Consider the following 60,948-nt stretch of genomic DNA (forward strand, 5'->3'; position numbering starts at 1 on the left):
CTCTTTATGGCCAGTACCGCTGGGTTAGTCATCTGGTCTTTGGCAGCTTAGTAGGACTGCAAGGTCAGGCTGTTCCTTCGGCTTACAAAGGAACTGAACCTGTTTATTCAATAAAGTATACTTAGAAAAGAAGCTTTTAACATGTAGGCTCTTGTTTTGGGAGAGGAAAATAAGGTTAGAGTAACAAGCTGGGTTTACTATTTACTAAGTTTAATATGGGTAGCTTTATATAAGTATAGCATATTTATTCCTCATTACAATCTTACTCACCTCATTCCAGGCAAAGAAAAGGGGTTGAGCTAAAGTCAAGAAACCCTTAGCAACATGAATTGCCCAGGGTTATACACAAAGGTTCAATGCAGAGCTGGGATTTGAAACCAAATAATTTATTTGACCATTTGTTTATAACTCATTGGGCTCTAGTACATTGACTTTCTTAATTTTTTCCATCTTTATTAAGAAATAATTTACATGTAATGCTTTGTGAGTTTAAGGTATAAAATAGTGTTGATTTGATACACTTAATCGCAAAATGATCACCACCAGAATATTAGCTAACACCTGCATCATGTCACATGATGACCGTTTTATGCACGTGTGTGGTGAGAAAATTTAAGATCTACTCTCTTAGCAATTTTCTCTCCTTCTCTTTTTGAAAATCCCACTTAATATAGCAACAGGAAAAATAAAATATGTAGGAATAAACCTAACCAAGGAGGTAAAAGACCTGTACTCAGAAAACTACAAAACACTGAAGAAATGAAGGAAGACACAAACAAATGGAAGCATGTACCATGTTCATGGATTGGAAGAATTAACATCATCAAAATGGTCATACTACCCAAAGCAATTTACAGATTCTCTTAGCAATTTTCAAGAATATAACACAGTATTCTGTTATTTTTTGCTTTAAATGTTACTAAGGACTTTATTCTATGAAAACAATGCTGAGTTGTCACATTAGCCCTGATAATAAATTTCACATAGCTTGTACCATGAGTACATATGGTGTGAAATAAAATTATACTACAAGCAAATTTGGTTTGCTGGTGTAGTTAAGAGGACACAGATAAAATTTGTTTCACTTGAAGTATGCTCTTCTCTTTGAAATATGTGGATCCAAAACTTTAAATATCAGGCCAAGACGTTTTGAAAACTTCCCTTTTTCAAAGATAAAGTATGCATAAGAAAATATTGCCTCCTTCAACCAAACAAAACACAGAACCTCCGCGGCCAGAGATGAGGGATGAGAGTGTGCAGAGGTGGTTTTCTGACGGACAGTGCTTGACTCTGGCTCCCTGAGTTCCCCCTCGGCCCCTCGCACCCTGACCGCAGCTCGCCATGCTGGCTCTGCGGGCTCATGGAGCTCCCTGGATGTTAGACCCACACGTGGACAAGTCCCTTGTTCTGGGTTATCATGAAACATTTTTAAGAGTTATCAAATAAAAAGAAAAGTATACCCAGGAAAAAAATATTCTAGAAACACTGCAGTTCACAGTCTTATATCACTCTGCAGACACCTTGCTGGACTCTCTTTCTGCAATAAGGTGTATCTCTGGGCGAAGGCTAGGTGTTACCTGTGACCTGATATCTTAGGAGTTCCTTTTAAGCCACGTTGACCTTATGTAGTTAAAACCAAAAAGATAGGTTCCCAGTCACAAAATTACCTCTCACTCAGTTATAGTTCTTTATTTGAGAAATAGGTAGACACAGTAGGTTCCAACAGATGGGAGCTTTTTTTAAGGTCCATCTCACATAGCAATTAAACTCTATATAACCACATACACAGTAACAACACAATGTCAAAAGCTCCACATGACAGCCCTGGCTGGGTGGCTCAGTCGGTTAGAGTGTCGTGCAGTACACCAGAAGGCTGTGGGTTCAATCCTTGGTCTGGACACATACCCAGGTTGTGGGTTTGATCCCCGGTTGGGGCACATATGAGAAATAACCAGTTGCTGTTCCCAGCCCCCACTCTCTCTCAAATCAATAAAACTTATCCCTGGGTCAGGATTAAAGAAAACTTCACATGATAGATAGGATAATCATGTAATTTAATTATTCATTAAGCTTCTACTATGTGCCAGGCAGTATTCTAGGTGCTTTACATGCTGAATTCTATTTAAGACAAGAACTACATACATTTTAAAAATTAGTTTTTAAATACTTAAATAAATGTCTTTTTTAAGCTACAGAAGGATTTCCCTTGTTAAAAAAAGAAGTTTAAAAAAATTGTGTGTGGTAAAGTACAAATCACACAAAATTTACCATTTTAACCGTTTTTAAGAGTAAAGTTCAGTGACATTAGTACATTCACACTGTTGTGCAACCATCAACAGCATCACCTCCACAACTTTCACATACCCCCAGATGGCAATTTTGTTTCCATTAAGCAATAAGTTCCCATTTCCTCTTGTTTCTAGCAACCAGCATTATATTTTGTGTCTATGAATTTGACTAATTCAGGTACCGAATATAAATGGAATCACACAGTATTTGTCTTTTTATGACTGGTTTATTTCACTTGTATGATGTCTCAAGTTTCATCTATGTTAGCAAATGTCAAAATTTCCTTCCTTCTCAGGGCTGAATAATATTCCATTGTATGGATATACAATATTTATCATTTTATGAATATGCATTGATAGACCCTTGTGTTGCTTCCACGTCTTGGTTATTGTAAACAATGCTGCTATGAACATGGGTGTATACTACTCCAAGTTTTAAGATTTGTTTGAACCCTTGACTAGAAAGTGTGACAACGAATTTCTGTTGAAGGTTTTCAGTGATTCCTACATTTCATGAAATAGGAAATGTAAGAATAGCAGTCTCTATAGCTGATATATCATCTCAATACTTAAAAACAGACAAAAGCATTTTGGAATGAGTAAAAAGGAAATATCTAGGAATATTTACATTGAACTTAATATATAATTTAGTTTTTCCCTGGCTGGTATGGCTTAGTGGATTGAGCACCAGCCTGTGAACTGAGGGGTTACTGGTTTGATTCCCAGTCAGGGCACATGCCTGGGTTGCGGGCCAGGTCCCCAGTGGGGGTGCATGAGAGGCAACCACACATTGACATTTCTCTCCCTCTCTTTCACCTTCCCTTCCCCCCTGTAAAAATAAATAAATGAAATCTTAAAAAATATATATGTAATTTATTTTAATTAAAGTATTTTAACACTATGCTGTACACCTGAAACAAATACAAAATAATATTGGATGTCAAATGTAATTAAAAATAAAATTAAAAAAGCAAATACATTATATTGAAATCTAGATTACAGAAGATCTTATAATGAAAATCTTTCCCCTCTTCCCACATTAGGCCCCAAAAGCAATCATTTTAAAGCTTTTAGCTGTTTTGTTTTGGTAGATAGTGCCATGTCACTAAATAATGTGTTTGAGTCAAAAATTTTAAAACTCTATAAACATTAAATGACTCTCTACTGTCTTTTTCTATGAGAGCTTATTTTGTCCACCACATTCTGTTCTATGATCATAAGCCATATGCACCTGTGGACTCTAAAAATGTGTAAATCATTAAACAGTATTTAACTATTCTATAAAAATATTGTTAATTGAAAACAAAAATGTTATCACCATATAAAAATATAATATATATTATATATTTATATATAATATAGTATATAATATATAAATATATAATATATATTATATACTATATATATAATATATAATATATATTATATTTCCACAAAGAATTATGACCCAGGACCTCCAACTTCCTGCTCTAATATGAACAGGTTATTCTCTGAGCACTTTGTTCTCTGACTTAACTCATTGTTTGCTGGAACCTGTGTCTTTCCTCATTTAGAATTATTCACTTGTTGCTTCCAGCACTTGGCTATTGTAAATTGTGCTGCTATGAACATTGGGGTGCATAGGTTCTTTTGAATTGGTGTTTCAGGATTCTTATAGTCCCAGCAGTGGAATTGCTGGGTCAAAAGGCAGTTCCATTTTTAGTTTTCTGAGGAAATTCCATACTGTTTTCCACAGTGGCCGCACCAACCAGAGATATTGAAATAAAGAACAAACTGACAGTAACCAGATGGGAAGGGAGACAGGGATAATAGGGGAAATAAGGGAAGGTCCATCAAGGAACATGTATGAAGGACACATGGACAAAGCCAAAGGGGGTAGGTTCTAGGGTGGGAGGCAGGGATGGGTGGGGAGGGACGCCATGGTCGGTTGAAAATGGATACAACTGTACTTGAACAATAAAATAAATAAATAAATAAATAAAAACAAGGATTGGCAAAGAAAAAGAAAGAATTATTCACTTGTTTTGTTGAAGCACATCTTTGGGAAACTTCCCAGGGAAAATTGTAAGAGATAAATTTTCTGAGCTTTGACATGTCTGATAGTGCATTTTGTCTTCTACCATTATATACGATTGATTATTTAGCTGAATACAGAATTCTAGGTTGAAATTATATTTCTTCAGAATTTTCACTGTCTTCTAGCTTCCCAGTATTGGGAAAGATGGTCCCAATCTGGCATTTATTTTTTTTCTAGGTAATTTGGATGTTCCCTTAGAAAACTTTTAAGATCTATATCTTAGATTTTTTTAAACTTCATACTTTGGTACCCAGGGGTGTGTGTGTCTGTGTGTGTGTTTTATTATGCGGAATACCTGCAGAATCATTTCAGCCTGAAAATTCACACCCTTCACTTCTAAAAAATTCTCTTTTGTTATTTCCTTGATAATTTTTTCTATTTTATCTTATTCAGTTTTTTGCCTGAAATTCTTATTAGTTATTGGTCTGATTCTTTATGTTTATTTTCTTTTTTCTTACATTTTCCATGTCTACACTTATACTTTGTGGGATTATGAAAAATTTTTACCTTCCAAACCTTGTATTAAATTCATTACTTCACATACAATTTAAATTTCCAAGACCTTCTTTTTGATCTTTAACTGCTTCTTTCCAGAAAATCTCATTCTTGATTGTGAAATATCTTCCTTAATCTAAGAATATTATGATTATAAGGTACTCTGCCATTTTTATTTTATAAACTTTTATTTTAATATAGTTTTACATTTACAGAAAATTGTTTTCAAAGACAGTATATGATGTATTCACATATCCCACACCCAATTTCCTCTATTATTAGCATCTTACATTATTAGGTGCATTTTGTCACAATTAATGAGCCAATGTTCATACATTATTATTAACAAAGTACATTCACTATTTATATTTACTTGTTTTTATCTAATATCCTCTCTCTGTTCCAGGATCCCTCCTAGATTACCACATTACAGTTGTCAAGTTTGCTTACACAACTGTTGCTTGTAACAGTTCCTGAGACTTCCCTTATTTTTGATAACCTTGTCAGTTTTGAGAAGTACTGGTCAAATATTTTATAAAATGTCTCTCAACAAGAATTTATCTGATATTTATCATGATTAGACAGGATGATTGGTTTTTGAGAGGAAGTTCACAAAAGGAAGGTGTCATACTCATCACATTATTTTGAGAGTGTCATATTAATTTTATCATATCAACATGACTTAATATTATTGATGTTATGCTTGATCATCTGGCTGATGTAGTCTTCGTCAGTTTTCTCCACTCTGAAGTTGGTAATTTTTCTGCCTTTTCCACACTGTACTTTGTGGAAGGAAATCACTAAGTACAGCCTGTAGTTATGTGCTACCTCCCTGAAGACCAAATATATACGTAAATATTTGGATTGTTTTTCTGTAAGACTTGTTTATTCATCTTCATTGATTTATTCATTAAACAATTTATTTATATCAGAATTAATGGAATGATATTTGTTTTAGACTTTGGTTTGAAGTCTTTTATTACTTTATTTTGTTGCTCAAATGTTTGCAGCTTTGAACATTGGGATCTCTGGCTTCTGCGCCACTTTGACACACCCCTTCAGGGTGTGTGTGTGTGTGTGTGTGTGTGTGTGCACGCTTCCTTTTACAACTTTCTTGCTTTCTGTAACGACAGATACTCCAGGTTCACATAATAATTTTTGTATTTTAGTCTTAGAATTAGCCATTTTCCAAGGATGGTGCATTTTATTAGAGAATGTCATCAGAAACCAAGATCTGGGCATTGAGTATGCTTGTTGGTGCTGGGGTACTGTTGCTTAGACACCTATTCAACTGTCAAAGGAAGAAAATATATGTGTGAGTGCTAACCAAAGTACATGCACAAATCTGTATGTAATTCTATGTGTAACCACCTGTATCTGTTTCCAGGGAAGCATGAGTTCAGACTGATGCCTCCAACTCCAATCCATTATCACACAGATCATCCAGGCCTCCTTCCCTCGCTTACCTCTGACTTCTCACTCCAACAGTATACATATGAATAGTTTTATAAAGGAATTGTAACCAAATTAATTTTACAATGACGACACTTAGCACATGCGTCTATGTTGCCATGCATGTTTTCATTTGCCATAAACATGATGGGCATCATAACTCACTGATTTGGATAACTCGTTCCTTTCTACAAACTTCACTCCTCTTGGCACATTACCTTGTAATATCACACAAAGTTGAACATGATTAATTGTCAGAAGTTACATTTGTGGCACCCAAATGACTTTTTGTTTACAGAAATTTCAACTGACCAGTAGGAGACAAATTTTTTCATTTTCTTTACATCTGGAACATTAATATTCATACATCATTTTCTCTGAGCTATATCTATTTTTGTTCTTAGTCCATTCACCTAGTAAGTCCTTATTAAACTATAATTAAAAACATGGAAAAAGAACTTATATAGAGATACCATATGTTTACCAATTTATATTCAGGCCATTAATATTTTTCAACCTATTCCAAGATAATTATCCAAGATTATTGATAGAGAACATCAAAATTTACCTTTAATAAATATAAGCAGCGTAACAGTTAAATAGAACTCCTCTGTAACACTGTTGTGCCAAATCCAGGTTTTTACAAAATCTATAATTAAGCTCAAAAACTTAGATTATTTCTTTCTTATAAATTCCCACAAGGCACAAATTCCTTCTGTACAAATTTTAGACTTAACCTGGCAATAGCATGTTGAAATCTAGGAAACAGAAACACTATAGAAGAAACAGTCAATCTTCTGTTTTTGGATCTTATAAAAATTTTGTCAGAATAACAACACATTTTGAAATATTAAACAGTAAACTTATAGTAGTAGGGGAAAAAAGATGCTAATCACTTCACTCATATTGAGTTCCTACTGTGGGCCAACTCTGCATAATAGCGCTTAGTTCTTCGTGTTTGCTTTCCCATGTAGTATGTATGATGTTATCTGTATTATTTCAAGATCATTTTGTGAGTCTAGAAAACTTGAGTGAGAAGACAACTCCTACTATACTTTTACTTAATTGTCCAATTCCATGCAGAGTGGTTTTAGAATTGTCAACCTGTACCTCCAAGGAAACAACTTGGTCAACTACAATCTGCTGTACTGCTTCTATTGCCTTCAAAATTCTTACAGACCCAAGCATTCCCAAGGTCACGTAGGTCAGGATTTTTTCCCTTAACTCCTACAGTGTGGTTACTTCATACATTTGTATGACAAATAAATTGTTTTGTCACATTCCGTGTTCCATACTGGCATCTCTCAGTAAAATTCTCTAAATTTTTATAAATTGCATACCTTAAAGTTCATTCTTTGCACTAGGACATTCTATTTGTTTTCGCAAATGCATAATATAATGTACACACCATGAAAACAAATACAAAGTTTCAACAACCTAAAACACCCCCTGTGTTTTACCTATTGAAATACTTCCCCCCCCCAAAAAAAGCTCTTGGCAACCACTGATCATTTCACTGTCTCTACAGTTTTGCCTTTTCCAGAACGTTACACAAATAGAATAACATAGTACATAGCCCCTTTGATACTGGCTTCTTTCACTTAGAAATATTCATGTAAAATCCCTCCATGTCTTTGCGTGACTTAATAACTCAATCTTTTTTATTGCTGAATAGTATTCCATTGTATTGTTAGACCAGTTTGTTTATGCATTCACCTATTAAAGGCATCTTGGTTGTTTCCAGTTTTGGCAGCTATGGATAAAGCTACTGTAAACATCCTTATGCAGGTGTTGCTGTAGACATAATTTCCCAAGGTGTTGGGTAAATACTTCAGAACATGATTGCTGGGTAGTATGTTAGGACTATGTTTAGTTTTGTAAGAAAACATCAAACTACAATTCAAAGTGTCTGTACCACTTTACATTCCCACCAGCAATGAACAGGAGTTCCTATTGTTCCATACCCTCACCAGCATCTTGGTGTTCTCAGTGTTCTGGGTTTTAGCCATTCTAATACGTGTATAGTGGCATCTTGTTGTTTTAATTTGCAATTCCTTCATGACAAATTATGTTAAGCATTTTTCATATGGTTTTTTTGCCATCGGATTATCTTCTATAATAGAGTGGCTGATCAGATTTTTTACCCATTTCCGATTTGGTTGTTTGTTCTCTCACTGATGAGTTCTAAGGGTTCTTTGTATATTTTGGATACAAGTCTTCTATAAGACATGCGCTCTTCCACTACTCTTTAATTCAAATACAGCAATAATATATCAAGCAACTACAATGTAAAAATTCATGGGGGAAGTTACTTGGAATACAAAGAGAAATATGGTTCTTTTTCATAAAGAGCTTATAATTAACAGGACATGAGACAATAAGAGATAAAATAAAAAGTAGCTCATCAAAGGAAAATATACAACTACCAGGTACATTCTGTAGCCAACAAACAATCCTGGAATTCACAGGGGAAAGAGAGTTGAAGGGAACTTGATAATGCAGAATCATAGAAAGAGTTGCTGAGACAGTAAAATAAAAACTATTTTAAAGGTGGTAGAGGTGAGAAAGAGGAATGGTTAAGTTATCCTATTTAATAACTGATGGAGGAGAAAATAGAAGCCTGTTTGTTGTGGTCAGAAAAGAATGGGACTTTACAATTTAAATGTTTTTCTGCTTTTCTAAGTGGATGACTTATAAATGTGTTGTTTGGAAAGTAAAATCATAAATTAGTCACAACATAATTATGTAACAGTGTTTAACTTAATATAATACAACTGGTATACCTGAGAAAATATAGAAAACTGATCAAGACACAGAGCAGGACTGTCAAAGTTTCAAAGCATCCAACCCAAAGGAGGCCTGGGTACCCTCATAGCTCAGGCCCTGCAAAGTTTTTGTTAGCAAGACTGTTGCAATTGCAGGCTCTGACTGGAAAGTACCCCTTTTCTGATGATTAGTGACATTGAGCATCTTGTCATATGTCTATTGGCCTTCTGTATGTCCTCTTTGGAGAAGTGTTTATTCAGGTCCTTTGCCCACTTTTTAATTGGATTGTTTGTTTTTTTGGTGTTGAGTTTTAAAAGTTCTTCATAAATTTTGGATATTAACCCCTTAACAGATGTATCATTAGCAAATCAGAGAAATGCAAAACAAAACCACAGTGATACATCGCCTCACACCTGGAGAAAAGGGAACCCTAGTACACTGTTGGTGGGAATGCAGACTGGTGCAACCACTGTGGAAAACAGTATGGAGTTACCTCAAAAAGTCAGAAATGGAACTGCCTATGACCCAGTGATTCCACTTCTGGGATTATAGCCAAACAAATCCAAAACACTAATTTGAAAGAATATATGCACCCTTATGCTCACTGCAGCATTACAATGGTGAAGATTCATAAGCAGCCCAAGTGCCTATGAGCAGATGAGTGGATAAAAAAATTGCTGTACATTTAAACAATGGAATACTACTGACTGTAAAAAAAAGAAAACCTTACCTTTGTGACAGCATGAATGGACCTGGAGAACGTTATGCTAAGTGAAATTAGCCAGTCAGAGAAAGACAAGTACCATATGATTTCACTCATATGTGGTGTGGAATCTAAGGAACAAAGTAAACTAACAAACAAAATGGAAACAGACTAATACAGAGAACAGACTGGCGGCTGTTAGAGGGCAGGGGTGTGGGGGCTGAGTGAAAAAGGTGAAGGGATTAAGAAAAAAAAAAAAACACCTCAGAGACAACAGTATGGTGGTTACCAGAGGAAAGGGGTGGGAGAGGTAAAGGAGAGTAAAGAGAGGATAAATGATGATGGAAGGAGACTTGACTGGGGGTGGTAAACAGCAATAGAATATACAGATGATGTATTATAATATTGTACCGCTGAAACCTATATGATTTTATTAACCAATGTCACCCCAATAAGTTCACTTAAAGAAGAAAAAAATAAACTACCTCTTATGCTGGAAATTCTTTTGTGGGAATAACTGCCCTTCAGTTTTCATTAGATGCTTTGATTATAATGCCAAACACAATGGCTCTGTTACACACCTGACATATAATTTTACAGTGAGATGTGCATGACTCAGGTCAGATTTTTTATCTGAAGAAAAATACTTTGATTATGGGGAAATTCTAGAAAAAATGGAGATATTTGGGGAAGGTAGTTAGAAGCAGAGGAAGACAAAGTCCCCTCCCTCACATCTTGACCACGGACCAGCCTTGCCTACAGCCTCTGTGGCCGTTACTCTAGCTTTCACACGAGTGCCCTAGGGGTTCACTCTAAAAACATGGCCAGTATTTCTTCACCCGTCTAGTGTCAGAAGGAAAATCATCAGTATTTCAAAAGGCAAACATACTTGACCCATTCATTGCTCTGGGTGGAACAAGATGTTAAGCAGATAGAATAAATACAGGTGTGGCTTTGCATTATATTTTATATTGACTCACAATGAATAGGTTCCTTAAGTAATGATGTTTTCCTTTATAACTCCCAAAATAGAGTTCTGAAAAATATTATTCTTGGAAGAAGTCATTTCATTTTCTCCCTATGATTACTCTGTAATGGCAAATGGTATTTCCCAAAGTTCATTTGTGTTGCTTTTGACTATCTCACCTGTTTTATGTGTTCTATTGCCATTAAGATAAAGAATTTCATTTTCATAGGAACATGGAAGGAAGAAGAGGTCTTCTGTGAACAACCCTGAAATTTTTACATACAGCTTTTCAACTATATTTTTAAAGAGAACACCAAACAATATACATATATTTTTTAGAGTAAGATAGTTTTGTTACATAATTAACATGGCAAAATAACTATGAGAAACTGAACCATGAGGAGGGGGCCAGAGAGTAGGAAAAGACCTTTGGGCCCCAGGATACCAATCTTACTACAGAAACCACTATTTTGGTATATTTATTTATTTTCTACTTTATAGTTTTTTGTTGTTTAAAAAAATCACAAGATTACCCTGGCCAGGTAGCTTAGTTGGTTAGAGCATCATTCCTATATTCCAAGTCTGTAGGTTTGATCCTTAGTCAAGGCACATACAAGAATCAACCAATGAATGCATAAATAAGTGGAACAAGAAATCAATGTCTCTTTCTCTTTTCTTTCTTTCTTTCTTTCTTTCTTTCTTTCTTTCTTTCTTTCTTTCTTTCTTTCTTTCTTTCTTTCCTTTCTCTCTTTCTTTCTCTCTCTCTCTCCCTCTTCTCCCTCTCTCTAAATTGATACATTAAAATTTAAAAAATTACAAGATTGCTTTTTAAAACAAAGATAAAATTTTTTTTTTCATAATTTCAGAGCCATTTCTTCTGGGAGGACTATCATCAATTTGGTACATATAAGAGTCAGCTCTGCATTTACCATGCCCTCAGAGAGGCAGTAAAAATCTTTATTTGAACTCCCACTTGCCAAAACATTTAGTTTAACACTAGGCGTAAATACATCTTTTATGTTTTGGAGAATGGATTGTTAGAATGAAGGCTGTGGAGGTGGTTTTGGCAATTGAAACATAGTCAGGTTTACCATCACTGCCAATAATAACTAATGGGATCACATCTCTGCTATTCATCTCCTAAAAGTCCCCGAGGAAACTCCCAACCTCACAAGAAAGTTAGGCAAGGCTTGAGTACGAATTAAAGGGTAGAAATTACCAAGGCAGTATATGGGTACTGACACAAATAGAGTGAGAACATAACTCAATTTTTTCAACTGGAATTAAATAGGTTTCAAACTTCAAGAAGGAAACATTCAGTGAGAAAGCCTTACTGAAAAGGTATGTTGCGTATCCCCCCAGACACAAAGATAAATAGTACTGGACATATCAAGGGACCACTTTATAAAGTACAAGTTCTGTCCAGAATATATCCATCCATGTAATGTGAAAAATAGAGACATTTATTGAAGAAGATACAAGATACATGAAACATTGTGTATAAGACAATGATGTCCCAGTCCCCTTCAAAGTAGGCACCTTGGGACCTCACACAGTTCTCCCAGTTGCCATCCGCTGCCTGGTCATATTTTCCTGAATCTCATTGACAGTCTGAAATCTCTTCCCTTTCAAAGGTGATTATAGTTTCGGGAAGAGCCAGAAGTCTCAGGGCACCAATAATGGGCTATAGGGAGGCTGAGTCACCTGGGTGATTTGATGTTTCACCACAAAACTCTGTAGGAGATGTGATGCGTGAGTCGGTGTGTTTTGATGAAGCTGCCAATCACCTGTGCCCAGAGCTGTGGCCTTTTGAATCATCTGAATAATGTCTGCAGAGGAATGTTCAAGCTTAACATGAAATTTGAAGCAGATTCATTGCTCTACTTGCTCAGTCATTTTGAATTCGATTGCCACACAGTGCACATGCTGACCCAATGGCGTCTATCGCCACCACTGACCAGTACAGTGAAGTCATCACTGTTCACACATGCACATCCCAGTCCACTCTCCTTGGCTGCCAGGTTACATCGATGTTGCACAAACCCTTCTCGTTATATTAACAATGGCTGGATTTTTTTCTGGACAGACCTCATATAATGACTGTCTAACCACTATGGTATACACCTGAAACCAACCAAAAATAATATTGAAAATAAAGTGTAATTGAAAAAAATTTTTAAAAGAAAGGAATGTATATGATAACCAAGTAATACATAACTCTGAAAGGGAGCCAGTTTTAAGAATATTATTTTCAAAGAATGTCATTAAATGATAAAAAATCAGAGCCATGACCCTTTCACCACTTTTCTCTTTTATCCTTCATAAATGGGGGATTCATCAGCATAGCCTAAAAATGAATTCATTTCATAAACACATTGAAATTTATTCTCTATTAAGCAGTGTGCTTGGTGGTGCTGGAATTTCATATTTTGACCCCTTTCTCACATTTTGCACCCCCACACCTCAGAGAAGCACCAGTCTGTTCCCCATAATAATTAATGATGTGAAGCATCTTTTAATGTACCTGTTCTTCTTTAAATCTGCTGCCCATTTTTAATTACATTGTTGCCGTACCAATTATAATAAGGCAGACAAACATATTGTCAAAATTTTGAGTAAATTAAAGAGAAATTAATATAGAAAAACTGTTGAGAAATGTGATTTTGAGGAAAGGAGGCAGATTGGCTTGTGGCCTAAAGGAGTGATAGGATCAAAAGACATTTTTGTAAAGATGGGAATCTTTGAACAAGTTTGTGGTAGATAAAAGAAAGAGTAAATAAATAGGAGAAATAAGATCATTGATGAATGGAAGTCTCAGAGAAGTTAATAATCACCAGTATGGATGGTATCTCTGAGGCCAAAACCCTCCTCTGAGAAGAAATAAAGTAAGAGTAGGGACTGGTGTTCACAGATACAGATATGAAGAAAGAACAGTTACCTTTACGTTCTCTTGAGGCAGAAAGGAAGATCATTTTCTGAAAGGAGAAGAAGGGGTCACAGTAGGTGAGGTGCTTCCCAGCTGCCATTCCCAATGGCTCTCCTTCTTCCTGGCAGTCACACCCTCACAAGAACCACCTCAGCCTCCGTTCTCATCCACACACTTTCCCAAAAGTTGAATCTGCTTTAGTGACTCAGGTCTAGTCAGTAACAATATCACGTCTCCCTGCACAGAGTGATTGACTCAGGGACAGATTTGAACTTCGATGGGAAAAAATGGTGATTTTGCTAGGAAATTCAGTAGGTGAACTTAAGAGCATGGAGGGACCGAGATCACCAGCAAATATCCTCATCATGGAACCTGAGAGTGAGGCCAGCACCAGGGAGGGGGGACAAGAAACCAGGGCTTGGTGACAACAGTAGGGTCTGGGATTCAACCAGACTTGAAAATAATTGTAAACAGCAATATTCAGTTAAATATCCAAATAATTTCCTTTTCTTGGGAAGCTAGTTTAGGTTAAGTTTTCAGACATCGGAGACAGAAAACCTAAACTGGCAGAGTAGGAATGGCTGGAAACAGTGATTACAAGAGTGAGTAAAAGAGCTGCCCGGGGAAAGAAAAAAGAATTCCCAGGCTCAGATGAGACACCAGTTCATTAGTTCTGATATCATCTCTAAACACTTCATAAATCTCCAGAAGGAAAAAAACCAGATTGCTCTATTATAGTTCTCATGAAGGTTTGAATTTCTAGAAGTCTTAAGAAATAATGCAACCTACAGTAATATCAGATTTCCTGAGCTAGCCATTTACTTGACACATGTAAATGAAGGCATTTCATTGCTTATTTAAACATAATTAAAAATAAATAAACATTCCGGGAAGCCTTGTTTTCAAATACCAAGTCAATAAGCCCACAGAATGTGCATTGGCAAAGCTAGTCTGGCCCCACTACAAAGTATAATGTTACATGCTTACCTTGACCCAAATATAAATTTCCCATCTGTTTTCTCCCTCCCTCCTTCCTATTAATATGCTTTGTGAGCTTAGTTAGGTAAGGGCTAGTCATTTGATCAAGGCCTACACACCCAATAGGAAGCTAGAGGACACAATACTTTGCCCCCAAGAGGCTTACAGCCAGACAATAAGCTAGTATCACACAGACACACAATGAGTATATCATCATATTAGTGCCCACGAAAACAATAGTTTATAACATTTATCCTTATTATTCACAACCCACTCTGATGTTTCTTATTCCATTCTATTCTATTTCCTTTTTTAAAAAAATGTTGATCATAACTTCCTTAATTTATTTCATAACCTCCTACCATGGGGGTATTTAGCTTACTCAGAAAAGTCAGAGAGCCTTCCTTAAAAAATGATAATTGAGCTGAAGTCAAAATATGAGTAAGATTAATTAGGTGAAACAAGGGAAGAAAAAGTCATCAGAGGATATAGCAAATACAAAACCTGGGGAAAAGAGGAAGCAGACGTATACCAGGAACTGAAGGATGGCTGGTGTTTAACTGCAGTGGAGAGGGGAAGGGCGGTGTCTGGTGACTGATGAGATGGAAGGACAGATGACCAACACCAGGCTGGACCTTACAGGTCATGCCAAGGATTGCCACCTTTGAGAACAATGAGAAGACATCGAAGATTTAAACTTTGAAAAGATTATGTGAGCTAACTGTGCAAAAATAGAGGTAAGGATGGGTAGAACACTTACAGTACGGGAAAACCAAAGCTTGGATTTGAGTAGATGGCAGTGGATATGGGGAGAAGTGTCTTCTCAGCAATAAAAATTAATTGCTTATTATAACACAAACAGAATGGCTTATAATACTGATCCCCGAACACATGTCAGTTTCCACATAATGAATTACCTAGGGAAGATTTTGATTTGATGAGTCTGTAGTGGATCTCTGATATGTGTACACAAAATGTATGTGTATGTTTTGAAGTCCTATGGAGATCCTGGTGTGCAACTAGGATAGAGAACTAGTAAGGGGATGCTTCTCTTTATCTTATACTTGCTTCTATGAGTGAGCTAATCCAATTCTTTGTAAATATCACTAACATGAAAACCACTCTCAAATTTATATAATTTAAGCCCAAACTTCTGTGCTAAACTACACATTCCTGTATCAAACTGTTTAATACTTTGTATCTTTACTTGGATTACCTAATAGGAATTTCTAACATTAACATGACCGAAGTAAAACTTTAAGTCCTATCCCATTCCACATCTAATCTTTCTAAATTTCCCTATCTCGGTGATGGCAACTTCAAGCTTCCACTTGCTCAGACTAATCTCAGGGCCACCCTTAACACCTCACGTATGCCATGCCTCACATTAAATACACCAGAAAGTTCTGTCATGTCTTCCTTCCAGAAACACGCCCAACTCTGAAACACCCTGCCAGCTCCAAGGCTCCCACTACAAATGAAGGCATTATCATCTTGCACTGGAACTGTTTGAAAAGACTTCACCCTGGTCTTTTTGCATCTTTCTTTCCCTCCCCATGATCTGTTTTTTACATAAAGCACTGTAAACTTTTCAAAAGAGAGATCATCTCAACAAATGGCTTTATAATTCACCTTTGGAGGAAATCCAAAGTTTTCATTAGACCCTGCAAGAAGCAAAAGCTCTAAGCTTACCACCTCTGATTGCTCCTTACTAATTATGCTCTGCCACTCTGGTTTTTAGATATACCAAGCAAACTCCTACCTTAGGACCTTTGTATCTGCTGTTCTCTCTGCCTAGAATACTTAGTTTCCCCCAGAGCCTGTAAAGCTTGATCTTTACTTCTTTCAAATTTTTGCTCAGATATCATCGTGTTAAGAGTCCTTATTAAATCACTCTATATAATATATACAGGCACACCATACATACATACACACACATCTTTTTTGTGTGTTTGTCAATGGTAACTGCCTATAGCATAACTGTTTCTTGAAAGAGAAACTTTGGTTTATGGCTATATTTTCAGTACTGGGGCATTGTTCAGTACCTAGTACATTGGAAGCTCAATGAATAGTTGGTGAATGAATGAATGGCACAGAGAAAGAAACAAGTATGGAAAAATGAATGAGGACAGGCAGCAAGAGCATGGAGAGTGCACCATAGCACCTCTGACACACCTGACCTGTCGTTGGAAAAAGTCAGATCCCATCCTTCTTGGCAGGCAAAGGTGTGCACATGCAAAGTGGACCTTGAGAGAATCAAGGAAGACTACCCAGCAGTGGTTACCTGTATTGACTCTGCTGTCAAGCAGGCTGGGTTTAAACTCTAGTTCCACCACATTCCTGTGTGACATTAGTCAAGCCACCTAACCTCTCTAACCCTCTACACATTTACCCCCAAAATGGGCTAAAAGGGGGTATTTGGGGGAGGAGAATTAAATGAAGACAATTTATAAAATGTATCTGGCACAAAGTAGTTGTCATCAAATATTAGCTGTTGTTTATTATTATACAGTAGGTGTGGTTGGCTAGGAGTAGAAAGATGAAACAAAGAGAAGAGGATTAGAAGCGGCAAATTATTGGGTTTACCCTGCAGCAAATATTTAGATAAGTAACACCTTTCTCACCTGTTAAACTGCTTGTTGGGAGTAAGAGGTAAATAGAATGCAAACGGTCACCATCTTTCTAGGGTTGACCCAGCTAGACCTTTAGATTTCATAAAGGTAAAGCGTAATCTGGTTACATGCCAGGTGAAAGGAAGAAGGCAGCTAAGAAAAATTAAAAACCTGATTCAGCAGAAGATTTAGTGTGTCATGTTCCATGCACCACATCCTGTTATTTTTGTAGGCCATTGACCCACATCATGATGTGTTCAAGGAACAAAGGGGTGGTTAAGACTAACTTTACTCAGTATCAGCAATCATTGCCAGAGGGAACTAACTCCTGCTTTATTCAACACAGCCATCAAATGATGTAAAAAGATATAATCCAGGCACTTGGACAATTGATAGATATAGCATTATGTTTTCATATTCAACACAATAATAAAGAGATCAAAAACTCTTAAGCATGTTTTAATATTTTACTCTGTTATTTCTATTTTCTCCCCATTCCCCCCAAATATATACCTTTAATAAAGTGATTTTCAACTGCTGTGCTGCAAGATTTTTAGAACATGTAATACCTGACTATTTAGTCAGGGGCACTGACATCTTTTCCCTTGGACTGTTAAATTGAAAAATGACAACAGTCAACACAACAATGGCCATCCAGTGTGAATGAATCAAATCCATACCTATTTTTTGTTAGATTGGGAAAAAAAATTTTTTCTAAGAAAAAATTTCTAAGGAAAGTTTCTTTGGTGTGCTACAGAAATTTAGTAATTAGTTTATGTTTGCCAGGAGATGAAAAATGTTGAAAATCACTGCTTTAATAGGTTGGTAAATCTTCTAAATTATAGCTTATATCCAATGATAATATGTAAGATTTTTATGATTCATAAGCTTGCTTGAATGGATTTAGAGTTAATTCACAATTTCAGTATTTACCAAAACATTAAATACTAATCACAGGTATCAACATGATTAAGGAACCAGGCTAGCAAAAACTCTCTCAGAAATGACTGATCTCAGAAATGGAAATGCGCAATTGGGCATTAACATTGTTTTTATTGGGGATCTCTGATTTGGCATTACAATACCTCATAATGCTAATTCAACACACAACTCATTCTCACCTGTCAGTAGGTATCAGGGGTTTTCCAGAAGCCCTGATATAGGATGAGTAGACCGGTAACGAATGAATCTTCAAGTCAGACATTGAGGCAGCAAAGTCTCATTTTGAACATGAAATAAATGTTTCAAAGTAAAATTCACGGTTTAAATCATATCTACTGTGGGACTCTGGGGAAACGTATCGGCATTGGAGATGAGTGGACGGAAGGTTTTGAAAAGGCTGCCCCTGAGCAAGACCGCATGACCATCCATATGGAAAGAAGGCTAACACAGCTCCCTGTGGTGTGGGCAACTCTGGATTAAACAAAAGAACTGCCAGCCAACCAAAGAGGAGTGGAGGAGGGTGAGGTCTGGCCCTGACTTGCAGCTGAAATAATCAATTCCCCTCGCAGGTTTCTCTGTGAGAAGAGAGAACAAAGAAAGAAGTAAATGAGGCTACCCTGATGATAAATGAGGAGAAAAAGTCTCTGGTGCTCTTTAACTCCTCATACAAGGCAGAGTCCTGCCTAGTCCTTGAGGCATGGAAAGGGGATTGAGGGCAAGACAACAGGCAAGCATGAAATGCTGCCCCTAGCAGATTATCTCTTAAGACAATGCCATTTTGCATCCTGAGAGGTGGAATATAACTGGGGCAACTTCTCTACCTACTGTAAACTAACACACCTGGAAATGTTTTAGGGGTGAGAGTCATTTCTAGGGAATAACAGACTGTAACTCAATAACACTTCAAATGCTCACTTAGCTTATTATAGCCTGACACTTATGTTTAGGGCTTTAAATGTTGTGTATTTCAGCCTCATAGGATGTCTTAAGCATAGAGGAAGAGAGAGAAGTCACCATTTCTCCATCACAGCCATCACCATCCCTAGGTAGTATTAGTGGGGACATCCTGCCCATGGCTGCCACACTGTAAACTAAGGGGTTCTATGAATTAAGATAACTCATGGGTTCATATTAACCCATCCTGTATCTGCTGGTTTTGACAGTACTGCCTGGTGGGGCAGCTGGTAAGCTACCTTTCCCCGCATCAGAGCCCTTAAGTGAGCACATACTATGTGAAAGAGAGGGAGGTCTAGGCTTTGTGGGCACTGTCCCAAGTGGTAAGGGAGGAGGATTCCTAGGAAGTAATAAGTAAGTCAGTACTTAAGTCACCAAAATTTAAAAACAATTAAAAAGAAGTAATTTTTTTTCTATAGCTAGAAGTTCCAGATTGTTCTTGGTTTTCCAGACAGGCCTCTCTGGATAATGAGCTATAGTTCAGTACCAGTGGTTGGACAGGTCTTCGTATTTATGACAGAATCTCTGATGTATCAACAATGGTGGTGGTAGTTACAGGACTACACCTTTCTGGCAGGAGGTTAAGTCATTCCTAGAGAAATCTAGCAGAAATATCAGTTAAAAGAGGAGATGGATAAAAATCTATTGACAAAGTCCTCCTCTAGAAGTTGTTCAATGACCAAAGATTATCAGTACCTCTAAGACTGCGGTCTTACTATGAAAGACTATTGAATGCGTATGTGGAATATAGAGAAGAGAAGAAAGGAAAGGGAAGGAAGAGCAAATGAATGGAAAAGAAGCTATGTGTATGTTAAGTTCTTTTAATATCCACCAAAAGGTAGGGGCAAATAAAACTTCTTATGTGCTGAAGCTGAAAACATTATTTCTGAGGAGACTTGAGAGAGGAATAATAGAGTGGATTCTGGCAGGTGAAGTTCACTTAGAAAACACGAGAACAGATGCTGACTGTAGCTAAATGCTTCTTGGAGGCCTGGGTGAACTGAGAATGCTTAGTGACCACGCCATCCCCCCAACTTTCAGTGGTAGTAACAAGAATTTGGAAGATACAAGTGCAGGAAGTGCTATTAGAGGCTTAAAATAGAGACAAAAGGAGAAGGACACAGAGTCACTCTGGGGACCTGAGCACATACCTTGGTTATAAGCACTGAGGTCATGGCAGCATGTGGAAGTTTGCCCTCCATATTAAAAGCTTTGGGGGTTGTGGCCAACCAGATTTCTTTCCAATAGATCCCCAGCCCCTGAAGACAAAGGTCCTGCTGGCCTGCCTGTGTCTCTGCTACCACCGTGAGGCCACGCTGTTACCCACCAGGGAGAACCACTCTTTGAGTTCTACCCACCAGGAAGAACTAAAAAAAGAATGACCTCTCAGAACCAGTTCGAGAAAGTCCATAGGGGTAGATATGGTACACAGCTTTAGTCTCTTAATAAGACAAACTAGATTCGGAAGTACTAAAGTTAATTTTTTAAATGATAAGCTTCTATCAGAGAATAAATCTTCTATGTTACAGAATAACTGAGAATAGAAGGAAAACTAATTTTCAAGACTTTTTCTGATTATTATCTGTACCTCTTATTGCTTAATACTATGAAAGAACAGCCTTGCCTACATCTCCTTTAGATATCATCCTGGTCTACCCACCATATTTCTCATCTACAGCAGGGCTTGATACAATTTCTGTGTAAAAAGTAACGTTTTTGCCTTGCAGCTTATATAGTCACTGTCACAATTATTTAATACTGCCAATTGTGTTATGGCGGCAACCGTAGACACTCTCCATATCTCTGTTTCAATAACACTTTATTTACAAAAACAAGCAGCAAGCCCATAGATATATTTTGCCTACTCATCACCTAAACTATTAGAATTGCCTTCTAACTTCTGTTTCTGTTCCCAAATTGTACACTATTATAGTTCCATGCAGAAGTCAGAGGGTTGTGGGGTTTTTTAAAAGATTTCGTTTATTTATTGTTAGAGACAGGGGAAAGGAAGGAGAAAGAGAGGGAGAGAAACATCAGTGTGTGGTTGCCTCTTGTACACCCCCACTGAGGACCTGGCCTGAAACCCAGGCATGTGCCCTAACTGGTGACCCTTTGGTTCACAGGTCTGTGCTCAATCCACTGAGCTACACCAGCCAGGGCTGAAGTCAGAGATTTTTTAAAACATAAAGTAGATCATATCTTCTTGCAACATAAAATCCTTGAAAGGCTTTTCATTGCAAATAAAATATAAACTCTATACCTTGGCTTGGAAATTTCTGTATGAGTTGGCTCTTATTTATTTATTCACCCTCACTCATACCACTCCCCCTTTCTAACTACAGACCATCCCCAACTTACAATGGTTCAACTTACAATTTTTCGAGTTTACATTGGTGCAAAAGCACTATGAGTTCAGTAGAAACTGTACTTCACATTTTGAAGTTGATCTTTTTGCACACTAGTGATAGTACAACACTCTCCCGTGATACTGGGTGGCAGCGGCAAGTGGCAGCTCCCAGGCCAGCACCCTATCACAAAAGTAAACAATAGATTCTCTACAATGTCCTATGTTGCTGGATTTTTTGTATATTGTATTTTGTGTTTCTGCGTCTCATCATGTCTACAAAATGCTCATCTGTTTCTCCTGCTTCTTGTTAGAAGAAAAGAAAAAGAATTACTCTTGAGGTGAAACGCTAGATAATTGCCCAATTGACATCTAAAGTAAGTGTTCTGAGCATGTTTGAGGTAGGCTAGGTTAAACCATGCTGTTCACCTGTGTTAGAATGATTAATAAAAAGACAAGAGTTACATGGTGTGGCTCAGTGGATTGAACGCTGGCCAATGAACTGAAAGGTTGTGGGTTCAGTTCCCAGTCAGAACACATGCTTAGGTTACGGGCCAGGTCCCCGGTTGGGGATGTGCAGGAAGCAAGGCAACCTATTAATGTATCTCTCCCACACTGACGTTTCTCTCCCCCTCTGTCTCCCTCTCTACTTCTCTCTAAAAATAAATAAAATATTTTTTAAAAACACAAGAGTTAATAAGTGTTGGCAACAATGTGGATATATGAGAACCCCTGTGCACTGTTGGTGGGAATATAAATTGGTACAGCCATAAAGGAAAAAAGTATGGAACTTCCTCAAAAACATTCTATTGTCTGAATGTATCACAGTTTATTTATTCATTCCCCTGTTGAAATACATCTTGGTTGCTTTTAAGTTTTGGCAATTACAAATAAAGTTGCTATAAACAAGGTTTTTATGTCGACATAGTTTTCGGCTCCTTCAGGTAGATACCAAAGAGCATGGCTGCTGTATGGTGTGCTGTGGGTGTTCAGTTTCGAAAGGAACTGCCCAGCTGTCTTGCCAATGGCCGTGCCATTGCGTTTCCAACAGCAGTGTACGAGAGTTCCTGTTGCTGCGCATCCTCACCAGCATTTGGTGTTGTCAGTGTTGTGTGGATTCTGGTCATTCTAACAGGTACGCACTGCTATCTCATTCTTTTAATTTGCATCTTCCTGATGACATATGATATGGAACATATATTCACATGCTATTTGCTGTCTATACATCTTCTTTGGTGAGGTATCTATTAAGTCTTTGTCTTATTTTTTAAAGGAGGTTATTTGTGTTCTTACTGTTCAGTTTTGTGAGTTCTTTGTGTATTTTGGAATAACAGTTTTTTATCAGATATGTTTGTTTGAAAATATTTTATCCGTCTGTGTCTTGACTTATTATTCTCTTGGCAGTGTCTTTTGCAGAACAGACATTTTAATTTTCATATAATCCAGTTTATAAGTTCTTTCCTTCATGGATGACACTGCCTCAATTTGTTATGAATTTATTTCAAACCATCATGGAAAGCGACGTGGAGATACTTCATATAAAACTTTCACAATTTTATTATGAAAACTAACTTGTCAAAATCACATTGTGAGAGATACAACCTTTGGTCTGTTTCTAATACATTAGTCATTACTATTTTTCTCTTTTTTTCTATGGCATAATCCTTTGTAATAGGGTTGACCAGTATGGCTCATAAATTTAAATTAGGGAAAAATAAAAGCTGTCCCCAAGGAACATTCTGTTTCCAAAGAAAATCACTTCCAGTCTGATATACTAATGCTGGATATTTGGAAACCCAAATTATTCAAAACGAAAGACTGTGGTTTCGTCAATTTACTCTCCAGGGGAAGCCATGCTTTAAAGTTCCAGCTGGTTAGCAAGGTGGTCACAGTCTAACAGGCAGAATTTCTAGGGTTTTATGGCGTTTAGTTCAGCACTGCAACACCTCTTATGATAGTGAACCCTATTTCCTAATTCCCAATTCTTATGAAAACGTTTCAAAAGTGTATAAAACTAGTTATTAAGCAGAAATTTATAATCAGATTTTTGAAAAAATTAGTGGTGAGTAGTCAACTATAAAAATATATTCTATTCTTATTTTCTTTTTATCTTTGTTTTGTTAATGTTGTTTATCTTATTTCATTCAGACTGATGTAACAAAATGCCATAGGATAGGTAGCTTATAAATAACAAACATTTACTTCTCACAGTTCTGGACATTGGGAAGTCCAAGATCAAGGTGTCGGTGGATTGAGTGTCCAGTGAGAGCCTGCTTCCTGGTTTACAGAGGGTGCATTCTTGATCTGTCCTCACATGGTAAAAGGGGCAAGGGACACCCTTTAGAAGACACTAATACCATTCATGAGGGGCACCTCCTAATACAATCACACCGGGGGTTAAGAATTCAATATGAATTTTGGGGGGAACACAAACATTTAGACCATAGCATTGTTTTTATTATTGTTGGTAGTCATGGTGGTGGGGTGTTTGTGTTTGCTATTTGTTCAAGTAATGACAAGAGGAGTAAAAACTGGGGCATTATCTAGAAAGTACATAAATCACACATAGGAACACATCACAATAACTCCTATGAAAACAGCAATCAGTGAGGTTCTAACATATATTAAATGGAGAATGGAAGCTATTGTGAGTTCATGTAGAAGTGGATATTGTTCCAAAAAGAGGTATGAAGTCTAATGGTGTCAAAAACAGGGCAGTAGATGATTATTGTTAAGCCTAGTACTAGAAGTCTAACTTCCATGAAGAACATCTGCAATATCAGGCAAAAGACTTCCCAAAAAGGTCTTATTCAAGAGTAGGCACAGAGATATAAGTTAGCGCATAGGGAGTGTAGCCAGTAATATTGTAACAGCTCAGTGTGAAACCAGGCTGGTATTCCAAACATCAGGGAGGCCGCTCTGTAAGGTACATGGTTGTCTAACCACTCTGCTGTACATCTGGAACTAATACAGAGTAATACTGAATATAAATCATAACTGAAAAAATTTTTAAAAAGTAACCAAAACACTTCTTCTTCTTTTTTTTGCTTAGCCAAGACCAAATTTCTGAAGAAAGCAATGAATGCTTCCTATTTCTGAGAAACCCAAGGCTTTCTGATACATTTAAAACTTGAATCCTTGTCTTTCATTTCTATGTATCATCTCTTGTCAGCAGAACCTTTTTACACACAGCTGAGTGAGAGATAACTAGCTACCCCATCCACCTAGGAGGGGCAAGGAAAAGCCCACCTATGGTTACTTGGAGCCTAGCTCAGTTTGGCCAGTCAAGATTCATCCATTTACTTCTTTTCTTAAGCAGATTTATTCTAAAATAGGCATAAAAGAGATAATGGACAAAAGGAGGGAATTCATCCGGATACTTCACAGTAAAGTCGGGCAGCTTTGAAGCACAGTTGTTACTTCAGATGCTGCCTCTTCACTGGACTGCCGAGAGCAATGTGGGAAGAGAGACCGCATCGGTATCACAAAGTTAACCCAGCAGCACCTGGCTTTTTCCTTTTCTTGTGCATGCAAGCAAGTAATTCTATCCTCCACTTAAACGCTTATTGAGTAATAAACTCTTTACTGATATTCTTGATGTACTTAACCTGATAATGATATGTCTACCTCTTAAAATGCTGCAATTATATAGCATTCCTTAAAGGCAATATAAGCCATAGTGGATATACAGGAAAGTAGAAACTTAGAAACACATTTGCAAAGGCTGAGGTCTCTGGTTTGTTAGAAGAGACCAATTTAGAATTAACATTCAACAAATACAACTTAATCAGAATTTCTCCTTGTCACTTATTTTCATTAATCTCTAAGTCACATAAAATATGTAATTTTATAGATACTTTAACTGTATAATTTTCTTTCTTTTAATAGCAACTACCCTACAGGTTTCTGAGCATTCTTTTGAATAGTTCAGATTTAAAGACTGAAAATATCATTTGAATTGCCCCTAAGAATAACCAAGAAGCAATTTCCAACATAGGAGAACACCAGTTTAAAATAGAGGAATTCAAATGATTATCAACAGTAAAACAGTCCTATCCATTTTCACCCTTAACTTTAAGATTCACTTGTAATTTAAAGACTGCTGCAGAATGAAATGTCATTATCTGTCTTCAAATGTTCATAGACTGCTTGCCACTGAACTTGAAATTTGTGGGCGGTTACATGAGAAATATATCACCCCTGACTTTAATGAGTTTGTAGTTGACTTGAAGGAAACAAAAGCAAAATTAATAATTAAACTCTGCTTCATGAGATAGCCATTACAAGTGCGTTAAAGTTTAAAGAGTAAAGGTAGAAGGAATACATTTCAATTGGCCTTGTCAGAATAAATGTTCTCCGAGAAAACAGGACTTTTCACTGATCTTGAAGAGAAGGGTTTAAACAGCAGGTGACAGTTTCAGGCTGGTTAGCCTGGAAGGCTCTTGGACTTTTGACATCATTGCGGCCTCAAAGGCCAGGAGTAGAGAGACTGAGGATTTCAACAGCTTAAAATATGGCTGTTGTGCAATACAAGTAAAGTGGTTAACCAGATGCGGAGAGCCGTGGGGTGTTTGCCAGTGACTGTGAAGAAAGTGGTTGGCAATCTGGAAACCATTAAAAATTGCTTGTGGCAGATTCTCTAGTGCTTCACTTCCAATCCTGGATTTTCTACTTCTTATCTCTGTCTCTGGCCTTCCTTTCCCTAGCTGAAAAATGAGGATGGGAGAATTTTTCTTATCTGCCAAAAAGAATTAATATGAGACTCAAAAGAAAATAGCACAAACGTGTTTTAGAAGCTACAAACCCTTAAGAATGTTTTAATTCATATTACATTACTCTGTGTATTATGACTAAAATTTCATTGCTTGGGACAAACAGTAAATCATTCATTTAGGCTATCCAGATATCAGTGTCATTTTGTGGATTGTTTTAATAGCTTGGGACAAAAATACACTGTGCCTTTCTCTATTACCTGGACACAGAGCCGGTAAGGCAACTGGCTTCCCTTTGAAAACGGTGATAAAGACGCAATTGCTTTTAAATAGCTCTGCCTCCCATGGTACCTGGTGCTGTCATCCTCAGCTGCAGGGAACCTTGGGCCATCCACAATCCTGTCTGTCTTTGCACATCAGAGGTGCCTAGCAGGAGCCAGATGTGGGCCATGGGCCTGAATGATATTTCAGTGAGAACCCAGGTTACATTACACGGTGCTTCCTGATTAGGTTGGGCAACCCAACAGCCCACTTATAGTGAGGATTTTCTGTTACTTGCTTGCCAGCTGGAAAAATATTTTTCTTTATATTCTGTAGACAGTGCATGTTGAGTTGGTTTAGAGTGACAATGAGGTGAAGCACGATACCTATAAGAGTTTCAAGAGGACCAAAGGAACTGGAAATCACATCCCATGAACTTTCTCTGATCTTAACATTTAGTGCCAAAACTAATTCATATGTTCACTTATATTTAAAATGGGTTATTTGAAACTCACCAAAACACACACACGCACACACACAATTCAATAACTTTTTTTTCTCACAAAGTCCTATTATACTGTGGCTTATTGCCTATGGTTAAGTTGAATTTAATTGTCTAAGACTTTTAATCACATCATTGAAGTCTTGTCTTATCCACATTATGTGAGATTTATCTTTTGTCTTTAGATGCATGCTAATCTTTAAAAAGTCAGTATAGTAAATCTGCAGGCGTTTTTCCAGATTACCACTCCCCAAACGGATGAAGGATTGCATTAGCTGAGTCAGGTATGATGCTGATGGTATCAGGAAGCTGTGCAGGAGAGAGACCTTCCCATTTTTCTTCCCACAAAGTGAGACCAAACCCCTCAACCTTCCTCAGCTAGAGAATTTAATTCCCCTTCCAGAATAAGTGTTCTAATGGTTTATGACACCTCCTCCTTGCTCACCAATTGAGATGATGTCCTGCGAAGGAAGATGAGTGAAGAAGTTAATAAAATTCCCCAGGGTCACAGGGGACAAGGAAAAGAAGTTTGTTTCATGACTGGTTTACGATTGCCATTATGTTTACTGATTGTCTTGACCTACTGTGAGGAAAAGGGTCTTGAGAATAATCCAGGAGAGTATCTCATTAGGTTTTTATGAAAGAAAGTCAACATGTTATTCCAATGTCATAGCTATGCATGCCATGTTTTTAGACATGTAAAAGACTTGGCCATTAAAACTTCAGTGTTCTAACTACTTCCACAGGTAACAGAGAGAAAGGAGAGGGAAAGGAAGCTGGAAGCTACCTCACCCCTCAAATTCAAGGGGCAGCTCTGGGTTCACTCCAGACCAGAGCAAGCCTGCTAAAATGGCCTTGGTCACAGCACTGATCATGAAGTCAGATGGCTCCCAAAGTTTGTGTGTGAGTCACCCTTCCCTCCCATGAAGGTGTTTGAGTGAAGCCAGAGTGGGTGCTGTCTTGCTGACAAATTAATTCTAATCTCTAGCCCAGACTTCCTGATGAGCCCCTCAAACCCATAAGCCTTCCACAGTTTCTCTGAACTGGGTCAATGACACACCTGGCTGAGGAGCCATAGCTACAGCAGGCTGGATCTCCCTGGCAATGCCTTAACCTGCACTCACCCCACCCCATCCCATCTCCAAAGAAGAACTGCAGAAAGCAAGGTATCATCTTAGAGAGCAATATGCTTGCTAAACTACGAGCATAGGATTTCCAGTCATCAGACTTGAATTTGAAGCCTTTTCCTGCCACTGACTTAAAGTGGGAATACAGACACTTTTATCATACTATCTTGGCTTCTAAAGCTGGCTGAAGTCCAAAGAATAATACACTCAGTTGCGAAGCCTGGAATGACCCACGTGTAAGGAGAAGAGGTAGGGCTTTCAGTTTAGTGCAATTGTAATCGCAGCTAACATTTCCTGAGTAGTAATAATATATTAGAGTTAAAGATGATCACCAATGTTTCTAAAGTTAAATCTCCTTCTGCTTTGGTTCCAGTCTTCCTCATTAGATGCAGATGAGTGGCAACTCCTACAGGGCTCTGTTCCCCGGGGCTCTGTTCCCCAGGAGAAGCTGGTCTTCAGTAGCCCTGGCTGGCCCAGAGGGTCAAATCTCCACTGGATTGCCCCTTACCTCCAGCAGAAGCAAGCAGCTCCATCCACCCGGAGGCCAGGTAACCGCGTGCTCTGCGGAAGGATGCAGACAACTCCTCCCATCCACTCTCCCTCCCAGCTCCCGCTGCCTACTCCCTTCTTCCATCACCACCCACTCCCCGTACTGCCCCTCCTCCCCGCCTTTCAGTCTAGGTCTAGGGAATTTCCCAAGCACCTTTAAGCTTGAGTTTCCTGCCTGGGGGAAGGGGCAAATGTCGATATAAGGGATGAGGAGGGCTTGGGGACTCCACAGTGCTCTGGAGTTTCAAATACTCGCTCCTGTCTTCTTGAATACGCGCCCTCTCGCTGCACCCTCTTCGTCGCTATGAGTCTCCCGCCCAGCTTCGCTGCCCGCATCCCCGGTCCTTCGGGATCCCTTTGTGCGCTGCTTGCGCTGCTGCTGCTGATGCCGCCTAGGGCCCTGACCAACGGTGAGAGCTCACAGCCCGCGGGACGCACCCGACAGAGCGGTGCGCCCCAGCCTCTGCAGCAGCGGAGGCGTCCTGGGCGCGGGGAGGTGTCCCGAGCCAAGCTTACTGCAGGAAAGCTTTCCCAGCAACCCGCCCTATAACAGTGTCTCTCTTTCTGCCCCAGCCGGTCCTTCCTCGCACTCCACGAGAGAGCTGCGTTGCCAGTGTTTATCCATCACACCCACGATTTATCCCAGAATGATCAGTAATTTGGAGATGATCCCTGCGGGCCCGCAGTGCCCGAAAGTGGAACTGATGTAAGTCCTCGTGCACCGCGGTGTCCACTTGGAACTGCCTGGGGCTTCAGCCGCTGCAGCTTCTGGGCGCATCCTCATTTTCCTTTTCTTTTTCTTTTCCTGCAGAGCCACCTTGAAGAACGGGAAGGAAGCCTGTCTGGACCCAGAAGCCCCTTTGATCAAGAAAATCATCCAGAAAATTTTGAGCAGGTACCTGGAACTTTGATCTTCGCGGTTTTTTAAATCTCTCTTGGAGTGTAGCCTTTGCAGGGTCCTTATACTTTACATGAGTTTGGCTACTACTTCCCAGTCCATTCTCGAAATAAAGAGGTTGTTCAGGAGAAAAGGGAAAGTTATACCTGAACGCCCTGGGAAAATCTTTATCAACAATCTCACTTGTAATAGCCTACCTGAGGGATTATGCAGAATTTGTGAGTAAGACGCACATATTTTGTTAGCATTGTCCTTGAGTCCTCCCTTTGCTCTTTGTTGATCTGAAGCTCTGTGTTTTGCAAGCTAGTTGGAGTATGCAGGAGCGTGGAAATTTGGTTACACTGATATTTTTTTCCTCAACAGTGGAAAGCAGAACAATTAAGAGAAGGATTGTGCTTTGGAAAAATTGCCCAGCTCTTCAGCAGAGCAGTTTTCTGGGGATCTCTGGATGGAGAGAAGACAAAAATAACAAAGACCTAATCTCCTCCTTTGACTTAGGTTTCACCATGAATTCCTCACTTTGAGGGAAGGTTGGGAAGAGGGACCTATGTTTGTCTCTGCAGCTTTGTGTTCATCCTATGAAGTATTTTACATGGTATTTACTACTCTGTTATTTTATCTGTTATGCTATTGAAATTGTTGGCAATTGATTTAATAGTGAGTCAAGAACCACTGGTTGCTACTCTTTCAAGGCAATTAGTTTATTTCTAGACTATGTTCCCCAGAGTGTTACTGAAAAAGCTGTGGATTTAATATGTGAATGGTATTTCTTTAGAATGCTATATATGAAATTAAATTGTTACCCCACTCTACTTATGAAATTGTAACTATTTTAGTATTGTTTCCTAAGGAATATATTAGAGAATTTCCTTACTCTTTACCCTGGGATCCTACTTAAGTTACATTGTGTTAGAATGCTAGGCACAGCACACAGTTACCAGTGCAGAATATATTCCCTTATTTAGAAGGTCTAAATATTTGACTTGTATAATTGGGATAATATATTCTTTCCCATAACTTTAGACATTTGATGTCTTCTTAGTATGGCATAATGTCATGACTTACTCATTAAACTTTGGTTTTTATATTGTATTTATTCACTATTTTGTTAGGAGTGCTATAGTTTTAGTCACAAAATATCTGCTTTGGATGAAGAAGGATTTGGATAAATTCATTATGGCTAGTTTTTATAGAAATACATTCTTTTAGTTTTTTTTAAAGAGTAAAGCAAACTTAGCATGATCTGTACTCTGAAGGTCTTGAAAATATATTTGAGCTATCTGAATATAAACTCATCATGCAGTTTTTCAAAAAAATACCCAACACTGCTAAGATTTGCAGATGCTTATGTTGTATCTTTTGACCATTTTGTTATAAAGAATTACAGGTGCATCACATTTACTATGTTAAAATCGTGTCCCCTTCGTTTATAGCACTTCTTTCATTCTTTGGAAAAAATAAAAGATTTTAAATATTTACTCGTGTTGTTTCTTCCTTCTTATATTGTTGTAAAAATTGTATTTTTCTTTAATTCAACCTTATTTTGAAAATTAACTGTGCTCTTCTTCGGTTCCTTTCTGGCATTAGTCCAGCCTTTCGTTACCCCTTCATGCACCGACTGTGTTCTTTAGAAAACACAAATAGGTCAGACTTTCTTACTGTAAGTCCTCAACTGGCTTCCTGTTTCCTAGACATGAAATACAAGTTGCAAAGCATAGCAAGTTATATTTAGTCTCATTCAAGTCCTGGTTCCTCCTTCAGTGTTACTTTTCCTTCCCATCTTTGCAGTCAGGTGTTTCGTTCTTTCCGGGGTCTAGGCCTTTGCGTTTCCTAGGGCCTCTCCCTGGAAGTGGGTTTACTCTTCTGTGTCTAGGAGGAAGCTTATTCATCCTTCTGCACTCAGCTCAAACGATACATCCTCCACAATGTTTTCCTTGACACTCCCAGCAGAATTCAAGTTTTCTATTTCGATGTTCTCTTAACATCTTCTAGGCATTTGAATTTATTTGAATAGCAAATAGTGCATTGCTTTTACTTATTTAGAGGTTTCCCTACCTTCCTTTACTAAGAGCTTCCCCAGAATATCAACCATGTTTCATTTCCCTCTGAATCTCCCACACCTGACACAGACTGACTTAATGAATTAATAAATTATCCTGACCCTCAGGTCGTCAGTGTCCTAAAATTGATAACCTTGCTCACGGTAAGTATGAAATTTAATTCCTTTAGTCACTTTTCTCCTTCTCGTTTACAAGTAATCCAACAAGACCTGTGGCATATGCAGCCCCGCCCCAGCCCCAAGGTGTAACACGCCTCATTCACCTGGCTAACTCCCACTCTTCCTTTGAGGTCAGTTTACCTGTCCTTTAAGGTTTCTCTGACTCTTTCCCTCATCACATTAAGGGCCTTTGTATATTCACTCATAAAGCTCTGTTCTTTTATTTAATAACATTCTGTCACCAACATGACTATAAGCCTCTAGGGACTATACAAGTATATATGCGCTCATTTATTTAGCGTCTATTCTAACTTCACTGTAAGCTCCATCAGGTCAAAGACAAAGTTTATCATGTTCAACTCAGGTCCTAGGACAGGGCCTACCCAGCACATAGTAAGTGCTCAAACAGATGCATAATCCAAGCTAAACAAGTCCCACTGTTTCTCTAGCTCATTCTTAGGAGAAGTAATAACATGAAAAAGAAAAAGGCTAATCCAATTAGTACGCATACACACACATACACACACCCCAATGGAATTCATATATTACATGTGGTAGGACCCCCAAAACCCCAGAATTTATTTATAAAAATGGTGGATTTATTCTTATATGTTTAAATTTTATGCACCTTCAAAATACTCTCCATTTGATGCAATACACCTATTGAGACATTTTGTTCCACTACTCAAAACAGTTTTTGAACTCATCGATTTTAATGTGTTTCAGTGCTTCTGCTGTTTTTTTGATTCACCTCTTCCACATCAGCAAAACGTTTCCCTTTGTAGACTTTTTTCATCCTGGGAAACAAAAACAAGTTGCTCGGGGCAAGATCAGGTGAATAGGAGGGTGGGACATTGGAGTCAAGCTGGTTTTGGTCAACAACTGCTGAACACTCCCTTGCCGTGTGGGCAGGTGCACAGTAAATCACCTATCGTGAAATGGGCAAATGCACTGAAAGTCTTCAAAAAAATTCCCTGAAGCAGAACATAGCCTCTCACAACAATGCCAGCTGGTACACTGGTACAGATGGGTTCCTAGAATGTTCTCCTAGCGGTGTAATCCAGTACTACACCCTCCATAAGATAATTCCAGGTTTTGGAGGTTACTCCCTTTGTATATGTTTATACTGGTATGTATTTGTATATGCTAATATGTTATTAACATGCCTATATATAACCTGTTATCCTACATCTTTTCATCTCTTTATACATGGCATATCAATTAGATTAATATATGTTTTTCTATTATTTATTAGCGTATATGTAATACACAGAAAGAGAAACAAAGATAGAAACAAAGGTATGAAAAACCTAGAGTAGATTCAAAAGATGGGTTTCCTGACAATTCTCCAGCAGTTAAAAAGCATAAAATACCTTAAAATTTAAAATATATGTTAAACTTCTGAGGTCTTTTTTTGTTATCTTAAATAGTACCTTTGTATTTGTTCATTTGAAAATATGAATTATACACTAATCATAAGGTAAAACCAAAAAGCAAACCAAATCACCATAAATGTTTAAACTATAAATTTCAGTGTTTTAATCAATGCCTGATTTTTCATATCAGCCCCAACACACTCATTGAATAAGTGCCTGATAACAATAAAGGAAAGCATATTAAATACTCTCTGGGCGGGTGAAATATATGGTTTGTAAAGTACTAAAAATTACTGGTATTACTTTTCAGTATCATTATTCAAGATCTTTATTTTTCCTAAAAGCAAGATTTGTAAGTTTAGTTTGTTCATAAACCCTAGAATAAGACCTATTTGTAATATCCTTGCAGTTCTATTTGCCATGGTCTCGCCATAATTGGTCATTTCATACAGAAGGTAAATCACAACGTATTACTGACGTATAACCTAAACAGAAACCTCAGTGATGCTTTGAACTCACCAAATTTGGATCCCGTCATTAGCAAGCTCGAGGACTAAGACATCTGGGAAAAACTAATCTAATGTATGACTTCTAGGGATATGTCTTAATATTTTCCTCTTACAAAGCCCAACATACTCTTTTCACTGTTATCCCCCTAAAACTCTCTTATACATTAAATCAATGGGAACTGAATGTGTCAGCTAAAATCTACTCTACGTTACTGTCTCAATCCAGACAATTTCAATGCATGAGGAATGTCTTTATGCTCCCAGACTTCCCTGCTTGCCTCTGGGTGTGGCACCGTCACATAACCCTTCAATTCCTGAAGGTCCAGCAAGGTCTATGACAAGTGACACTAGTGGCTTTGTTTTTCTATCATAATTTTAAATCTTGCATAAGGGAGAGAATTGCTGTGGGTAACTCATCTTGGATGTAATGTCAGAAGTCCTTCCTGGGTGTTACAAATTGAGACATTTACCAGACAGAAGGAGTCCCTGGGGATTTCAGTTTGCCTCCCTGGCTGAGTCAGGGGAGAAGACAAGGAAAGTGCCTATGATTCTGACCTTGGCTGATGGTCATGGGTGGCTTGTAGTAAGCAAAACTATTGTGATATTTCTGAGAAGGATTGTTCACACTTCAAATATGTAGACTGAGATATAACACAGAAAGAGCCAGGGTCTATGTGTAAAATTTTGTTTCTCCAAGGTGTAGATTTCTGTTTCTTAAATATTGAGGAATTTCTAATGCCACATAAAGTAAGTATGATGATTGTTTCTGAGCCTCCTTCGAGTTGTATCAAAAGAAAAATAGTTGATTCATTTTCAGCAAGAGAGGCTGGTGATACTTCTTTATAATTTGGGGTGCAGTGCAAAGTTAGAGCAACTGTGTTTCAAATCTAATTTTGCATATATTTACCTATGCAACTTTGGAAACTTTTTTTTGCATCCTCATCCCTCAGTTTTTTCCTCTGTAAAATTGGTACAGTGATATCTATCTCTTCGGCACTGAAAGCTATCCTGGAACAAAGTAGATGCTTGACAAATATTAATTCCTTTCCCAAGCCTCCTAATTGAAATTCTTCTTGACATATGACAAGACTGAAAGCTCAATAGGTTTTGTTTTCAGATTTATCCATCGTCTTTCCGTCTATTCATGAATGATTAATTTTTAGTGTTCCTAATAATTTTTTCCACCATTCTTTTTTAAGAAGCTTCTGAAATTAATGCATTCATGTTCTGCTATGTTTTTATCAATTATGTGGTAACATTATCAAAATGTTTAATGTATTTTTCCTCTTATAAATATTCATCCACCAAATATCAATATATTTGACATCATTTATTGATAAGGCAGTTACATACTGGATCCTGTGCAGGATCCTTACAATATGAGATTACAAAGATAAGACAAATTCAGCCTAAGGTAAGGTCTTTTGGCAGCAAATATACTCAAAGAGTGGGGGTTTTTTTTGACAAAGTTTTTTTTTGAAATTTGAATGAAAAGAGACTAAACTTTTTAAAAGAGAAAGAGGAAGAGCGAGTCTTAGGAGTCCTTAGAAGGAAACTGAGGACGTTTGCATGCAGGAAGCTCACTGAAGAGTGCTCGCCCTGCCCCTTTCAGGAAATATGCAAGCGTGCTGGGCAAAGGAAGAGCTGCTGGTGTGACAAAAGATTCAGGTGGTGCTATGAGAGGCTCAGCGCTGAGGTGGCCTTCCTGAATTATTCTGAATCATGGCAAAGGGAGCATCTCTATATCCTTCCATTGAGCTGCCGCTAATGTGGGCCACCCCTGGTGATAAGGCAAAGCTTCGGGTGAGCCAGTTCCTTTAGGCCATGGGCTATGCCCAGGGAGGGCCTCAGCTGTGAGCTTTCTGTGCCCGTCATTTCAGCAGCTCAAGAAGGCCACACACGGTGCTAAAGGGCATCTAGGTAGTGCACCATGGTTTCAGGGGCAGGGGAGGGGAGGGAAGAGGAGGAGAGGAAAGAAAAGAGATGTGGAAGAAAGGGAAAGGGAGGAGAATGGATTACTTTTGTCTTTGTCTCTCTTTTTTCTTCTATCAGTTACCGACTCTCCTTTCTCCTTCCTCCCGTCTTTTCTCTCTCCCTCCTTCCTTTTTTTTTCTTCTGTCTTCCTAATTTATTCCTGAGAAGTAATATTGTGCTAACTAAAGGGGAGGAAGAGCAGGAGGACTAACAAGTCCCGGCAGAAATATTAGCCAGCAGCCAGCATCAACCAACCACCTCCTATGTGAATGAGGCCATTTTGGACTTCTGAGGCATTTCAGTTGGTCTCTAACTTCCCCAGTCCCATGAGCACAGGCAAGGGGACAGCAGGAGAGCCTCCCGCTAGCATCCAGAATCATCAGAAGTGATAAACTGATGTCGTAAGCCACCAAGTTTGGGGTTGGCTTGCTACACAGCAAAAACGATCAAAAGAGGAGCATCCTGTAGCTGATGTTCAACAAATAATGCTAATCAATATAAAATTAGAATAAAAATTCTGAGGTGTGCAAAAGATTGCTGCGATCCTGTATAACATATAGCACCCAGGAAGCTTTTCCCCTCCACTCCTTCACCCTCCTCACTCTCACCCGATCCCCATGCTTCACCTCCACACAGAATGCAGCCTCAATGGAATGACTCCCAGAGTAACTGAGGCCTGGACCATTCTGGTCAACTCAGAGTTATAAAAATAATTGATTTCAGCACTGATAAGGAATCTTTTGTTGGCTAGTGTCTATTGATTCAGGTGCTTTAAGAAACAGACCCAAATTTTTATTATCTCTGGGATCTTCTATACCAATTGCTTTTATGACAAATTGGCAGAGGATAGATTATTTTCCTCATACTTGGGAGATGTCAGTATAAAACATTCTATGTCAGACAGAGTTAATATACAGGTGTGGGCAAAAGTAGATTTGTAGTTGTGAGTACACAAAACAGTTTATTCTTGTACTATTATTTATTAATTATTTTCTATACAAACATGTAATTCTACTTTTGCCCATTAATTTTAATGGATGATGGTCCTCCAATGTCTCTACATATTTTCTGTTAAAATAGCCAACGGATAAATTCTGTTTTGAATTTTAGAAAACTTGCGAGTTTCCTGAATGACTCTGGTATTTATACAATGACTTAAAGGAAAAAGAGATAAAGTAACTTACCACCAAGAAAAAAAATAACCCCACCAGGGTGACAATGTAAGATTTATAAAAAGGCTGTTGAGTTATTTTTAAACCCAAGGTCCTCTGACACCAATTTTTTAGCATTTACTTAGGTTATAATTTTAAAAGCTAACTTCTTTTGACTGAATAATAATTTTAAAATTTTGTTACCCATTTCTGTACAGTTTATCGGTGCGTGTGTTGTGCTTCTATTCAAGGATATCAAAGAAAATTATGCAAATGACAATATAGCAGTTAGCAGCAGCAGCGGCAGTAATAGTAGATTAGTATTTATATCCCACCACTTTGCACAAATATTTGGGGTCTCATTTTTTAAATAGAAATTGTTAATGACTAGGCCACACAATGAAGGGAATTTTGTAATGCCAAGAACATAGTAAATACTTAATCAAAATTTATTAAACAAAAAAACCCAGCAAAGTTTATTTACCTAAAATGCTGACTAGTAAGCTTGCAAAATTTTAGTGACTCAAGAAATGTGTTAATACTTCCTCATGAATATTGTTGACAATGTGTCTTTTGTGACAAAATACGGTGGTTGATTAAGACAATGACTTGATGACTCTGTGCTACAAAGCATTCCTCTTTCTGGGTACCAACTAACTCAAGCAGCATCATTAGTTCAAAAGACTTTCAATATCGTTTTTCCAAAAGGAGTAGGAACTTCTCAGTAATCTTACTAAGTGAACCAAGGAAAGAAAACTGAACTGTGTTTGAGTCCAGTGAAACCAGTAAATATCATCCACCATGGGGTTGTGATGGACAGAAAAGGAAAGATACCATGAATAATGTTAAAAATCATTGTATCTTGCTCTGGATATGGTTTTGAGCTTCTGTTTGAATACAAGAAATATATCTGACTTTTAATGATGGCGAGAGGCTATAAAGTCATCACTCAGGAAGACCTTGAAAGAGGTTTGCTTTCCGTACTTTGTCTTCTGTTACAATTCTCTCCACAATTCACTCCACATCTCAGGCCTTAGAAGGCTACTAATTTCCAGCTTATGTTTTTCTGTAAGCCTTCTCTTAAACTATGAATTGATGGTTTGGGAGAGGCAGAAAATCATTTTAACTTAACATGTTCTACTGAAAGACTTGAAGTTATAAAAAGAAAGCAAATGAGATGGAGAAAAATAAGGACTACATTAAAAAACAGGAACTAAGAATTAAGTAGGTGTAGCTGATACCTGATGAACAACAAGGAAAATTGGCTTAAAAGATTTTTTTTAAAAACTTGGAAAAGTTAATTACTGTAATAACTCTTTTGATAGAAAGTAATTTTGTACACTTACTATTTTAAGAGCCTCTCCTAGAATTTTAAAGGTATAAAAATTAAACAAAAATAAAATGCGAAGTTTAAACATGGTATAAGATTTATATGTAGCTGTAAAAGGAAGACAACTCTTGCCCAGGACCTTGTCAATTATGCCCAGCCTTCCAAATCACCTTTTCATACCACAAGTACTTTTGGCCATTTGGAGTTTGGTTTGAGAACTGTAGCTGATTAGAAAGCAAAGAGAAACTTTCCTTCATGTGATAGATATTCATTGATTAGTTCCCTAGCACTCTTTAGGACCCGACGTGCCATAGGATTCATGAGGCATTCGAATAAACCTTGGGCATGACTCTGCCTTCAGAAGTGTACAGTCCAGTTGAGAAAGCAGTCTATAGATGGGACAGAGGTCCAGACAATAACATATATAAGCCAGTCTGGATGTGTGGGTCCACCTCTGCATCTCTGCGGGGGTTTTTATCAAGTGGAATTTGAGATCCAAATCCTTAATTAGAGTCTGAGAATTGAAGAATAAAGATCTTATTGCAACTTGTATAGCACAAAACTGGAAACACCCTTAAAATCACCAATAAGACATAGGTTGGACAACTGTTGGTGCTGTAGAATGTCACACAGCCATTAAAGAGAATGGTACATAACTACACTGAGGTGGCATGAAAGGATATTGAAGACATATTTTTGAAGGACAAAAGCTGTATGATGATTCCATTTATATAAAAAAGTTCTGTGTCTATCTCTATGTACATATGTATATCTCTATGTATTCTGTATGTTTCTCTACATATATGTATATGTGTATATATAAATGCAGACAGAATAGAACTCTAAAGCCAAGTTATTATCAGTAGTAACCACTGTAGAGTGGGAATGTGGAGTAATAATAAAGAGAAACTTGCATGCTTTATTCCACATTCAGTGTATGAGTCTTTTACAATAAATTATGTATTTCTCTGTTAGATTAAAAAGAAAGGGAAAAATAACAATGCTGGGTCTTGCTTTTTAGGGTATATTCAGACGGCAGAAACAAGTAGTTTATTTTATAACACAAGGGAGGATGAGTTTACTTCTACTTTCTAAATAAAATTATAAAAATAATATATTTCAAACACAGAAAAGTCCCCACAAACTAATATGCAAAGTGAGGTTGTGTTGGTAATTAATTCATTTTATTCACATACCGCAAACAAATCCAACATTTATCAACAACTGGGATGGGAACATCTGCTTTCCCAGGTGACTAGAAAAGGAAGATAATTCTCTTTTTACAGAGTCACATATTCATGTTTTCAGGTACTCATAAAGTATCTATGAGGCCTCATATAAATTATATGATAGGAAAAGGAGGGGCATATTACATAGTTACACAAAGAAAAGATACGTAATATTTCAGGCTAGTTCTCACGTAAGTGCAGTGTTAGATACGTGTAGGGGAGACAGTGCTCTGAAATAATACATAAAGTGGAATTTAGCAGGAACCTTGACTTGCCTGGCATTTATCTGGGTTGAGCACAACTTGACCACCCTTATAAATATATTTCCACATGATCTCACTCCTCCCCAACACTGCCCCCACCGCCCGTCCCTATCCTTTTTCTCTTTACTAGCCTTGAGGCAGTGTGTATAAAAGACATTAGGAGACTGTAAAAAGCTACTTAGCTGCAGACTCCTTGGCAGCCATCCACCCTCGCGCTGACGTCTCCTAGCCCTGGGAGCAACTCCAGCTCAGTTCTCTCCACCATGGGCTTCAGACCCAGCACCTACTCCTCCCATGCCCGTGCCAGCCCACTTCATGTTTTACAGGTGTTGCTGCCACTGTCACTGCTCCTGATTGCGCTGGTTCCCTCCACCAGTGGAAAAAGTAAGAGAACTTTAGGAAGGGCTGACAGTGGAGTTCCTGCTTTCCCTGTGTCTGTGGCTGCTTCCGCTGCAGCTGTGTCTGGGGGAAACTGATGGGTGGTCTTGGGGCTGAGGAAGGAAGTTATAGTAATAACTCTAAGTGGAGGAGCTACGGTTAGTGGGCACTTAACGTGTACCAGGCTTTCTTCTCCGGTACTTTACGAAAGGTTTCAGATCATATTCACAGTGGCCTTGTGAGAGAGCAACAATTCTCTTAGAAGGGGACTGAGGAATCAAGTCAATACATAAGAGCCTTAAGGTAACCTAACCACTAATGAGTGCCACAGTTTCTATCCCAGCTACGGGTGTGGATAAGGAACGGTACGTTGAACTTCGCTGCAAGTGTGTAAAGACTGTCTCTGGCATTCATCCTAGTAACATCCAAAATGTGAATGTGATGAAAGCAGGGCCCCATTGCTCCAGAGTCGAAGTGATGTAAGTCCCTGCTTCTGTATTATTAACTGATTAAGGAAGCCCTCTGCCTCTATGCTTTCAGCCCCATGGATCCCCTCTGAAAGGCCAGGATACTCAAGTATTCTATTTTCCCTTGCAGAGCCACGTTGAAGAATGGGAAGGAAATCTGCCTGGATCCAGAAGCTCCCAGAATCAGGAAAATAGTCCAGAAAATTTTGGAAGGTGGTGGGTCAGCTGCTTAATCTGTTCACTTTCTGTCAACCCTTTTTATCTCCCCGGAAGAGTAGGGGTTTGAAGCATTGACTTTCTAGAGATTTTATTTATTTGAATATGTTTTCCATTCTTTCTCAAAAATTACATTTTATTCTGAGAGGGCTGGTTAATAGATGACAGAGAGAAGGTGGAAGTAAGCAAGCCTGGTTTCAAAATAAAATATATGGCGTACTCCCTAACTCATGGTTAAATGTGGTATTGTATTTTGCACTTCTTTATTTAAAAGTTTCTTTCCAAATACATTTGTATTGACTTATCTTGCTTGACTTTATTGTTAAACTAGACATGCCCATGATGACTGATAGATTTCATAATGATCAATGATATTAGGATCACATAGAGCCCAGCATAAGAGCACTTGCTCAATAAATGTTGTTTGTATATTTGGGGACTTAATAGAGTTTTTCATTGTCTTTGTCCTAGGATGTCTTGTTTAAAAGAATTCTCTGAAAAATGTTTCTAATGTTTATTTTAGCTTTCAAACCCTAAAATTAATAAAGTTATAGACTGTAAGCTTTCTAAGCCCTGGTTATTTACTTGAAAGTGAATATATTTAATACTAGTAGGCAAAAAAAATAGATAAAAAGAATTAACAAGCTCTATCAAAAACCCCAGTATTTTTTACAACAAGAATAGTAATAATAATACTTGGTCTACTTGGTATACAATATTTTACCTTGGCATGTTTGTACATATTTGCATTTGCTCTATGTCTGCAAGGTTAAAATTTTAGTATTAAAATCAGCCTTGGAAACAAGTACAATAATTAAAACTTTACCAGACTACTAATTATTATTTTGTAATCAACAGAATTCTCATTTATTTCTTAATTCCTTAAATTTATACCCACACTAGTCTTACAGAACTATTAGCATAAAATCAAAATTTGTTATTACTTTGTTGTCACTTATTAATTTTAACAGAATTGTTGAGGGGAAGGATTAATTATCTTTTTATTCCTTTTTACACTTTGGTATTCACCATATGATCAACAAAAGACACTAGCTGATAATCTGTTCTATTTTTAATGTACTATAATGGTAGCTAAATTTTATGGATAACTTTTAATATGCCAGATATAAGTGTTTTACATGCACGAAGAAATAGTTCTTACAAGACAGATATGACCTGATTGAATGTCCTCCAGAGAAAGAATAACTGGGTGACTCAGCTCTACCCCTTGCTAGCTCTGCAAGTTTGGGCAGGTGGGTTAACCTCTCTGCGCCTAAATTTCCTCTCTCTAAAATGGGCTAATAATATGCTTACCTCATAAAGTTGATGTGAAAAGTAAAAGACTTAATATATTCAAGGAAAATACAGCATGTCACACAATAACCCACTTAGAAATGTTAGTAATTATTTGTTAAATCAGCACGCCCCAGTATTACGGAGAAGAAAACTGAAGTTCAAAAAGATTAGGAAATTTGCCCCAAGATCAGATAACTAAGTAGGTAACAGAGTGGGGATTTGGAACCGTGCTCTTAACCACCACACCACACCACTTCCCTTGATTCTGATTCTTCTTTCACTAATAAAGAGATTATATCATATATTACATGGTGTTTTTGACACAGAAAATGGGGCTTGTTACATATATAGCCTGCTGCATAGACTACAATAATTACAGGATAGTAAGTAAGTTCACCTATGCCAACTTGTGCATGGAATTTCAGAAACACTCATGTATTAAGCATTTTTACTTTACGAACTTGGCGTTGTTAAGGTCTCCTTGTGTAATCTTCTCACCGTTATTAGGTCAATGCATTAGAATGCTTTGTCCACAGAATAAGTGCATTTATTAAGTAATAGTTAACTGAAACAATACATAAATAAACATGGGATTAAGCAGTAAATGAGAAGTGTAGTCATTGACAGTTTTTCTCCAATAATTCAAAATAGCTCAGCATGTCTTTCATTGCTCCAGTCATTTCTTACTGAAATCCAACAGGACCAGCTCCAGAGACATGCCTCAGGGTTTACGCTATGCTAGTACCTCCTGAGATATAGCTGTCTTTGATTTTTTGTGTACACATGTAGAATTGCTCTGTTTAGATGCAGGAAAAGAATGATTTGTCACTTACTATTTCCTGGATTCTTTAACACTTCAAATATGGAATTGGAGGGTAAAGTTGTACAAACCCATTATGGTGCCCATCCATCTCCAAAGCCACTCTTCCTATTCATTCCCTTTGCCGCTAATCTGACTTCAAAGTTTTGGTTTCATGAACATATTCTGTACCAGACACTGTGTTGAATGCTGGATATTCAAAAGTATAAATCACAGAGAATTGCCCTTGAAGGGATCACTGTCTGATGGGAGAGGCAGAGTATTTGCCAAATAATCACAACCACATGTGACACTTATTACCATAGGGCTATGCTCCAAATGCATGAAGAAACAGATACATGAACAAATCCAAGCTTCATCATCACTAGTTTCTACATTCATTATCTTCACTAAGTGTGGTAACTTTATAAAGTCCCTGTAGTCCACCAGTCTGATAGTGATAAACATTATGATTTCTCACCTCATACAGCATGTGTGTGTGTATATATATCTGCACATAATATACATGTGTGCATTAGCATGATTTGTGAGAAATAGGAAAAACAGAGGGTGCCATAATACACAACCACAGGGAACACAATTAGACAATTAGCTTCAGCTGTCAGGGAAGGACCTCTGAGGAAGTAATATTTAAGCTGACACCAAAATATGAGTAGAACTGAGCCAGCTGAAAAGGCAGATGGTGTGAGAATAAGAGAAAAAACATTGTAGGCTCAGGAATTAAATTGCATATCCCTGCAGAAGTCTGTTCCTGCTGAGCGTTAAGAGGCAGCTAGTTCCATGCAGTGGGCTCCTGGTGACCTGCACCACTGTTAATCAGTGTGGCCGAGAGCCTCGGGCTATGAGAAGCGGGTGTACTTTGCCCTGATCAAGAACCAAAGCCATTCTTTTTCAGGGAGGGGAAGGCGGTCCATAATGATCTCTGGACCTTTCCTGTGCAGGATGCTGATGCCTATCCTTCACCCTGTCTCTCCCACACAACTCCCAGATGCTCAGTGTCCTGAGAGCTCCACTGCCCCTGCTAACAGTGCAGCCCAGCTCACGCTGTCCCTGGAACTGGCCCAGCCCCAGCAGGTGCTGGAAGATGTGCCCTGGAAATTCTCCTTCTTCACCTCTCTTCTAGGCTGAGCAGAATGAAGAAACTTCTAGGCACCACGTTTTACAAAGAGTGCATTCAAACGTGACTGTCACAGTTTTTTCTCAGACTAAGAGAATCAATGGGGATGGTAGACCTTGCTTCCTAGAGTATATTGGCTGATGGGCTGGTTCAGCTGGTGGATCCCATGCAAGAGACAGAGGAATCCTTTCACAATCAGGTGAAATTCAGAACTGAGTTATCACCTAGAGACCAAATTCAACTTTTTGGTAGCAGAAAACAATTACAAACTACACACCTTTAACACTTTAGCACAGAGAGACACTAAACTCAATTCAGTGGTAATCACAAGACAGGGGGGAGCAGATGAGCAGTTCTTTTTAAGGCAACTAACTGGAAGTTGGGGAGGGCACAGAAACTGGCCTGAAGGTACATGCCGTGTACATTGCAACTGGGTGGCTACAGGGAAGTCTATTGTTACACATAACAAAGAACATATCTTTTATAAGGTTCAAGTACTGTTTCTAATTCCACGAATGTGCATGTATGTGAAAACATGTTGGGGTGCAGATGCTCCTACTGGCTTGCAGTCAAGACAGATGACCCAGGCTTTTTTTCTGTTCCCCTAATCTGGCTGGCCAGAGCCCAACTCTTGTGGGTGAATGCACCGCAGTTCCTCACCCTCCACCCAGGCTTCCGGACTGGACGAACGCTGGGGATAAAACAGGCCTGGAGAGTCTCAGAAGCACTGGTCTGCACCACGCCGGCTGGGACTGCCCTTGAACTCCGGTCTCCTGTTGGCACCTCGGCAACATGAGCCTCAGAGTGGGTTTCTGTGCCTTCTCCATCTCCGGACTGCTGCTCCTAGGGCTGCTGCTCCTTCCAGCTGTGGTCGCTAGCACCAGCGGTGAGAACATGAGCAAGACGTGGAGGGCCGGGGTGGCTGGACGGCGTCCGGAAGAGGGGCGGGGAACTCCTGCGGCTGCGGTAGAGTCGTAAACGCCCTTGATACCCACTCCGCTCCACTGAGCACAAGTTAGGTGTGTGCGGGCACTGTGCCAAGTGCTGTCCCGAACACTTCCCCATCTAGACAGTACTTCTTACTGAGGTTTGTGGGCAAGGAAATGAAGGCCCAACGCTGTGAGATCCCTAGGGAGCCCTTCTTGGAGTCACCACTCCTCTTCTGACTCTCACGGCTCCCCTCTCCCTCTGCCCCCTTTCCCAGCAGAACCTGAAGAAGGAGAGGGGGGTCTGCAGTGCGTGTGTGTGACCACCACCTCCGGAGTCCATCCCAAGCACATCAACAGCCTGGAGGTGATCCGAGCTGGACCCCACTGCCCCAACACCCAAATAATGTGAGTCCTTGCACTTACTTCTTGTGCCCACCCTCTGCCTCCTCCACCTTTGCCTCTCGCCCCTCCACCCAGAGCCCAATCCTATGTTCAAACCCAGCAACTGAGGGGCTGTCCTCTTCTCCTTTCCCTGGCAGAGCCACGCTGAAGAAAGGGATGAAAATTTGCCTGGACCCTCACGCCTCCATAAATAGGAAAATAATCAAGAAACTTATGGGAAGTAAACTACTAACTAACTGACTAAATCTGCACATTTACTGTACAATGTATTTTGCTTCCCCCGCCCCCTATTTTCAATCTATCTGTGGAAAAATCTGATGTTTTATTATTCTTCAAATTCTAAATAAAGAAAATCAGTCGCGTTGTGGTCCATTCAAAATATTTCCTAATTGAGCTAAGCATCATGGTATTATATAAGAAAAAAATCTCCAGAATTTTAAGCAAAAATATTTAGGAAGGAAGACTTGGTTTAATAAACACTAGTTTTGCTTGGTGTTATATGTTGGTGGAGAGATATTTGCATATTTACATGATTACTTTACTTATGAGCTGCTTATTTACATATTAATGCTATAATTAATTATGTCAATAAATATTAATAGCACTTAAGCTTTACTGGGCTGCTTTGTAAAAAAAACATTAAATAAATCAGACTCTACTTTTATCTCCTTAAGATTTATTCTCTACCCCTACCCATCATTAGAATATTAATAAAAATAAAACCAGAATTTCTACTACTTAATGGAAATATATCAATATTTTCCAGAGTGATATTACAATATTTTACTCTTTATTGGTCCTTTGATAATGTTGATATTTCACAAAAATGAAATATTAAGAACAGTTCTCATACCTACATTACTGCCTGCATCTGGCAAACCTAGAGAATTGATTGTATTCCATTTGTATACCATGAACGTTGCTCTAAGCATGCAAATGCTTTGCATCGATATTTTCCCTCAGTATTCTCAGGTTCAGTGAAACCTTATTTTCATTTCTATGAATCCCTTAACATTGGAAATATTGAGATTATATGTTAAACAGCTGTGATAACCTGGAGAGATGCAAGGTTGTATTTTTATTCATGCTTTAGGAAGACACTACTATATTTTGAAGAGAAAGGACGGTGTTGCAAGATGGGTGTGTCAGTTTTCTATTGCTTCTGTAATCAATTACCACAAACTCAATGGTTTCAACAACAAAAATTTATTATCTTACAGTTGTGGAAGTCACAAGTCCAAATCTGGTCTAAACTCAAAGCGTCCTCAGAGCTGCATTCCTTCTGGAAGCTCTAGAGGAAAATCCGTTTCCCGGTCTTCCTCAGCTTCTAGAGGTGACCTGCAGTCCTCAGCTTGTGGCCCGTTCCACTGTCTTTCCAACCTGTTGTCATTTCTGACCCTCTTATTTTTATACCCTGCCTGCCTCTTAAAAGCACCCTGGTGATTATGTTGGGCCCACTTGCATAGTCCAGGATAATGTTCCCATCCCATGATCCTTAACACACACGAGAAGTCTTTTCTTTGCCACACAAGGCAATATTTTCACAGGTTCCAGGGATTATGGCATGCAAGGCTCAGGGGGAGGGGTCATTATTCAGCAGAAAGGCAGAATCTAGTTGAGGCCGGAGAAAACTACAGACCTTCACTCATGAGCTAATGTCATTTCAACCTCATGTAGTAATGTTCCTATAGAGGAAGGAACTGAACTGTTATGAAAAAAAGTAGAATGGTGCTATTCAGTTTCCATGGGAGGTGGAGAGAGAGGGCAAGGGGCAGGAGAAGCTTTGACAAACACCTTAAAGAAACATTACCTATAGAGGCTTATAAAGTACCACAGTATCTATCATGTAAATTTCCACACCCACTGTGCCTGGTAGGTAACATCATTCACGCTGTAGCATTGAGATAATCTCAGAAAATTAGAGGCCACGGTGTGTTAGAGGCTGAGTAGATAAGCCTGACCACCAACTCCTTGCTCTTGCTTCCACATTGCTCTGCCTTTTCACACAGGCTAGCGACGTGTTAGCTAATTATTCGTAGAGGAACTGTTCCTTAAAGCAGCTTTGGAGGTGGAGTAGCAATTTGCCAGGGAGACAAAAGAGGACAATGAAACTTCCCCAAGATGAAGAATAAGTAGAGAGACACAAGATCAGCAAGTGCTCCGCCCGTTTATTGTTCCTCTGAGCTGGAGTGTCTGTGGGGAGAGTGAGTGATGGTCTCCCAGCTAGTTTTTGCCCATTTGATGTTTCCCTTTCAGTTCACCTTATGCATAGTTATCTGAATTTTCTTTTCAAAACACAGCTACTTCCCTGCATAAAACCGTCAAGGTCCAAAGTCCTGAGCATGACAACCAAGTCTGTGCCCAAGTCACTTCACTTCTGCACCTTAGTTTCCTCATCTGTAAAGAGGAAACATTATGAGTGTCTGCTTCAGAGATTACGGTGAGGACTAAATACATGATGTGTGAGGAACACCTGGCACAGTTCCTCATACACAGTCTGTGCTTGAAATTAGCCTCTCTTAGTTATTATTATTGCTCTCAGTTGCTCTCAATGCACCATTTCAGTCATTTTGGAGTGTTGAATAAATCATTTAACAGAGTGATTCTTGGTGATAACTAGCAAAAAAAAGTTGCAATGGCAATAAACTTTTCTCAAATCAAATGAACTTTGAGAGACAAAGCATTGAAAATGGAGTGTGGGTGGTAAAATATTTTTCTCTTATTTTCCTTTTACTGCCTGCCTCAAATAACACACCTAGATGTGACTCAAAGGGCCAAAGGACCAAAACAAACTTTTCCATGTCAACTTAATGCTGGTGCTTTGTAAGTAAATCCTCCCTTCAGAATTACCTTGGCTAAAGAACACTCTCAAACTGCCACCTTTATCAGCAATGGGATCCAGAGAGGACATTCCTGCTGGGAAGTGGCCAAGGCAGATGTAGTTTACGTAGCTGCCTGCTGTTGTAAACATTTATGGAGTGATAAAGACTGAACTTACTGCAATTTATTTATTTTTATTTTTTGGACGGTGTGAAGCAGTTGGCAGAAAACGTTCAGACACTAGGCACTTAACTGCATAGTCAGGAACCCACAAACAAAAGAATTTCTGATATACGTGAGCAACAGTAACTTCATCGGAATAAACATGACTATTTTAAAGGAGAAAAAAAAGAACCCCATCAAAAACAAAACCACTGAAGGTTATTTTGTTCTTGGAAGCTGTACCTCATTTTTCTGCTTTTTGTTCGTTCCCCCCTTTCTTCACTGCATAGAGCACTGAGGGTTTAGTTGGTTTTAAAGATACATACATTTGCTCTCATTATGAAAGACAACAATGCATACTCGTGATAGATAAAAATACAAAGAAAATAAGAAGGAAACTTTAAAAAATTTATCTGCTCAAAATGTTCTTTTCCTTTTTGAAAATATTAGTATTTAATATTGTTGGGGAGTGGGAGAGAATTCCTCCACTTTAATCTTCTTTAGTTCTGATGGCTGGACTAGCGATAGCATAAGAAAATTGACAGAAGACTTGATTGACAGATGAAAAAGCAGTTAGTTAATACGTGCACACAGGGGAATCACAACTTGATGCCGACCTCACGAAATGAGGCTCAAAGAAATGATTGAACTGGGACCTTTTTACACTTTTCAGATGACAAAACAATAAATTAGTGAGAAATCAACAGGACAAAGAAGGTGCTCATTAGAAGGAAATTTAATCTGGATTGGGTATTTGTTCGTGAGGAATCTACACAAAGCTTGGGTGTTACAATATTTGTTTAAACATGCTTTTTTGACTCTGGATTTTATAAGTTTTGTGATAAGGTTACCTCTCAGTTCTTCAGGAGCAGGGAGAACACCTGTTATAGAAATATATTTCCTGTTTTTGAGGAGAGAGAGGAGAGCCAGAGAGTTATTCATGCTTTTGCTGATCCTCAAGTGACTTTAGCTCAAAAAAATCATTATGCCATTGTGGGGTGTTTTAGGTCAGCTTCCCCTGGGCCTTGACAATATGGTTTTCAGGTGAATTACTAATTTTCAGTAAAATACTATTATTGTAAACCCTCATAAAGGAAACACTTATTAATGACTTCATTTAATTGACATTAGTTAGGGAGCATTTCCTGTCCCAATTTGGGGTAATGAAATAAGTTTTTCCCTGGCCAGAGAAAGCATTCACTTACACATGTATAGATATGTAGTCACTGTGTTTACGTATGTACCTATGCATGTGTATATGTATTTATATACATATACCCTTAAAACAAGCTCACAGTACAATACTTATACTTGCTTTGTACAGTGTGTTCTGATATTTTATTTTCTATATTACCTTATCTTGCTTTATCTACTTTTTTAAAAAAAACGACCACAAGCCTATAAACTGATTTCATAACCCACTGCTGAATCATAACTCATAGTTTGAAAACACTGCTCTAGTTCTTTCACTAAAGTGTCAAGTTTTAACATTCTGTGTTGGAGTCCACCCTCTAATTAGAGTTTCCCAGGATACTTAGGGAGTCGGTAGAGGCAGGATGCTAAGGACCAACAGGATAGTTAAATCCCTCCGCCTATAGTCTACCTTCAGTCTCAGCCTGGAGACCTGAGCTGGGGTTGGAGCCTTTGGGAACCCTATGAGGAGCAGCTTTTGAGGGGAAGATGTAGCAGCAAGTGGGACGTTGTCTGGATTGTCGAGAATCTGCATCCGTTACTGCTGAAGGCTCTTACTTACACTCACTGCCCACTCTGCTTCAGCCATGCACATCCCAGTGTGGGATTTCATACAAACTGACTAGAGGGTGGAAAATACATTGCTTCCTAGGAGGACTTGAAAAAAGCAAACACACTCAGTAAATTCAATGCATGTTTTTATAATTATTTCTTCTTCCCCTATAGCTCTTTTCCTTATCCCTGTAGTTTCTGGCCTTAGCCCACTGGGTTATTGAATAACATAATCTTGGGCCACATCTCAATTTTGACTCTGTGTGACCCTGAGTCTCCTCAGTTTCCTCATCTGCCAAACAAAGGCAGTACTGTCTACCTCACAGGGCTCCGGAAAGGAATAAATCTCTCTTATAATTAGACCCAGCATGGGTCTGACTCAGAATTAAAACCAAATAAATACAAGTTACTCTTCTTCCCTTTTTTCAGAGTTTTACCCCCTGATCATTAGTGGTGGCCATCATCCATGAACTAGGAAGCAGTTCATTAAGGACACAGCCAACCAACCAGTCCGTCCCTCCACACAGAACCACAACCCAAAGCTTGGGTGCTGATAACTAGTTAAGAAAGAAAAAAAATTAACATGATAGACACAAAGCTGTATTTTCCATTCACGGTAACAACCAAAAGGAAGTCAAATAGCAAAACCACAATGTTTATCAATTGGCAAATCTATAAGCTTTTAAAATGCACATGACCTCTGGTGATTAGGAGCCTGGTTTAACTGTCTATCTATGGAAGAAAACCAGAAAAAGAAATAAACTTTGATGCAACGTTGTCAAATATTTATTTCATTGCTGAAGCAGGCACAACATGGGGATTATGCTATTATTAGCTGCCTTGCAGTAAAGGCAGTAAAAGTTGAAAGCAGAGCACTCAACAAGCAGAGGTGGAATGAGCAGCTCTCACTGACCAGCTGTGTTTGGAGATTCAGTCTTTTTTTTTTTATTGCAGTAAGCTAGAGATAAAAGTAGACTGTATTGGGGAATAAATAATAAAGCAATCTATATGTATCTTCACAGAATATGATTAAACTGACCTGTAATCATTTGTTTATTTTCCTCCTTTAGATCAGGGAACAAAGATCATGCCTATTAACCTCTTTTTATCCCGACTTCCAGAAAAAGGATGGACAAAGGAGGGGCTAAACAAATGTTGACTATTAACTACATGGAAGGAAATGATAATGTGGTTAGTTTATGAAGCAGTTGGGTGCTGGATACCGCACCTAGCCGACAGATAGTTGGTTAAATACTGCGTTCCCAACTCATGGCCTTGTGAAGCTCAGAGACTGCACTGAATTATTCATAGACATTATAACACACTCATGCCATTTCTCCCATTAGTGATTTGTGTGATTTTTAGTTGGAGTCACATCTGTAATATTAAAGAATCTCACCTCTCCATTTACCACCCCCATCCCGGCAATCATACACATATGCTGTAATATGAGCTCATTAAATGTTATTTGATTGTGGATATTACCATTCGATGTGTAACATACACATATGTAAAACACACACAACCAAGCCATTCCTTCTCCATTTTCACTGTATCTAATTGGATTTCATATTTCTTTATTGTCCTCAATTACTTTAGAAATGTCTGTCAATGTAGCTCAGTTATGCCCTTGCAGAACCACCCCTTTGAAATAAATATCACTTCAAATTCTCTGCCTCCAAGATTACCTGAGCATATGGACAAAGCCTAGAAAGGAAAAATAAAAACAAATATATTTCTGGCCAGAAAACTGAGGGAAAATGAGCATTAGAAAATACCACTAATATTATGCTCAATATCAAGTTTTTATGATTATTCATACTTTTTCTAGTTGAAATTTATTTCTTTATGCTTTGCATTCTATTTTCTTCCACAGTTTACACACTCATCTTTCAACTTCCTAAATTTTGTTCACATAATATCATAATGCCATAATAATGTTTTCATCTCCAATACAAATGTCTTATGTGATTATTTCTAAGAAAAGTTTTTTTTCATTTCCTTATTCTTTTGCAATTTTGGCAATCCTGAATTTCTTCCTGCAACACTACATGGGCATGAGGTCATTTGTTTAGTGAGTACTGCTTCTCAGAAAGTTCAGGAAACAATTTTAAGAAAATAGAGATGAAACACCATTTATAAAAATATTTTTAAAAACCAATAAACATTAAAAAACCACCTGCTCAGAGCTAATATACCAAATGGTTCTCAATGTTCATTGAATAATTTAAAATATTTGTAGGGTGATCATATCATTATAGCATCATGCCAGGAACAGAAAAACCATCTAGCATTACAGCAGATAGGAGACAGGCCAAAGGAAGAATTTTATGTTAAAAGTTGGACTTTATCCAACTTACACCTCCTACTACACCTATCAGTTTGCCTTACACACATAAGTAAACTTTTAAAAGGTATGGGATGAACAGCTGTTAACCCCTCTCTTCCTGCCCAGACCTTGTACCTAATTAGCTGGATCCTCTTATCTACCCGGAGGCAGAGAGTCCATAAAGGTCAAACGGGCTCCAACTCCATTTGTGGAAGTCGACCTGGACTTTCTTTGCTTTACTCCTGACTCTGCTGCCATTCTGTTTTAGACCTGAGCATCTCAGGCGCTCTGGCTTTGAGTATATGTGCAGGTTACAGCTGTGTTCTTTGGACTTGATAACGGACCTTGGCCTCAGAACTTTTTAGGGACCTTGGTTCAGACTCATTTCTCTGTCCCAGGTAGAATACTCTTCCTCAACTCTTACACACAATTCAAACTCTGGCTCATCTGGGTTCACTTACGCTTGCTCAGAGGATTTATTCATGCTGAGTAGTCAAAATAGAAACAAGAAAGTAAGGACATTTCAGGCTGTTGCAATCTTTCAAGGACAATTTCCTGGTGTCCTAACCTCCGGACACACTGGTTAGAGGAAACAGTGGTCTGAAACGATTTGTTGTTGCATTATTTCAACAAACATATGTCGAATGCTTAGTACGGGCCACAGATACATCTAGGAGATTGGCGATGCAAATTAAATGAGATATGTTGTCTCCTTTGCAGAGTACAGAATCCTGCATGGGAGTGTGTAAACCGATCATCCCCCACAATGGGATCTGTATCCAAGGGACAAGGTAACCACTGGGATGGACTTATGGGCTTTCTGATGGACTTGCCATTTGAAATAGCTCCTGAGTAATAAGCAGGAGCTTCTGGTGATTGGGCCATGCCTATCCTCCTGCCCTATCACTCTGCACTCCCTGTCTTAGTGTGAGACTCTGGGTTAAAAAAAAATAAATGACTTACTTTTATTTCTGTGTCATACCACACTGCTTCTAGCTTCCATGTCTTTGTTCACTTGGTCTTTTTTTTCTGTAATGGGCCCCCCTACCCACTTACCATAGGTAACATCCTGTTCCTGGTACACATTCATGTCCTTGGCTTGTAGGGGTAGATTGACCCAAGAATTTAATGTCATGTTCTGAAATCTTCACTTTTATTCCCACAGAACAGAGTCATTAGATAATTTTAGGGAAATATAGATGAATATTGTGTGGGAGTAAGTTCTTAGGCAAGCTAGGGGTAGAGCAGAGCTCCACTGCCCAGTCCTGCCTTCTGACAGTTAATGTGGCTAGTTTTCAGGGTGCAGCAGTGTCTTAGCCTAAGTGCCCTCAAAAGAGCAGATCCTAAGTTATCAGCCTGCCAATCAGGAATATTTACTTGGGAAAATGTCCCTGATGTACAGGACTGGAAAAGAGTGAAGTAAGAAAACAGGGTATGGGCAACTGGGATTTCATCCTACTGGGGACCCTCTGAAAAATGCCTAAAACATGAAAGAAGAGGAAATACTTATTGATTGCCTCCTTCTGCTTGTTGGGCAAGAGACTTTCTGTGGTAATGACTGAGAAACTTTGGGGCAGAAAGATACCTGAGGTAGAGCTGAGGTGAGGAATTGTAACTTGACATTTGCACACAGTTGGTGGTTGCAGTAATAGAAGGGTAAACAATGGGTCCAGAAGATGTGATCATCCTGGATTGTACTAAAGGTCAATTCTGAAAGATTCAAAATGATTACAGGGAAAAGGGAATTTAACCTCCAAAGCTTCCATTTTAAAGATTCTTTCATGTCTTTAAGAGTCATTTATTGCATAGGTTCAAAGATTGCGCATAAAAACCTGGTGGTCAACTCTTGCAAAAGTCATTGTCTTGGAAAAACACTTGCTCAAACAAGAGAATAAACACTAGGCTATCTATCCCTGTGCTTATAAATATTTGTAAATTTTGGTTGATGAAAATCTAATGGATTCAAATGCCATGTTAGGAAGAAAATAACCATGACCAAAAAGAAAATTTTTCTTTTTCTTTTATTTCTGAAAACAAGTGATTTTGATTAAGCCATTTCCAGGAATCAACTCTACACAATCTACAAATGTTAAATGCTTCTGGACAGGCTTAATTTGCTTCATTTTTTGGCCACTTCTGTACATAAAGTGGAATTTTAATTTCCTTATGTATTCTTCATTTGCATCAGTTATGGGTTGGGTCTGTAGACCATTACAGCAGACACTCTCTATTTCTTCAATTCTAAGAAGTAGATGACGGATTTAGACAGCATGATTAATGCTGCAGACAAGCTATTTAAACCTATGAAACATGATGAAGTGTCCAAACTGGGAAAGTAGATATTTTGGATTGTCATATCTGAGCAAATATGAACTCAACAAAACTTCAGTTTCCTTTCTAGGAAGCTACCAGGTAGAGCACACATGTCCACTGATTTTGTCTTAGTGCTATTCTAAATTGATTGAGAAAAAGAAACTGTTTTTAAAACAAACTTTTCATTTTGAAATAATTTTGAATTCACAAAAGGTGCAAAATTGTACAGTTTCAGTGCTCCCTTCACTGAGTTGCCATTTTGAACATGTTACATCACCATGGTAGGTTTGTCAAAGCTAAGAAGCCAACAATGGCACGTTACTATTCACAAAACACCAGGCTTTACGTGGGTTTCACCAGTTTTCCCACTTATTGCCCTTTTTCTGTTCCAGGATGTGGTTATTTGTCATGTCTTCATACTTTCCCCTGGACTGTGACAGCCCTATTTTTTAGTCTTTTCCTATTTTTCAGGCTTTGACAGTCTTGAAGAGTACTTACGAGTCAGCTATTTAATATTCCTCAACTTAGTTTTGAAGAATGTTCTCATGGTTAGATTTCGCTTATAAACTTTTGGAAAAAATACCAAAGGGGTGATGTACCCTTATCATCATCTCATCATCATATCATACGGGGGGTACATACTATCCACCTGACATCACACTGATGATATTAACCTTAATCATTCACTGAAGGGGATAAGTCTTTGCCAGATTTCTCCATGGGTATCTCCATAGTAGGATAACTATTACCATTACCAGAATTGGACACTATAAGAAAATCTAACAAACAAAGCAATGGAAATGCATGACCATTTTGCTCTGTTTGTATTTAGAATAAGCAAACTCGAATCATACAACCCAGGGAGTAAGAAACAGATTTTTAAAAATTACTCTTCTCTGACAGTTCTTACTTGTATATCACAGAGCATTTTCATCATAGCATAATGGTTACAAGTCATTCTCTCTGGTTTTGCAAACCAGGCTCAGTATCCTGTGACCTTAGGGAAGTTACTTAACCTTGCTGCACCTCAGTTCTTTATCTGTGACCTTAAAGGCCCATAATATCTACTTTATAGGGAGCTTTGGAAGATTGAATGAGTCGATATTTGTAAAATGGTTAGAAAAGCCCCTGGAACTTAGCACAAATAAATGTGTTGCAGCTTGGGGTGAGTGCAGAGGTTAGGTAACTTGTCCGTGGTCTGTGGCAATAAATAAAGAAGGTGACCTATTTCATATTTATGCAGTCGTGTAAGCTCTTATAACTTGTCAGCTATTATGTTTATTGAAGAAAAAAGAAAACTTTTCTGGGGCCCATTAAAGTTTGTTCCATAAACAAAAGCTAAGAGAGATTAGAGAAAAAAAATAATCTCTTTCTGCCTTTTATAAACTTTATAAAATGATTCTATATTAAATTTACAATTAGAAAACAAAACAATACATCTTTCAAGTTTTAAAGAATAGCTTTTGTACTTCTGGGCCAGTTTCCCATCAAATCCCAGAAACTGACTGATATCAAGAGGAACAACTACACAAACTCTCTATTACTCATGATCTAGTCACATATTTTATAAGCTTTAGATTATGTCTCGTTTCCTGCTGCTTAACACAAATTTTAATGTCCCTTTAATTTCCCTGGTTTTTCTCTCAGGAACATACTGATAAACGCTAGAGTATTTTTAAAGACAGTCATTAATTTTGTAAATAATTTCCAATAAATAAGATGAAGAGTCTTTAATTCAAACTCCCTTTTTGCATATGAAGTGATTGAAAGCAGGACTACAGCAGAAATCAATGATAGAGGTCAACAGTGAGGTGAAAAAAGAAAACAGGTAAGTGCATCTCCTAGTAGAGTTCAGACGTGCCTTTCTCTTAGAACGCCCGATACAGAGAAACTTAAATGTGAAAAGAAAAATCGAGGAGTGAACCATTCATTAAATTGTTTTTTTTCTTTATAGGATTCACACGGGTTGAGTTTCTGTTTAGGCAATGTTGGAAAGAGTTATTTCCATTTTATTTATTTAACAAACATTTATAAGGCATTTAATCCATGCTGGCTCTCACAAATGACTCATTTCTCATCACTACATTGGGATAGGCAAAGAAATCTTTAACTTGTAGGTGAGAGGTGGCAACTAAATGCAGGCGGCTTCACTGCACCCCCAGGTGGCTGGCTATGGGGTGCAGGCTCTGATCCACGGAGCTGGGCTGCCTGGAGCCCTGTCCCGGGCATCCATCCTCAGGGCCAGAAGCCATTCCTTTCTTCTCTCCCACCTCCCACCATATTCCATGTCCCCAAGAGATCTGAATCCAATCTGGATAATTATACTTAAACCCTCTATACCTAATGTTGAATCAATCAATGTTTTACTATTTGAAAAATAGTAAAGGCATCAGGTTAAAAGATTGAAATTCTTGGTCAGAAAAGAGAGATCTGTCAATGTTTCTAGGGAAAGGGGGACCAACACTGAAGGTCCCGCAGTAAATGAAAAGGGGGTTTTCGTATTTCATCCCCCCACAGCCAGGGCAAGGCTGCAGCGGTCCCTCTTCTCTAGTGCTCAGGGGCTATTTTTTCCGAAGATAGTCCAGCAAAGGTGAACCCGTGAGTCTGCCCTACTAGCCCCTCTGCAGCTTCAGAGTGACCGCCAGTCGTGTATGTCAGAGTTCACACCTGAACCCCTCCCGCGGGAAAGAAATCTCCCAGGAATTTTGGAAGTTCAACATTACAGAAAGAATAAGGAATTTCAGCAGTATACGGAAGAAGTCACATTACAGCCCTCAATTTTCACTGAAATTAACATTGGATTCAAGTTTTGACACTGGTCCCTCTTATCACCAAATGGAAAATATAACCCAGACAATCGAAGTGTGGTTTGAGAATGTAAAACAAGGGACAGGAGATAACTACGGTATTTTTATAAAGAGCATTCACATTATATATACGGAATACATATAAATATTATATACAGATAGATGATAGATAGAAAGATAAATAAAATTTATCCCCTCACCCCTCCTTGATTCTCCAGGTCTATTAATTAAAAGAGACGACTCTTTCGCGCTAAAGACGTGCCACCTTTCTCGCACGGTTTCAGGGACCCGCCCCTACTCCCTCCCCGCCCCGCGCACTGGGGACCCCGGGAGCCCACCGTCATCCCTCCAGGCAGCAGCTCCTGCGTGGCAAAAACTCCCATCACCCGCTTTGGGGATTTGGGCAGAAAGAGAACATCACAGTCTGCCGAGTCACGCGGGAGGCTACCCTGGGCGGCACCCTCGGGTCCCCCACCCCAACTACCCTCTTGGGCGGGGCCACGCCTTCCTTTCTGACTCGGGAACGACCTGCAGGTCCGGGAATTTCCCGGGCCCGGGGGCTGCGAACTTCCCCCCCTCCTAATGTGAATAAAAGGGGTTCGTCTGTCTCGGGGAGCCACAGATCGCGCTCTGCCAGCTCTCCCTCCAGCTCTCCCTCCAGCTCTCCCTCCAGCTCTCCCTCCAGCTCTCGAGCTCCAGGCACCGCGCACCAGGCACCGCCGCCAAGACCCATCGAGCTGAGCCCCATGGCCCGCACCGCCACCACCGCCGTCCCCCGTGCCCCCGGACTCCTCCGGGCAGCGCTGCTGCTCCTGCTCCTGGTCACCGCCTGCCAGCACGCTGCAGGTGACACTCGGAGCTCTGGGATCCCAAGGACGGGGTGGGGAACAACGTTGGGGGGGAGCCCTTAGGGGACAGCTACCCTAACAGAGTGTGTTGTTCCCACAGGGGCGCCCGTGGCCAATGAACTTCGCTGCCAGTGCTTGCAGACCTTGCAGGGGATTCACCCCAAGCACGTCCAGAGTGTGAAGGTGACACCCCCAGGAGCCTCCTGCGACCAAACTGAAGTCATGTAAGTGTTGCCTCCGCGGTTCAGATGCTTCCACCCTGACCCTCATCCTGCCCACTTGTCTCACGTGGATTCTCCCTTCTCTCTGCAGAGCCAAGCTCAAGAATGGTCGGGAAGTTTGTCTCAGCCCTGAAGCCCCCATGGTTAAGAAAATGATTGAAAAGATGCTAAACAAGTGAGTTATGTGAATAGAGTCATTGGTGACAGATACTGGCGTCTGCCTTATTATAACAGGACAGAAAATTATAACAGGGAAACCCAGAGTTTAGCTGAGGGAGTGAAAAGTCACTATTTTACAGTTAAATTTGCCATTAAGGTCATTAATCTGCTCTGGTCCGGAAGGATATTTCCAGTGCCCTCCATCCCCATTCCCCTCTCCATCCCCATTCAGATGAATGGGTAAAGCTGCCTTCATTAAAACTCTCCTTGGTGTTGGGCACTTATGTTAAAAAGCTTTCCATCTGTTACAAAATCCATCCTCCCCACCACCCTGCTGGTTCTTTCTGGACTTCACAGCTGAAAAACAGAGCCCTTGTTTCTCTGCAACATACACCCTAAAGTTTGGTTAGTGGTGAGGAGCAGGGACCTTGTAGTGACATTATGCTGAGTGCAAATCTGGGTTTGACCACCTGTTAGCTATATACCTCAAGGACGATTCTTTAGCTCATCTGGACTCAGTAAAAGGGGGAAAACAGTAGTTACTACCTGGGCTTGCTCGGAGGCTTAAGGCCTAACGTGGCAGATGATCCAATGTCACTCCCTTTGGCACTTAGGCTGTTAGCAGCCAGTAATTCAATAAGGACCACAGACAGCACCCCTGCACCCTAGCATTCCTAAATCAGAGCATTCAAGAGCCAAGAGGTCTCAGCCACATAGTCTAGAAGCAGCCACTTCAAGCCAGGCTGGGAAGCTAGATTCAGAAAACTTTGGAATCTAGAGGGCAGGACAGGAGGAGAGAGCTGTACAAGTGGCTTTTCTGAGCAACTTCTAAAGACAACTTTTTCTCATTATAGAGATAGCTCCAACTAACCAGAGGAAGCAGGAAGCAGCTGATTGGTGGCCATACCTGACGCAAGCCCTGTCTTAGGAAAATCAAGGAGGAAAAAGAGGAATCATCAGCTCCCAGAGCCACCTGGATGGGGCTTCCTGTGGTTGAGCATCTCTTTGGAGAGTTCTTCTACTTATTTATTTATTTATTGGTTGGTTTTCAAATATTCTATGTTAATATTTTACATGTAAAATCATTAAGGATTTGATTGACTCTATTTGTACCCTGTACTATTATTTTTATTGTTTATTTTATGTCAAACCTAAGTTAGTCCAATTCTGTTTCTTATTTAATTTGAAGGTAAAATGTTTGCAAATATTCTTTAGTACTCAATTAATATTTCCAAGGAGCCCACAGTAATGCCAGTTGCTATGACAGAGGGTGGGGGACCCAAGCGATAGCGAGGTCATTGTCAGGGAAGGAGAGTGCATGTGTACACCTATTGTTGTAACTGTTTAAGAGAATTTCAGTGGTTATTTGGTGGTTATATTATTGAATTTCCCAGTAAGTGCTCAGCATTCCTAATGTTGAAGCTTTAAGAACTATGATGTTCTAAACCTCCCTTGGACATTTCATGTCTTTCTTGTAAGGCATAATGCCTCATTTAGTGTTAATTATGTGATGTTTGTGTCTTAAAACAAAGAAATTGAAGTAATTATTGATGTTTTTGAAAAAAGAAAAAGAAAATAAAGTATTTCAAAATAAACAATGTTTCTTTTTTCTGGAAAAAAGCAACTATCTTTACTGGATAATTTGATGATTTACAGCAACATTTCTCAACATTTTTTTTCTCCTGGACATTCAATAGGCTACACATATAAATCAAACTATAAATTATGCTTAACTTCATCTGGTGATAGCTGTCAATCCCCTTGGCTCTCCCCTACCCAAGAATGTGGTTTTCCAACCTTGAGCTGTCCCCTCCTCACTCAGTGCAAGAGTCACTGAAATACAGGGGTAGACAAAAGTAGGCTTACAATTGTTTGTATAGAAGAAGACATTAACAAATGATAATATAAGAATAAACCTTATGTTTTGTGCCCTCACAACTGTAAACCTAGTACTTTTGCTCACCCCTACATACTACTCTTTTTTATATAAGGAACTCCATGCTAACTTGCTATTCAAATTTACCTCCTTAAAAACATTTACATTTTCATAGTTATCTTAATAAGGACTTCCATTTCATTGTTTTTGCTGAATGTTTTTTTAACAATTATTGACAGTTTAATGAAGCTGGCCGTGAAATGGTGGTAAAGTAGGGGAGAGTAATGGCGGACAACAGGGACAACTGTAATGGAACAACAATAAAAATAAAAAATAAAGAAAGCAAAAGATTAAAAAAAGAAATAGTGGTAAAGTTGATTTTTTCTTCAAAACTGAAATAATTTGTATCATCAGTAGAAGCAGAAAAAGTGAATGTCTGAGT

General features: G+C 38.8%; 4 protein-coding genes across 6 annotated transcripts; all 4 read left to right on the plus strand.

Annotated features, from left to right (window-relative positions):
- Positions 1 to 28,425: 28,425 nt before the first annotated feature.
- Positions 28,426 to 31,031, plus strand: LOC112321924 (C-X-C motif chemokine 6). 2 transcript variants are annotated; one of them, XM_053922252.1, is made up of 4 exons: positions 28,426 to 28,654; positions 29,229 to 29,361; positions 29,467 to 29,550; positions 29,917 to 31,031. In XM_053922252.1, exons 1-4 carry the CDS (start codon positions 28,441 to 28,443, stop codon positions 29,933 to 29,935), a joined length of 450 nt encoding a protein of 149 aa, XP_053778227.1. In that variant the 5' UTR covers positions 28,426 to 28,440; the 3' UTR covers positions 29,936 to 31,031. The 2 variants fall into 2 exon arrangements, with proteins under 2 accessions (XP_053778227.1, XP_024435311.2); XM_024579543.4 differs by lacking the exon at positions 28,426 to 28,654 and adding an exon at positions 28,831 to 29,065.
- Positions 31,032 to 39,514: 8,483 nt separating this feature from the next.
- On the plus strand, positions 39,515 to 41,095 carry PPBP (pro-platelet basic protein). The gene is made up of 3 exons (XM_024577341.4): positions 39,515 to 39,987; positions 40,313 to 40,460; positions 40,579 to 41,095. Exons 1-3 carry the CDS (start codon positions 39,867 to 39,869, stop codon positions 40,679 to 40,681), a joined length of 372 nt encoding a protein of 123 aa, XP_024433109.1. The 5' UTR covers positions 39,515 to 39,866; the 3' UTR covers positions 40,682 to 41,095.
- Positions 41,096 to 44,552: 3,457 nt separating this feature from the next.
- Positions 44,553 to 45,837, plus strand: LOC112319926 (platelet factor 4). 2 transcript variants are annotated; one of them, XM_024577323.4, is made up of 3 exons: positions 44,553 to 44,783; positions 45,102 to 45,231; positions 45,366 to 45,837. In XM_024577323.4, exons 1-3 carry the CDS (start codon positions 44,690 to 44,692, stop codon positions 45,466 to 45,468), a joined length of 327 nt encoding a protein of 108 aa, XP_024433091.1. In that variant the 5' UTR covers positions 44,553 to 44,689; the 3' UTR covers positions 45,469 to 45,837. The 2 variants fall into 2 exon arrangements, with proteins under 2 accessions (XP_024433091.1, XP_024433098.1); XM_024577330.4 differs by having other exon boundaries at positions 44,564 to 44,783; positions 45,105 to 45,231.
- Positions 45,838 to 57,913: 12,076 nt separating this feature from the next.
- Positions 57,914 to 60,228, plus strand: LOC112319915 (growth-regulated protein homolog beta). The gene is made up of 4 exons (XM_024577312.4): positions 57,914 to 58,248; positions 58,351 to 58,474; positions 58,563 to 58,646; positions 59,485 to 60,228. The coding sequence occupies exons 1-4, from the start codon at positions 58,149 to 58,151 to the stop codon at positions 59,498 to 59,500; spliced, it is 324 nt and encodes a 107-aa protein (XP_024433080.2). The 5' UTR covers positions 57,914 to 58,148; the 3' UTR covers positions 59,501 to 60,228.
- Positions 60,229 to 60,948: the final 720 nt, after the last annotated feature.

The sequence above is a fragment of the Desmodus rotundus genome, chromosome 4 (genome assembly GCF_022682495.2).
Source record: "Desmodus rotundus isolate HL8 chromosome 4, HLdesRot8A.1, whole genome shotgun sequence".
NCBI classification, from domain to species: domain Eukaryota; kingdom Metazoa; phylum Chordata; class Mammalia; order Chiroptera; family Phyllostomidae; genus Desmodus; species Desmodus rotundus.

Coding starts and splice junctions, on each gene's coding strand:
- LOC112321924 (XM_053922252.1), top strand. CDS start 28,441: ATGTTTCTAAAGTTAAATCTCCTTCTGCTTTGGTTCCAGTCTTCCTCA. Junction 28,655..29,228: donor TCCATCCACCCGGAGGCCAG/GTAACCGCGTGC, acceptor TTTCTGCCCCAG/CCGGTCCTTCCTCGCACTCC. Junction 29,362..29,466: donor TGCCCGAAAGTGGAACTGAT/GTAAGTCCTCGT, acceptor CTTTTCCTGCAG/AGCCACCTTGAAGAACGGGA.
- PPBP (XM_024577341.4), top strand. CDS start 39,867: ATGGGCTTCAGACCCAGCACCTACTCCTCCCATGCCCGTGCCAGCCCA. Junction 39,988..40,312: donor TCCCTCCACCAGTGGAAAAA/GTAAGAGAACTT, acceptor TGAGTGCCACAG/TTTCTATCCCAGCTACGGGT. Junction 40,461..40,578: donor TGCTCCAGAGTCGAAGTGAT/GTAAGTCCCTGC, acceptor TTTCCCTTGCAG/AGCCACGTTGAAGAATGGGA.
- LOC112319926 (XM_024577323.4), top strand. CDS start 44,690: ATGAGCCTCAGAGTGGGTTTCTGTGCCTTCTCCATCTCCGGACTGCTG. Junction 44,784..45,101: donor TGTGGTCGCTAGCACCAGCG/GTGAGAACATGA, acceptor CCCCTTTCCCAG/CAGAACCTGAAGAAGGAGAG. Junction 45,232..45,365: donor TGCCCCAACACCCAAATAAT/GTGAGTCCTTGC, acceptor TTTCCCTGGCAG/AGCCACGCTGAAGAAAGGGA.
- LOC112319915 (XM_024577312.4), top strand. CDS start 58,149: ATGGCCCGCACCGCCACCACCGCCGTCCCCCGTGCCCCCGGACTCCTC. Junction 58,249..58,350: donor CGCCTGCCAGCACGCTGCAG/GTGACACTCGGA, acceptor TTGTTCCCACAG/GGGCGCCCGTGGCCAATGAA. Junction 58,475..58,562: donor TGCGACCAAACTGAAGTCAT/GTAAGTGTTGCC, acceptor TTCTCTCTGCAG/AGCCAAGCTCAAGAATGGTC.